Raw genomic sequence first — 72,089 nt, 5'->3', positions numbered from 1 at the left:
ACGCACGTTCTACTTGCATTGTTATGCACACTTTACTTGTGTTGTCACGCATGTTCTATTTTCATTGTTATGCACTCCGCTTGCGTTGTCACGCACGTCTTACTTGCGTTGTTACGCACGCTTTACTTGCATTGTCTTGCACCTCTCTATTTACATTGCCACACACATTCAGTTGCATTGTTATGCACTCTTCACATGCGTTGTCACGCACGTTCCGCTTGCATTGTTATGCACCTCTCCACCCACGTTGTCACGCACACTTAGGTTGCATTGTCATGCACCTCTCCACCCGCGTTGTCACACACCCTTAGGTTGCATTGTCATGCACCTCTCCACCTGCGTTGTCATGCATATCCTATTCGCATTGTTATGTGCACATTCAGTTGCATTGTTATGCATTTCATTACTTGCGTTGTCACGCACATTCTACTTGCATTGTTATGCACTTTTCACTTGTGTTGTTATGCACGTTCAACCTACATTGTTATGCGTCCCTTTCAGTTGCATTGTTATGCATCATTTCACCTTCATTGTTATGCACGTTTTACCTACATGTGTGTCTACTATATTGTATCTGTCAAAGTTTCTTTTTTGTGTAGGCACAATATTGTATATACGGTTCATTTGAAGCTAGCACAACCAGACAATGTTGTATGTGTTTCAGTTAGAGGAACTCCAGGTGAGATCATTCATATTCCCGCTTAAAGTGTTGTATTTATTTTGCATAAATGCTTCATCACAGCTTTCTTTGCATGATCATAAGTTATGTTCGGCTTTGTGCATGTCATTTGTATCTTGCCCCTGCCTGCGGGCGCATCTCTTTGTTATCTTGCCTATTTGTCTAAATCTTCAGCCTTGTCAAAAATGGGTCATCTCTAGGCTTTGACATTCACTGCCGTCACTTCTTGACTTCTGAGTTCTGTCAAAGAGGGGCAACTATAGACACCCCATTTTTGACTGACCTTAAGACTCAGACGTCATCGATTGAGCACTCGGTGATTGTGCATGTTTGTGCTCGTTTTGAGTTTCTAGAGTTTTCGACTGAGTGCCTTGCCTCCGGGCCTCTGAACCCTTCGTGTTTTGGCTTGGTTTGTGGACCAAGCCTTGTTGACTTTTCCTGGAGGGAGAGAGAGGTCCGGGAGACCACTTTTTGTGGTCGTACACCACTTTTCCTTCTTGGAGACTAGTTTCCAGCTTCCGGAGTCTTCGGCCGTGCGCCTTGTCTCAGGAGCGCTTAACGTTCTCCTCTTGGCTTGGTTTCCGAACCATACCTTGCTGCCTTTGCCTAGAGGGACACTGAGGTCTGGGAGACCACTTTTTGTGGTCGTAGACCACTTTTCCCTCGTAGACCGCTTTTGGTGCCCGTAGACTAGTTTTCAAGGCTTCCAGCTGCGCACCTTGCCCCGCGGACTTTCGTCTTTCATCCTTTTTGGTTGGTTTTTGGCACAAACCTTGTTTTCCTTGCTTGAAGGGTGGAATGAGGGTTGGAGACCAGTTTCTCTCCCTGAAAACCATTTTTCTCCCCCGCCAGCCAGTTTTCTGGTCGACCAACTGGCCTTGGTGGCCTTTGGACCACCAAAAGTGGTCGGCCACCTTGCCACCACCTTGCTTTTTGTGTGCAGACCGCTCCTCCCCTTGGCCGACCACTTTGTCTGTTGGGAGACCACTTTCACTGGTCGGCTGACCAGTGTAAGTAGCTGGCCGACCACTTCAAGTGGTCGGCAGCTTTTCTTCAGATTTTGCGGAGTTTGTGGATGCCAGTTGTGCCAGCTAGAGTGCACAGATTGTATCCTCCATAAACATGTGTGGAGGGATTTAACCAAGCTTCTAGCTTCTCCAAGAAGCTAAAAAGGTTGGAGTTCTATAAGAGAGAAGCCTCTCTCCCTTCTCCAGGTTCAAAAAAACTTGTGAGAGCCATACATATATCTCCCACTCTATATTCCTATATTGGGGCCTTAAAGTGTGTTGTTTCTTCACCCTTGCACTACAACTGTTAGCCACACACCACCATCTCTGAGCTGAGATTCATGGAGGTGGTATTTGGGTCACAAAAGCTGGTTTTGGGTTGAAGAAGTTGTTGTTGTTGCAGTGCTTCAAGTGTAATCCTTTTTTCCTTTTTTTAAGCTTTGTTTTGGTTACACTTTTAACCATCTTTGCATGCTAATTTTGGCTTGACTCTAAACTATAAAAAGCTGCATTTTCAAGTGTTTGTTATGATTGTTTAAGGCTTTGTTTGTGTTGGGGGTCGTCTACCCCCCTTGGTACCTTATTTTGCCTTGTTTTGAGCTATCGTTTAAAGCCATTGGGACCACCTCTTTTGGACCTTCTCACCACTAAAACTCAGAGGAATTTCAGTGGTGGAAAGGGTGTTTTGAGATCCCAAATAGGAGGGGGGTCATCCCCTCCTCTCCTTGTATCTTGGTTACCTACTTTGTTGGCCTCATGTTGGAGCATGTTTATCTAGCATATATTGGCCCCATCTCAGCATTTTTTTGGCCTTATTTCAGTATGGCATACCTCTATTTTGGCTTGGTTTGGTCACCCTTTGCATGCTCCTTGCACTTGTAGTGTATTTCCATTCACTAGCTTAACATGCATCTTGCTTTTGACCATCACTCTAGCATGTTTTGGGCTCAACTCTAGCAAGCTTTTGGCCATGTTTTAGCATGCTTAAGCTCTGATTTGTGTTGTTTTGGTCATACATGTATTGCTTTGTATAGCCATGGTTCAATCTTGCTCACTAGCTTTGTGTATTGAGTCACTAGCATGCATTGCTTGGGCTATTTACATGATTTGGTATCATTTGATATGTGATTTCAATGCATGTGGTATGGTCATACACTCACATGTATCACTCTTTCAATGCATTGGAGAGGTTGTGCTTTTGCCTTAAAAATGAGCCATTGTGAATGCCATCTTGCCTAAGCTTGTGAGCTATCATTTCAGTGTGTTTTTGGTGTTACTTTGCCATGATATAACTCTGATTTTTGTTGGTTAAGTCATCTCATGCTTGGCTTTGGTAGGTGTAGTGTAATCCTCCTTGTTGGCCTTGCATGCTTGTTATTTTGGTCCTTCATGCTAGCTTGTTTTGGCTTTGCTCCATGCATGTTTTAGCATCATTTTGACATGCTCTAGGAGTGTTTTGGGTTGCATTGGTCATATGCTTCATGTATTGCATAGCTATAGTGCAAGTGCCTGTGCTAGTTTCAAGCTTTGAGCCTCCTAGTATGCTTCATTTGTAACATGTGCATTATTTGGCATCATTTCACATGTTATTTCAGAGCATATAGCATTGCCATGTTCCCACTCTTTCACCCTTTAAGTGCCTCTAAGGGTCATGCCATTGTTGCCTTGTTTATGGCCTAGCTTGTGTGCATGAGTGCCTAGACCTTTGAGCTCCTCTCTTATGTTTTGGTCTTTGTTTTGACCTATTTGAGCTCTGTTTATGGCTGGTTCATCCATTTGTGCCATTCATTGCATGCCTTTTGTGTAGTCCCATTCACTAGCTTTCATGTTTAAGGGCTCTTGCATGCCATACTTGTGTTGTTTGAGTGGTTTGGCACCATTTCATACATGATTTCAGAGCTTATGGTGTTGTCACACTTCCATGTTTGCCACTCCTTGATCATGTTTGAAAGTTGTGTTGTTATGCTTAGTTGATGGGCCCTCACATGAGCATGTGTTCTTGGCCCTTTTGTGCCTTAGTTTTGATGCATTTTGGCCACTGTTTTGGGCATGATTGAGGTCTGTCCATATTCGGTTTAAGTCCATATAGCACGTTGTTTGCATGTTGTTGCATTACATAGCCCTTGCATTGCATGTTGCTTGTGTATTGTCACATTGCATAGTGTTTACTTGTTGTTGCATGTTCATGTTGCATTGTATTGAGTTTGGCATGCTTGAGCTGCATTGCATGTTTGGATTGGACGTTGATCCAAACACGAGAAACAAGGGACGTTTCATACTTGAAGTGATGAAACGTACCTCAATTCTCGGTCAACGACCCTCTTGATCATGCATGATAGAGGTTAAGGCTTTTATGTGTTATTTGTGCATTCATTCACATTGATTGTGCAATCTTGGCTTCTCGGACATCGTGCATTGCGATGCTCAGTTGGTGGCCCGAGAGTCGAGAACTACACTCCCTTGAGCTCATGAAATGATAGGGAGAGTGGTTGTGCACACATATCTTGCAAATACATTGCCATGCCCCTTCTTGTTCTCTGTTGCAGCAAACTGGAGTTGGGCAGCATTTTCTGGTCAACCAACCAGTAAAAGTGGCTGGCCAACCACTTTTTCGGGTCTCCAGCAGAGGAAAGTGGTCGGTAGGTGGTCTACACCACCATAAATTGGTCGGCCACCCTTCTGGGAGTCCCCAAGATGGAGTAGAAGCTATCTGGAGCTTTGTGCAAAGTTCTGGGAACAATTGCAAATAGGGGCATCGTGATGGATTTCCAAATGAGGCGACCGAGCATGCATGCGCTTCTCGCTCCGAGGCCCTTTCTATTTGCTTTACTTAGTTAATTTGTTAGTTAATTATCTTTGTTTTGTAATAATTAGTTTGATTAGCTTAGATTGGCTAGTTAGCTTATTGTTCGGACCCTCCGTCGAGAGGGCACAACTGTTGTAATAAGTGTGCGTGTGTGTGATGCATGTCTTCCAACCACCATTTCTTTCTCCCTTTTATTTACCGGCTTTCGATGGTTAGTTTAGGATCATTTTCAATTAGCATCCTTATGCTTGCATTTTGCATCATTCATCTATCTTGCATGCACCGGGCTCGACGCATCATACAAACTGCATTGTATTTCAATACCAATTTGAATACATGTTATCTAGTTGCATTCATATGACATCTTAGAATAGCCGAGCCTATCTTAGTTGCATTTTTGCATGTGTTGCATTAAGCATTCTTAACATAGCTAGGATCATACATTGATTACTGACTAGCTTCTTTTTTGGTTCGGAGTACACTGTAAGTGTTTATGCTTTAGCATCTTTGCATGTGTGTAAGTGACTGCCATGATAGCGTGCTTTCCATGAGGCTAACTGCTTAAGTGATTAACTGTTTGAATGCCTGTGGGTGGAGGTTTGATTGCCTGAATTGAAACAACTCGATGATTGTGAGTTTTAAGCCCACTTGAAGTGGCAAAATCATGTTTTTCTAAGCCCACTTGAGGGTGGCAAATCCACGTCTTAGCCTACTTGCAAGTAGCACCTTCAAACCATTTTCGAAAAACAAACATGAGTTGTTATGTTCCAATGCGCGTGATTGAGTCTATACTTGTATGTCGTGCGCATCACATAGTAAGCTAGCTAATAAGCCAGAATAAGAACGCATGTGTTTTCAAAACCAACATATCATGTTGGTAGAGGCCAATCATTGATCGGGCGAGCGGGGGTGCTTATTGCATGACCTTCCCCTCTCGTACCCAAGTTCCCGAGCCGAGGCAACTTTGGTGATGACGGACATGTGGCCTTCGGCACAAGTCAAGGTTTCCTAAATTTCCCAAAAACAAAATATTTAGGTGGCGACTCTGAAATCTGGCAAAGCATTCTATGTTTGGCACTTCTTAATTAAAATCAGTTTTCCAAAATGATTTACCGAATTTGGACTCTTTGGTGATTTATCAGTCTTACATTGCACTTTGTGAGATTAAATTCAGAACCGTGACAGGAGTCCAAACTGTAGTAACTAAGAACAACGATTCGCGCCCTCGGGCGTGGAGCGGAGTCCGAGCGGTCTACACATTGGTACATGAAACACGTTATGTATTTGTTCCATACTTGGTGGTAGAGCAATACGATATGCAACTGGACCCACTCTTTCCAAAATTTAAAACAGACCTACATATCAAGGTGCTAATTTCCTTTTCTTGCCAAATCTTTTTTGCCCTTTCATCGGGGTGACTTTAACACCAACCTCAATTTCTAAATTCCTTATTCTGTGATCCGCATAACTCTTTTGCCAGCTTTGGACAGTTTTCAATCTTTGTTGAATGATCTTAATTTTCTAAGTTGTCAATTGTACAATTTCAAGCCCAAACAATGATCTATCGTCAACCTTGAACCAACACACTGGGGAGCGACATCTCCTTCCGTATAAATCTTTATATGGTGCCATTCCTATGCTTGAGTGGAAACTATTGTTGTATGCAAACTCTACAAATGGTAGATAGCACCCCTGAAAGTCCAAGACACACATCCGAAGCATATCCTCCACTGTTTGTATTGTTCTCTCTTATTGGCCATCAGTTTGTGGGTGGAATGCCGTACTAAACCTCAACTCTGTTCCCATTGCATCTTTTAAGCTTTGCCAAAATCTTGACACAAATTTTGGATCTTTATCGGATACAATTGAAACTAGAACACCATGTAATCGAACAATTTCATTTATATACACAGTAGCAAGTTTATCAGCATTATATTGAGTTTTCACGGATAGGAAGTGAGCAGATTTAGTTAGTCTATCAATAATAACCCATATGGAGTTCATACCTCGGGGTGTTTGGGGTAAGACAACAATAAAATCCATAGTTATGTGTTCCCACTTCCACTCTAGGATTGGGAGATGTTGAAGTAAACCCGCTGGTCTTTGGTGTTCCGCTTTTACTTGTTGACATTGTAAACATTTTGAAACAAACTCTGCAATTTCTTTCTTCATATTTGGCCACCAAAAAGTTTGCTTGAGATCTTGGTACATTTTAGTGTTACCGGGATACAGTGAAAATTTAGATTTATGCGCTTCCTCCACAATTCTTCTTTTAACTTCTGGAACATTTGGGACACACAACCTGTGTTTAAATTTCAACACTGAATTTTCAAGGGTTCACCCAGGCCTTGGCTTTGTTTCTATGTTATAACAAATTTTCTTAAGAAACTTATCTTTCATTTGCCTTTACTTGATTTCTTCAATAATTGTTGGTTGAGCTAACATTGCCTCTAACACTCCGCCTTGTTCACGTAGCACAATTTCCATTTCCATTCTTTCCAACTCAAGTAACAACTCTTTTCGCCCTGTGAGCAAACATTTTCAAATTCCCCATAACCTTTCTGCTAAGAGCATCTGCAACTGTATTACCTTTGCTAGGGTGGTAGTGGATTTGCAGGTCATAATCCTTAATGAGTTCTAACCACTGCCTTTGTCACATATTTAACTCCTTTTGAGTGAAGAAATACTTTAGACTTTTATGGTCGGTGTAGACCTCACATGCTGCACCATAAAAATAATGTCACCATAAAGCAAATACCACTGCAGGTGGCTCCAAGTCATGTGTGGGATAATTCTTTTCATGGGGCTTCAGTTAACGAGACGCATATGCAATGACCCTTCCATTTTGCATAAGTACACATCATAATCCTTTATAAGAGGCATCATTGTAAATAGCAAACCCCTACGTACCAGACGGTAGAGCAAAAACTGGTGCTATGGTTAACCTAGTTTTCAACTCCTGGAAGGCAGATTTCCTTTGTTTTGTCCACTCAAATAGAACACCCTTTTGGGTCAATTGGGTAAGTGGCACTGCAATCTTGGAAAAGTCTTTACCAAATCTCCAGTAGTATCTTACTAAACCAAAGAAGCTACGCACCTCTGTCACATTCATAGGGGTTGGCCAATTCACAATGGCTTCTATCTTGTGTGGGTCAACAGAAACACCCTCCTTATTAATTACATGCCCCAAGAACACCACTTCATGCAACCAAAATTCACATTGCTTCAATTTTGCATATAATTTCTTATATCTAAGTGTTTGAAGAATTAATCACAAATGGTTCTCATGAGCTTCAGTGTTTCTCGAATAAATGAGTGTATCATCAATAAATACAACTACAAATTCATCAAAGTACGGTGGAAAAACACGGTTCATTAAATCCATGAAGGCTACCAATGCATTAGTAACCCCGAATGGCATAACCAAAAATTCATAATGCCCGTACCTGGTCTGAAAAGCAGTCTTCTCAATGTCTTCGACTCTTACCATTAATTGATGATATCTAGATCTCAAATCTATCTTTCAAAAGACTTGCGCACCTTGCAGTTGATCAAATAAATCGTCAATCCTAGGCAAGGGATACTTCTTCTTTACAGGTCCTTTATTGAGCTCACGATAGTCATTACATAATCATAGTGTCCCATTATTTCTTTTTACAAAAAGAACTGGTTCACTCCAAGGCGAGGTACTCGGTCGAACGAACCCTTTATCAAGTAATTCTTGCAACGGTACCTTTAATTCTTTCATTTCAACCGGTGACATTCTATAAGGAGTTTTTGAAATTGGTTGAGTTCCCGGCACTATATCAATTACAAATTCAATTTCACGGTCCACCAACTCTCCTGGCAACTCCTCTGGGAAAACATCCGAAAATTCACGGACAATTGGAATATTATCAACACAGACATCTGTTGGTTGTCCATTCAGAATGCTACACAAATACCCGTGACAACCCTTTTGTAATAAGTTACACGCTTTCATGGCTGAGATCAAGTAAGGTGGAGGAATTACCTCCTGTCCTGTCAAAATAAATTCAGATTGTTTCAGAGGTCAAAAAACAACTTACTTAGACATACAATCAATAGTCACATGGTATTTACTTAGCCAATCCATTCCCAAAATTATATCAAAATAATCCATATCAAGAGCCATCAAATTAGCATAATTGAATATCCCCAATCAAGATCTCACATGTAGGATAAATAGAAGCACCTAACTTGGAGCCCCCAAATGGTGAAGACACACAACACATAATGCAATGATTCCATAGGTCTATTCAAATTACTAGCAAATGTTTTTGAAACAAATGATTGGGTGACGAATCAAATAACACACGAGCAGGGTGACTATTGATAAAGAATGTACTTGATACCACAGCCACCGTATTCTACACATCACCAGGAATCAGGGCAAAAACTCTTCCATGTCTAACATTCTTTCTAGTACTGGTAGGTTTTGTAGCAATCTTTGTTGTTGGTGCTGGAGTTGAGCTGGCTGAACTTGTAATGGTTCTATTCACATTTTGTCGTTCTCTCTGAGGACAATCCCTCACTAAGTGGCCCATTTTTCCACACTTAAAGCAAGCCCCAGTTACCTGATAACAAATCTTGCGGTGTCTTTTCCCACATTCTGGACAAATTGGCGCCGAGTCACGAGTAGAGGTGGAAATACTAGAGGTCCCCAAATTTGGTTTCTTATTCTGTGATGACACCATTCCCCTTTGTACTTGTGTACTTTGCCTCTTCCCTTTCCACTCAGAAATTTGTGTTTGAGCAGCTATATTACCTTCAACCATTTTCGCCTTTTTCCAGCACATCGACATATTTAGGCAATTTTAATACAGTGATCCGATAGAGAATGGTGTTTCTGAGTCCCCCTCAAATTTTCTTGCTTTCTTGTAGTTCGTATCCACCATGTATGGTGTGAAACGGGCAAGTTCTGCAAATTGTGCTTCATACTCTGCTACAGTTTTGTTTCCTTGCTTCAAATTCTTAGACTCTGTCACTTTTATGTCTCGTATACACTGTGGGAAATAGTTTTCATAGAAAAACTCCAAAAATCGAGCCCAATTCAATTCTTGTTGTTCATTTCTAGTGAGCATCCACCATCTCTGTGCTTCATGCCTAAGTACAAGGAAAGACCTCAAACAATTTCTCTATACACAACACTCATGCCTCTATTTTCATTGGGTCAATTCTTCCTTTGAACAATGGCGGTTCCATCTTCTTAAACTCTTTCGTGAGTGCAGTTGTTCGGTCTTCGACTTGGTGGTCTTGCACCACTGGTGGTGGTATAGGCATTGGTGGCGGTGGTGGTTGCTGTTGTTGTTGCTGTTGATGTCTCATAGCTTCTACCATGTCCATTATCATTCTTTCCAACCTACCAAGCCGTGTGGAGGTAGACTTCTCCACTTCATTTGCCCTTGTCCTCACCATGATCTATATAACAGAAAATTATAACACACACAAGGAAAATATTCACAAGTACAAATATTGGCAACGTGCCTCATATCATTTTCCATGTCACTTCCATATCATATGCAGGCATCATGAATTACGATTGCAACTTAAAACTTTTCTAGACTCCTTATTGCTCAATGGGACCAGTGTGTGAGGTATTAACTCATGCACTGATACCAAACTATCACGACCCAAATCCACCCCTAAAAATTTAGATCATGACTGGCCAGTAACCTCTTGATTACCTACGACCTCAGACAGATTACCGAGAATTCATAACAATGGGGCCTATCACGCCCCAAAAATATAACCATAAAATCAACCAAAATAAATATAATTAACTGCATGAGTCAGGATGTAATGTCCTTTCATCTCATAGGATTAATAGTACAAAAGAGTTCAACACAAAATAAATGCCCTATGGGCTTACACCTTCCGAAGTCTTGGCTTGGTGACAACAAAAGTGAGACAAGCTCATACAATTAAAGCCATAGGCAATACAAAAATGAAACAAAACAGAGAAGCTCTTACTTCCTGAAAGCCCCTCCAATGCTATTGTCTTGGTGGAGGCATGCCATCAATACCTGAAAATGTTTTTCCCCCAATAGGGTGAGCCACAGCCCAGCAGGAATAATCTAACACAATATATGAGGTTTAACAAAGATTTAAGTACAATGTGCATATACAATGCCAGGGATAAAACATTCTCATTTTTATATAGTTATAGAATACCAAGTCCATATTTCATTTCATTTTCCTTCAATTCATTTCAATACATGAGACAATTTCATTATTTTTCAATAACCCAAATGAGACTACAACTCAATGGTTCTACAATCACACCATTAACACACAAACACTTCAATCTGCCATTTTACGAAAATTTCATCCGCGGGATCGGCACCCATGTATAAGTTTCGGGACTTTCACCTAGGACACTCCGGCCAACTTAATTATAATGGAGTCCATCCCTTTTCTCCTCCCAAACAATCATACATATACAATGTATTTACAAGTGGAGTACATCACATTTCTCCTTCCAAACAATCATACATATACAATGTATTTAAAACATGATCATATTCAATGATAATCAACCATGATTAATTTTAATTCACCTAATCCTCATGCAATTTCTACAACAGTCATAGCTATCCTCCACCGATAGCCTAATACAATTATTTCTAAACAGATATTCAATCTCAAGACAGATAATTTATTCAAAATTTCTAAAGATGAGACGTATCATCTACTCAATTCAATCATGTATTTCAACACTCGTCCAATTTCATATTTTCAACACCAATTTCATTTATTTGTACAAAGTAAATACCACAATCATTTTAGGGAAAACCCCCTCTCTTCCCAACTCTCAACCAAGTCCCAAAATCAAGAGTTTTTGTCACCGTACAACATCATTTTCAAACCCCACAATCATTTTTTCTCTCACTCACCGAAACCCCTCTTTCCATTTTACACCCAAACCCTAGGTTTGTTCACATTACCCTCAAATCCCACCATTGTTACACAAAAACAAATAACCAAATTAAAAACCATATCAAAGTGTAGAAAATCCCTAGCTCAAGAAGAAAAGACCAAGCAAAGCAAAGTAGAACCCTCAACAATGCCGAGACCAAGTTCCAATCGGATCAAAATGAAGCTCTTGGAATGCTCTAACTTTTCTTCAAAGACACTAGGGTAGAGAACCCAAAAGATCTAGATGAAAATGTAGAAAGAGAGAGTATTTTAGAGCAAGAGAGAGAGTCAAGATCTAGGTTTTTGAAAAGTTTTAGAGACAGAAAGGAATGAAAAAGTGATATAAAATGTCACTTTCGCGATCTGATATGCACACGATCCGCTCGAGCGGAAGAGTTGACGCTTGAGTGTCAGACACAATAAGTGGTTCCGCTCGAGCGCAATAAAGGCCGCTCAAGCGCCAAGACACAACGAACGCTCACCGCTCGAGCGTAAGAATTCGCTACTCAGGCATAGAAAACACACATCCAGAAGTTTTGCAAACAACAAACCAACGCTCGAGTGTAGGAAAGGCCGTTCAAGCGCCCACCCGCTCGAGCGTAAGAAACGCCGCTCGAGTGTAAAAAACATTCTCCCAGTAGTTTTGTAGACCTACAAAGCACTGAGAGTTCGCAAAGCCCACTCAAGCATGAAAAGTGCCGCTCGAGCGAAGGACCAAAGATTGCAAAGCCTGCTCGAGCAACCAGGCTGCTCGAGTGGAGGAGCAAAAATCTGGGCAAAAAAGGTTTGGAAAAACAATCAACCAACCTGTTCCAAATGTACAACTACAATCCAATAACCAAAATAGAGGGGAGACAAGGGAAACAAGATATGACTCACCATTCAAAACCATACAAACTTGAGTCCGGAATACAATACGTAACAGGTCAAAACCGGAATCGCTATAACCTCCACCCCTTAAAGAATTTCGTCCCCGAAATTACAAATCAAGCTCAACATCACATTGGATCATTCATAACAATGTTATTCTCACAAATCCAAAACCATGACCCATTCTCTGGTCATCCATTCTCATCGACTCGCTACACAAGTCCCATATTAAAATAAAGTTTACAATTTCCCAAAACATTTACAATGTTTAATCAGAATTCGCGTTTTCAAAATTTTCACAATATATATAATATTTCCAAAAGTGATACAACACCCACAATATTCCACATTCTCAAGGCATATACATTACTTATATTGAATCCATATTTCTGAAATGCCCATAAAATATACAATGTTTTTACATTTCATTAGCATAATCAAAATCTTAATACACATTCAAGCATCAACAAATAAGTCTGGATATTTCTCTCGAACTTCCAATTCATGTTCCCAAGTCACTTCCTCGATCCCGTGATGTTTCCACAATACTTTTACCAAGGGAACTGTCTTGCCTCGCAAGACTTGGTCCCGTCTATCCAAGACCCTCACTGGTCTCTCCTCATACGAGGCATCCTTATCTACCTCCAAGTCGGTCCAATCCAACACGTGTGATGGATCGGGCTCATACTTCCAAAGCATACTAACATGAAACACTTCATGAACCCCGAAAAGTTGTGGCGGTAACACCAAAGATAAGCAACCTCTCCAATCCACTCAAGGATCTCAAAAGGCCCAACAAATCGAGGGGACAACATCCCACTCCTCCCAAATCTCAGCAAACCCTGTCTAGGTGATATTTTCAAAAAGACATGATCTCCCATCTCAAAAGACAAGGGTCTCCTCCTACGGTCGGCATAACTTTTCTAACGACTCTGAGCCATAACCAATATCTTACGATTAAGTTCTAGCTTCTCCATTGTTTCCCGAACTAACTATGGGCCCAGTAAAGGTGCATCACCCACGTAGGCCCAACACACCGGAGATCTACACGGTCGACCATACAAGGCCTCAAATTGTGCCATGCCAATACTCGATTAGAAGTTGTTATTATAGGCAAACTCCACTAAGGGCAAGTGTCTCTCCCACGACCCTTTAAAATCAAGGACATAACCTCAAAGCATATCCTCAAGGATCTGAATGGTACGCTCAGACTGCCCGTCAGTCTGAAGGTTATATGCTGTACTAAAAGTCAGTCTAGTGCCCAAGGCACTCTGCAAACTCTGCCACAATCGATCTATAAAATGTGGGTCTCTATCCGAAACAATTGTTAAAGGGATCCCGTGCAACCTTACTATGTCCCTAATGTAAAGGTTGGCAAGACAGTCTATCAAATCACTCACTCGTATAGCTATAAAGTGCACCGACTTGGTCAGCCGATCAACTACCACCCAAATGGCATCACTACCCCATTGAGTCCTTGGAAGGCCCACAACAAAATCCATTATGACATGCTCCCACTTCCATTCGGCTATAGGCAAGGGTTGCAACAAACCCACTGGCCTTTGATGCTTGGCCTTCACTTGCTGACAAGTAAGGCATTTCAATACAAACACAGCTACATCTTTCTTCATACCTCTTTACCAAAACTGACGACTAAGGTCGTTATACATCTTTGTGCCTTCCGGATGCAGCATAAGGCGTGAATGGTGAAACTCTCAGAGTACCTCCTCTCGACAAGACTCTGGCACAAACAAACGGTCACGGTATCTCACACTCTGATCGGGATATACGGTCAAGCCTCTTTTTACCGTTCCATTGAAAATGTTCTCTCGGAAGGATTCCACCTCCAAGTCACCCTTCTGTGTTTCTAACACTCAGCTCACAAGTGTAGGTTGTGCAACCACTGAAAATAAGGCTGCCGACTCGACAGACTCGCCCAAACGCAAGTCAAAATCACCAAGAGTACCCAACATTTCCTATTCTCGAATGGCGACACAAGCCACACTGCTAATAGACTTCCTACTCAAGGCATCGGCCACTACATTGGCCTTTCCAAGATGATATTGCAACTCAAAGTCATAGTCTTCTATGAACTCCATCCACCTCCTCTGCCTCAAATTCAAGTCCTTCTGAGTAAACAGATACTTCAGACTCTTATGATCAGAAAATACCTCGAATTTCTCACCATATAGATAGTGCCTCCAAATCTTCAAGGCAAATATCACCGCTACTAACTATAGATCATGGGTAGGGTAATTCCTCTAATGTGTTTTCAACTACCGTTAGCCATATGCTACCACTTTCCCCTCTTGCATCAATACACAGCCCAAACCTTCTCGTGAGGCATCACAATATACTGAATAGCCCAAACCCCTCTTCGGAATAATCAAGAATGGAGAAGTGGTAAGTCTAACCTTGAGCTCTTGAAATGGCTTCTCATAGGTCTCATTCCACACAAACTTAACTCCTTTCCTCGTTAGTCTAGTTAACAGCGCTAATCTAGAGAAATCCTTCACAAATCTCTGATAATACCCGGCCAACCCCAGGAAACTACGGATCTCAAAAGCATTCTTAGGTTGTGCCCACTCCTGCATTGCCTCTATCTTGGATGAATCTATAGTCACCCCTTCACCAGATACCACATGGCATAAGAACTTAACTTCCCACAGCCAGAATTCACATTTCCCAAACTTAGCATACATCTTATAGATTCTAGGCAACTCAAGCACTACTCGTAAGTGTTTCTCGTGTTCTTCCTCAGAGGGTGAATAAATTAAGATGTCATCCACAAAGACGACCACAAAACAGTTTAGGAACTCACGGAATATCTGATTCATAAAATCCATAAACAAAGCCGGTGCATTAGTTAGCCCAAAAGGCATCACTAGAAACTCATAATGGCCATATCGTGTACGGAATGCCATCTTCGAGATATCCTTCTCTCTTACCATCAACTAATGATAACCCGATCTCAGGTCTATCTTATAGAAACAACAAGATCCCTTCAACTGATCAAACAGATCATCTATACGAGGCATTGGATACTTGTTCTTAACAGTTACTCGGTTCAACTTCCGGTAATCTATACAAAGTCGCAACGCTCCATCTTTCTTTTTAGCAAAGAGAGCTGGTGCACCCCAAAGTGAAGTACTAGGGCGGATAAAACCCTTATCTAACAATTCCTGGAGTTGAATCTTCAACTCACTCAATTCAGCAGGTGCAAATCTATATGGAGTCATAGAAATCGGTGTCGTGCCAGGCACTAAATCAATAGAGAACTCGATCTCTCGGTGAGGTGGCAGACTAGTAAGGTCCTCGGGAAAGACATCGGGGTATTCACAAACCACCCTTGGCAACTCAACCAGAACTTCGTCACACTCACTATTCAAGAAACTAGCAAGGAGACAACTAAGTTCACTCCGCCCACGGGAATCATACACCAGTGATAAGACTCTAACCATCCGGTCCCCCAAGAAATAAAAGCAATCACCACTCAAGGTACATACAGTAACCCTCTGACGGCAACAATCTATAACAGCCCGGTATGACGATAACCAATCCATATCCAAAATAACAAAACTAGTCATATCAAGCAAAACGAATGCAAATGGGAGTCGACGACCGGTAACCTCTATGTCACAGCCCCAAGACCCCTGTTTCAAGATAACCTCACCACCAATAGGTGACTCTACACAAATAGGAGATGCTAACTGTGCCAACTCCAACGCCAAAACCGATGCAAATGCAAACGAGATAAAAGAATGGGATGCACCCGTATCAATCAACAAATTAGCAATTGAATTGGAAAACACGAAGGTACCTCTCACTACCAAAGGTGCTGGTATAAGATCTGGCTCGGTAACAGCGTACACACGCCCTGTAGGTCTCTGCTCAACCTGCTCACCCCTTGAAGCATATGCCTGGTGCACTGACTGAGCCGAAGAGCCTCCATGATTGGCCCTTGAGGCCTGTGCTGACTGTGTAGGCTGGTGACTCTGCGTCTATCTTGAACCAGACGCACCAAATGTGCCACCTAACTCTGGGCAAAATCTCTTTAGATGCCCGCTTACCTACACTGATAACAAGTGGGAAGCTGCCCTCTCCCTTGATTCTGGCCTTGAGAATGAACCAAAGATGACACAAACCGTTGCCTTCCTTCCCTCTACGGGAAAGCTGGAGACTTGTGGCCCAACTGACCACATTTGTAACAAGTAAAATCTCCCTGACCACCCCTCCCAGAACCTGAACCCGATACCGGAAAGGTGGACCTCGACTGAGCTCTCTAAGACGACTGAGGGTTAGAACCCCTCTGCCTCTTGTCGTCCCCCTGACTGTCCTGACTCCTCTTCTGCCTGCATGACAGTCTGAAGATGGGCCGTCTCCTCCACAAGGCACCCATAATCTCTAATCATGGATCCGGCCACTCTAAACATAAGTCCGATCCTCAGCCTCTTCTCAAACTCCAAACAGCGACGCTCATCAGTCGCCGCCAACTCAGGTGCAAACCTAGAGAGGCTAGTGAATGTGGCTTCAAACTCAGCCACTGGTGTATTCAACTGCACCAGCTTGGAAAACTGGTCCCTCAACTTCTCCCTAACAGTGGGAGGCAAAAATTTATCCTGGAAGGCGTCGACAAATGCCTCCCAAGTCCCTCCAATGCGTCCCCGCACATACTTCCACCATTGACCCACATCTCCCTTCAACTGAAAGGACGCCAAGGTCACTTTCAAACCCTGCCTTCGATACGGAGCATCTCAAAAGTCTTCACCATTTTCTCTAACCACTCATCCGCTTTCAGTGGTTACTTAGGATCGCCCAAAAACTCATCTAGATTCGACCGGAAAAACTCTCTCTTCAGAAAAGATGGCCCTGCCTTAGCAACCTAGGCCTGGACTTGATTCTCAGCTCTGAGAATGTACATAGATTCCCACAAAGCTCCAGCCATTTCACGGGCCAAAGCGCCTATGGTCTGTTGACCTACTGGCTCGGCCACGTTGGCCTGACCAACCCTTTCTTCCTATGTTGAAATTTCATCTAGTATTGGCATCTCGTGCCTCCTAGGCCTGCCATGCCTACTACCACGACCACGCCCTGACATCCTAATAAAGGTAACAAAAGATTAGAACATTCACAAATGTGCCGAAGCTAACTCACTCGCGTCCTAGTGCGATGGACAACAGTAAAGCACTCCACATAAGCATGTAATCACATAAACATATACGAATGTCCTTCCGAGTTAATGACCGTCCTACGACATTGCTAGAGTTCCAATTAAAAACAGCAGTGATCAATTGCTCTTCTAATAGGACTTCCAGAAACCCGTAGACCCAGTCAACATCTTAGGAACTAAATCTCATACGCATATAGTCATATAAACATGTTATCACATAACATTACTAGCATACAAACATCTCTATAAAGTGAGAAAAACCCATTGTGGTACTAAACACTTCCCACATACCCAAAGTATTCAAACTCCGTACACTCTGATACCAAGTTGTCAGGTCCCCAAAATATAACCATAAATTCAACCAAAATAAATATAATTAACTGCGTGAGTCAGGATATAATGTCCTTTCATTTCATAGGATTAATAGTACAAACGAGTTCAACATAAAATAAATGCCCTATGGGCTTACACCTTTCGAAGTCTTGGCTTGGTGACAACAAAAGTGAGACAAGCTCATACAATTAAAGCCATAGGTAATACAAAAATGAAACAAAACAAAGAAGCTCTTGCTTCCTGAAAGCCCCTCCAATGCTATTGTCTTGGTGGAGGCATGCCATCAATACCTGAAAATGTTTTTCCCCCAATAGGGTGAGCCATAGCCCAGCAGGAATAATCTAACACAATATATGAGGTTTAACAAAGATTTAAGTACAATGTGCATATACAATGCCAGGGATAAAACATTTTCATTTTTATATAGTTATAGAATACCAAGTCCATATTTCATTTCATTTCCATCAATTCATTTCAATACATGAGCCAATTTCATTATTTTTCAATAACCCAAATGAGACTACAACTCAATGGTTCTACAATCACACCATTAACACACAAACACTTCAATCTGCCATTTTACAGAAATTTCTTTTGCGGGATCGGCACCCATGTATAAGTTTCAAGACTTTCACTCAGGACACTCCGGCCAACTTAATCATAATGGAGTCCATCCCCTTTCTCCTACCAAACAATCATACATATACAATGTATTTAAAAACATAATCACACATGGAGTACATCCCCTTTCTCCTCCCAAACAATCATACATATACAATGTATTTAAAACATGGTCATATTCAATGATAATCAACCATGATTAGTTTTAATTCACCTAATCCTCATGCAATTTCTACAACAATCATAGTTATCCTCCACCGATAACCCAATACAGTTATTTCTAAATAGATATTCAATCTCAAGACATAATTTATTCAAAATTTCTAAAGATGAGACATATCATCTACTCAATTCCATCATATATTTCCGCACTCATCAAATTTCATGTTTACAATACCAATTTCATTTATTTGTACAAAATAAATACCACAATCATTTTAGGGCAAACCCCCTATCTTCTCAACTCTCAACCAAGTCTGAAAATCAAGAGTTTTGTCACCGTACAACATCATTTTCAAACCCCACAATCATTTATCTCTCACTCACCAAAATCCCTCTTTCCATTTTACACCCATACCCTAGGTTTGTTCACATTACCCCCAAATCCCACCATTGTTACAGAAAGGCAAATGACCAAGTTAAAAACCATATTAAAGTGTTGAAAATCCCTACCTTAAGAAGAGAAGACCAAGCTAAGCAAAGTAGAACCCTCAACAACGCCGAGACCAAGTTCCAATCAGATCAAAATGAAGCTCTTGGAATGCTCTAACTTTTCTTCAAAGACACTAGGGTAGAGAACCCAAAGGATCTAGGTCAAAATATATATATATAGAGAGAGAGTATTTCAGAGAGAGAGAGTCAAGATCAAGATTTTTGGAAAGTTTTAGACAGAGAGAGGAATGAAAAAGTGATATGAAATGTCACTTTCACGATCTAATATACGCACAGTCTGCTTAAGCGGAAAAGTTAACGCTCGAGCATCAAACACAATAAGTGGTTCTGCTTGAGCGCAACAAAAGGCCGCTCGAGCGCCAAGACACAATGAACGCTCACCGCTCAAGCGCAAGAATTCGCCGCTCGAGCGTAGAAAACACACATTCAGAAGTTTTACAGACAACAAACCAACGCTCGAGCGCAGGAAATGTCGCTCAAGCGCCCACCTGCTTGAGCGTAGAAAACATTCTGCCAGTAGTTTTGGAGACCAGGAAAGTACTGAGAGTTCGCAAAGTCCACTCGAGCACAAAAAGTGCTGCTCGAGCGGAGGAGCAAAGATTGCAAAGCCCGCTCGAGTGCAAGAATGGCCGCTCGGGCGAAGGAGCAAATATATAGGGAGCAAAGGTTTGGAAAAACAAGCAACCAACCTGTTCCAAATGTACAACTACAATACAATAACCAAAATAGACAGGGGACAAGGAAAACAAGATATGAATCACCATTCAAAACCATACAAACCCGAGTCCGGAATACAACAAGTAACGGGTCAAAACCGAAATCGCTATAGGGCCTAAGCAGAAGCAAATAAATTAACAGAACATCCATTAAGCAAAGCTTATATGCCTGAATTTAGACATCATGCCATATACTGAAAGTTTGCATACGCAGTTCATATATACAAGGACGATTCATGTAGATATATACAAGGAGTCAACAACTAAAAGTTATATGCTCACGAAGTGTCCAAACAAAAGTCACCAAAGGACTTAACAAAATTTGTCATCATAGAAAATCCCCAAAAAGACAAACGGCTCTATTTTGGAGGCTTATCAAAGCAGGTCCACTAAAAATGACTCCTGAAGCTGACCTAAGGCTGGCCTCTTGGTTGATCACCTACATATATATATATATATATATAAATACGGAGTAAGCGAGGCTCAGTGAGTAATAATAATGTAAGGTGGTTAAAATGAATGAGCATATGTCTTGAGAAATATAGATATATAACTTGTACATTTGTTATTCATGATCACATTCCTGAACGGCCTCGGGCCCACATAAGACAGAACAACCTTGGGCCCAGCATAATACGGAACAACCTTAGGCCCAATGTAGTAAAAACTATTTTGAACGACCTTAGGTCCAAACATTTCTTATCATAGAGTAGATGGAACATCAATGTGTCTCCATCTCCAATATAGAGCGGAACGACCTTGGGCCCACAATTCACAAGCGATCCATATCAAACATAACGGCCTCAAGCCCATCATATATAACAGAAACAGAATGACCTCGAGTCCATTTCATATGCCATTGTGGTCAAATGCTCAATCACCTCAAACAAAACCCAACTTGTATAAAGCATGTCATTCAAGATAAAAAATACATAAGTCATAACATATCGTTACACTACTATTACTCAAAGTGACTTTGGTTATGCAGTGGTCCCTTCTAGCGATTGACCTACACATTACACACATACAAACTTGATAAGCAATTCATTCTTTTCTTAGCCTATTTTCTTAACCTTTCCTTTATTTATTCAATTTTCCGTTTCGTTCAATTTCTATTTCTCTTTAAGCAGTTCAAAGGGTTTAAATACGCTCCTTAACAGATTCAGAGGGTCGAAAAGGTGAATGAAGGTTAATAGTTTTTCGCCATGTTTTCCGCATGTGCGGCCCACACGTGCCTTTTTTTCAGAATTGATGCTTTGAATTGCCCTGTTTTCCGCACATGCGGCTGTGAGCCCCGCACGTGCGGTTCTTGCCCTGTTTCTGCAGTCTAAAGATTATTCAATATTCAAGTTCCCAAACTCATTTCTAAGGTTCAATTCAAGCAAATTCACTTCAAAAAATATGATATATGAACATACTAAGAATGACATTCAAGCTCAATTAGATCATAACTTACTTTAATCCCAAATGGAAAGCCCTAACTTCCATAGTTCCTTCATTTTCTTTATCTTTTCATATTGTAAATGCTTGCATATGCTTTCAAGAGTTCAAATCATGCAAAGACTCAAGATTAGAAAGTAATTTCTCACAATCTAACTCAAGACAAACCCAAAATAAAATAATCAACCCTTTAATTAGACAAACCCAAGGATTCCATGTTCATTTTCATGAGATTTGTTTAGTTAAGATCATAATCCAAAAACCCTAACTTTTATGACTGTCAAAGCTTCATCTTAAGTCTTGATTTTAACCAATTAAAGAAATATTTAAAGTATTTTAGTTGATTTACACTTACCTTGAGCTAATTCTTTGAATTCCCCTTTTCAATTTCTTCAATCTCCAAGCTTTAGGTTGAAATTCCTCTTTTCTCTCTCTTTTCTTCCTCTAGCTCTCCTCCAGGAGATATTTTTGTGTTAGATTCTAAGTTTTAACACTAAGGTTCATGTATATATATCCCTTGTCTAACTAAGGATTAGTTTATTTGAGCCTAACTTAAGCTTAACTAAGGGTTTAGCCTAATTAAATCCAATTAATTCGTTATAATCAAATTTTTACAACACTTCATATTATGTTCTAAAAATAATACTAATCATAACTATGTGGTCGGTTTTGGTTTCTGAAGTCTCTAAGGTCTTCAATTTTCAAATTAAAGGTTATAATTACAACAGATTTTTCTATAGTCGACAAATATAGTTCCATAATCATGTAATTCACACAATTAAACATATAATTTCACATCAAGCATATAATCACACATATAGTTAAAAACTTAAAGCATATGAGAGGGTCGGGTTGTCACACTAATCGTCGCAAAAGATTTAAAAATCTATTGCCAGAAAATAGCGACGCTTTTGTCATGCCTCATCCATCGCTCATCCATTGCTAATACTTTTTACAAAGATATTTTATTTTATTTACATTTAACGATGGTTTTTATCCGTCGTTAAAAGTCCCATTTTTTGTAGTGAACTGAGCTATGGCTGATCTGTATGAATCTCTAAACAAAAATGGTCATTCAAAAATACTGAAAAGAATCCTTATGGCTAACAAATGTTAAAATTTGATACACAATCAAGTCTAGGGAAATTACCTCATTATCTAGTAACATTGTTAGTACTTGAGAGATGAATCAACTAATATCTATTCTTGTAAAATCGAGGTTAGTATTACTTAACTTGATTGTATCGTCGACTGATAGGACACTTGATGCTAAAATCAATGATTTTTTCTCGGCAGAACATTAGAAAATACTCAATGCTACAAATATTGAAAGTTATATAATAAATTATTACAACATGCGCATCTCAATTCATGGGGTGTACTCTATTTAAAAGTGTGTTGCCGCCTCCTTTATTTTTCCATCTAGTAGAGGAGAGAGAGAGTGAATGAGATAAGAAAAAAAAGAGGGAAAGAAAACATGAAAATTGAGGGATAGTTAGAGTAGGAACGTGAGAGGAAAGACAGATTCCTTCATTTTGTAGTTTTCCATCTCTACTGAAATTCAAAAGCATTTCTCACTGACCCGTAAATAAAAGCCCCAAAACACTAGTGGGATGTAATTTTCTAAGGTGAACTTGAGTGGGTTGAAAAGTTTTTAATTTGAGTTGTGCTGAGAGTTGCTCATACCCATCTAAACATTGTAACTGAGATTATTTGTCCAAACTAGACCTGAGTTAGGCCTGAATTGTCTAAATTACATATAAATTTAATTTTTATTTTTGTGCAACTAATTTTTTTTTTTAATTTTTTTTATTTTGTTTTCAATTAGACTCTACTAACATTTTTTTCTTTTTCATAAAATTATTAATAATATCAAACTAAATAATTTATATAATGTGAGAGAGATAAGAATTGAAGAATGATGTGTCACTACAGCGGTTTTTATAATTTCCAGGTGAGCAAAAAAATGTAAAGTTTTGTGTTGTGTTACTTGTGTATGTAATTATATTCAATATGATCTAACAATCTAAATTACTTTAACATTATCCAATAACTAATGATTCATATATATCTATTTAATAATTTTGTAATTCGGATTTCAAGTTGCTCTTGCTGTTTGGCATTTTTGCCCAAACTTGCAGAAATTTAATTGAAATTTTTATTCAAACCAGCACCGAATTCAAAAATATTTTGCCTAAGCCTTAAAAAAATTCGACTTGAGCTTAGGTTGCTCAGGTTCAAACCCCACAAGTTGAGCTTCTATAATTTTTCCATCATTTTATATTCTAGATGAAACTCCCGAAAATAGAGTCTGTTTTTTAGTGTGTAAATAATACATGCATTTTGATTGGTGTAGAATAGTATATGGGCCACATTATACTTCTTAGATATAGGATTCACATAAATTAATTATATTTTGTATATTATTCACACACTAAAAAGGTGTCACTATAACATTTTTTTAGTTTAGTGACATTTGAAAGTGTCACAAAACTATTCTTCTAATGACATTTTTTAGTCTTGTGACATTTTAAACAAGTGTCATTTATACCCGTGCCACGGTAGATACTAGTGGCACCTCAATGACACTTGCAAGTGCCACTACGCCATTACGGCTAAAAGTTTTCAATGACATTTTGATGTCATGATAGATACTATTTGTGACACTATCAAGTGTCATTAAAAAAAGACTGAGTGGCACTTTAGTGACACTTGTAAGTGCCATTACACCATCAGGGCTAAAAACTTCCAGTGACACTTTAATGTCATGGTAGACACTATTCGTAACGCTATCAAGTGCCATTAAAAAAGACTTATAATCTTAAAAATGCCACTATATGAATTTTTAATGGCGCTTGTTATGCCACAATTGATATTTTTAACAACTTCATAAATGTCGCTAAATCCAATTCATTTGTGCCATTAAATGGATGAGTGCCGCTGGAACTTATTCTAGTGACACTTTACAAAGCTATATTACTACTACTACAAAATGCCACTTATATGTTCATTTCATTGGCACTTTTAAAAGCCACAACTAAGCATGCGTAAATGTCTGTAAAAATTGAATCGACTTTATAAACAATTGAATATTAATTGCCACATCCTATATTAATTTGACATCCATTCATCCTGTAATATTTTCATAATAATAAACAAATATTACTACCATAGGATCATCATATCAAAAACAGAAAAAAAATATAGATTCATTTATATTGCAATACAATCAGAATCAAAATTATAAAATATTCTACCATACTAACAAAGTTACTACAAAAAAAAAAATTAAAAGAAAATTATTCCAACCATAAGGTCTGAAAAGCCATAGTGATATCCATCTTTCGGAGAGACAAATTATCAAAACAAATTCACTTCTCAAATTCTCAACCTCACTTGTATAAATATTCTCGGCTAACACCCATAACTTGCAAAATCTACATCAAAAAGATAAACATATAAAAGTAATTGAAACTATATTGAGTTAATATAAATTTGTTAATGAAATTAATATTTACGAAAGAAATATACCACAAATAAATCAGGCCAAGCAACATGAGCTCCAATAGCTTGTCCAATTGATTTGATAAGTCCATATGATCGGATCAAGCTCTCATTAGGTTTGACTGGCACTTGAACATGTACCTCCCAATAGTCAAGTCCTAGTTCTTCCCCTTCTACTTCTTTAGACGGGTCTGTGCTTTTAAGTACTCCGATTGCAATTGTTTCTGTTGGCCTAATGATACTTTTTAGAACAACTATATCTTCCACATGTAAATCAAGATTTAACTACTTAAGTAAATATACATTTACAATTAATAAATAATATTTAAAAAATAAATTAGTATAAAATGCCGTAGTGAAAATGATCACAACTGAAAGTGATATGCATTTCTCTCGTAGATAAGCAAGCCACATGATTTAATGCATCCAAACAACAGCCACAACAGCCACAACATACCATATAATTGTACACCAACTCAGTTTTTTCCCCTTTTTGTTCTCTTTTGGAGTGGTTATTAAATTATCATCACTGCCATAAAAAAATTTCCACCACAGATGGAAACTAAAGCAGAAGGAAAATCACCAATTGTGAATGAGATAATGAGAAGACATATAAACACGTCATTTAGTCTTTCAGTCAACATAGTGTTAATAGGACTGAATGGTACTTTAGTGGGAAATTGTTCCCTATTATCAATCCTGCAACATGTAAAAACACTCCCTAATCCTACAAACATTTCTCTCAACCAACTTAACCCAAAAACCAATGATAGAAACCAAAGACAAAATACATTAATGCAACTTCTCAGAATCATCTAAGATCACTGAATTTCAGAATTCCATTACATGAAATCGTACTTGCTTCCTCAAATACCTGTTGGGATATGTAGCAAATTATCCCAAACCAACTCCGATACTAAACAAGATGGAGTTATTGACCAATTTGATCTTCATGGGATAAATTTTCAAGAAGACAAAGCAAATGTGCTGAACCTCATATGTTTAATCAATGATTGAATAAAAACAGCAAATTGATTTCAACATAAATGGAGGGGGGAAGAAAAAAAAAAACGAATAAAAAAGGCAACATATTTTTAGAGAAAAACAAATGCTTCTATGAATGACCCAATCATATTCCATCAAACTAATAATACAAATATGTATATATATTGTGTTCATGAAACAACTAATAAAGCAACTGAGATAAGCAAGTGCTCATGCCTGAAGAAAATGGTAAAAGAGCTGATACAGTTCTCAGTCCAAGAAATAAGAATGTAACCAAAAAAAAAAAAAAATCCCACTAAAAAGCCCATAAAATTAAAGGAAACAAAAAGAACCAAAATTTTAATAACTTAACCAAAATTTTTCACACACCTTTTCTGAAAAGAACCTTTTTACTTTTCTTCCTTGAAACTTGGGAAGAGGACCATGCAACTTTTCCATCTGTAACCTCAAATTCAAGCTTTTCTCTAACAGAACTAATATTTTGTCCTTCTGTCCCTCAACAGGCTTCCTTAGTGTCATCTAAATTATGGTTACCACTATTATCAACTTCTAACTTCTTCCATGAAGCTTTCTTCCCTTTCTAGCTTCTGCAGTACCAACAACTTCAGTTTTCATCAAAAAATTTCTCTCCCTAGCAAAATCTCTATTGTCAGCTTCCATGCTTCCTAAGTTCATAAGTATGAATGGGAAGCAAGAAAACAGGAAGAAGAGTGAGCTTTAGACCTGGTAACCATAGGATGATTCTACCACTGCCACTGTTAGTTACTCTGTTTCACCAAACTAAACCAGTGGTACTAGAATTCAAACTGCTGCAACATCCTAGTGAACAAAGGCTACTGTGACATGTATGCTCTGGTTTGCATAATCAGTGTGGCAACTATTTGTGGGAGCTATTTCTGGACAAATTTGATTTTGTCCTATCATAAGAAAAAGAAAAATACTAATTTAGCTCTGCTTTGATGACTGGTCTATCAACCTTCTCAGGACTGAATGCTTCATTTTCTCTTCTATTTTTTCTGGTTTTGGAGAGAGTATAAATATGTAATTAGATAAGCTGGATTCAAAACCTATCAAAGGTATCCTGTATATTCCTAATTTTCATAGCCACCATGGTGATTATTTTAAGGAGGACAAATCTCTTGGGACAACTGTTTTGGCATTTTTGGAACAAATGGGAAATAAACAAATTTTGTTATGCTTTGAATGCTTTTTCTTTCAATTGAACTTAATATAGTTTGCTTTCTCAGATCTTCTCTTTATTACCCCTTCCCATTTTACAGTTTTGTTGGAGGTGTCATTGAGTACCTATACATCTTTTCATATGTTGGAAATAAGTTTAACTCAGATTACTTTGGTGTCTCAAAAGGTAGTACAAATATGTTAGAACTTTTCATATTTTCATGGTTCTCTCCGGAAAGAAATTACATCATTGATCAAGATAATTTTATAATGTCGACACCAAATATGAATACCATGGATAAAGCATGGATGTATTTGCCAGGGGAAAAATCTTTAGGAGGTGATAGATTTAGACATTGATTGTGTAAACTCACATTTAGGATTCATATAATCTAGTTCTTACACAATGAAATAAATAAATCTAATCTATATTTCATCTAGATTGATTATAGTCATGGGTGGAGCTATTTATCAAAAAAATAAAATAATCATGGGTGGAGCTACAGTATCAATAGTGGTGTCAAGGGACACCACTCTCTTGAATTTCCTTTTAAGTAAATGTAAAACTTTACCCAGAAGGACTAGTCTTACAGTGAAGAATAGATGTAATAATCAAAATTTACAATATATATATATAGATATATAGATATTATGTACCACATTAGTCAAGACTTGGGAATTAAATTCAATAAAATATTTCAATCACAAAAATTAACAAACAAACAAGAATATCATCAAATTAGGATTACAATTGGATTTAGGAAGACCAGAGAGGTACATGACTACGACGGTGACTCTGATTTTTTTTTTTTTTTTAAATTTTATTTGATTTTTTAAGTGAGCTGTCTAGAAGAGGGAAAGTTCTTGCCTCTTCTTACAAATGTGTGTGGATCAAAGAGAGAGAGAGAGAGACATGTTTGAAAGCATGTGTCAACAATTGCCATTACAAATTTATACCCGTGACATTTTAAACAAGTGCCATTTATACCATGTGTCAACAATTCATTTTTCCTAAATTTGTAATTACAATTTATATTAACCACACAATAAAAAGGTGTGAACAATTTTATTTTTTTCCAAAACATGATTACAAGTCCGATTGCATTTACTAATATAAAGCTAGTAGCCTAGTGCTATGGTGTATCATTGACATAAAAGAATTACAGACAATGTATTTATGATATTTATCACATTAATTATGTCTGCAGATTTGATCATCAGAGAACACATGACTCTGTACAAATGTTGATTGATACATCATTATATGTGTGTGTATATATATATTGATGAAAAAACACGAAACTTTGCATTGCACATTCGATAATAAGTTATACTCGATAATAAGTTATGCAGTAAAATATATAGAAATAAAAATAGAACTCTTTTAAAAAGAGCCTACATATAAAGAAAAATCAATCTCCATGAAAGAAGGAAATCTCTCTACAAAGAGACATGATTGCAACACAAAAAGATAAAGTAAAAATAAAATAAATAAAATATCAACACAACAATTACCTCTAAACAAATACTACTAATCACCCTCACGATCCGTTCATTATTGCAACGGTAGCTATGGGACCTTCATTACCGCTTTGACGTAATAAAATAAAATATTATGGATCTAAGGCGGTCGCTTGCTTATAAAAACTTGTTTATCATCGTCAAATCTTAGTCATGAATCTAATTGAGATTATACTGAATGTAATGTTGTAATAATTATTTATTTTTATCATCTTATTTTATTATCTAATATGTTAGTTTAGTTGTCAATCATATATTAGAGTTATATTTGAGTAGTGAGATTACATTAATGTTGTGTTGATAAGGATAATATCATACAAAAATATGATAAATATAACTAGTATTATTATTTAATTTAGCATTTAAATTATCATTACTACATTAATTTAAGGAAAAATTGGTGAAAAGCCCATCCCAAAGGGGTATAAGACAAATTGTGTCCTTTTAACCTCAACAGATTAGCGTTTGAGCCTAATGATCCAAAAGATTCATAAATAGATTTATGACCCCAGTGACCTTAATTTAATAGATTTCATAATTTATATATATTTTTAATATAATAATGACTACTCATATAACAAATTAAATTTGATATAAAAATATAGGAAAAGATTATGGTACACGCCCTCTCAAATGGTGTGTACCATATGCACCTTATAACTAAAAAAAAATTGACATAATTTCATACTTTTTGAGTAAAAAAAAAAAGGAAAAAAAAAGTCATAACCAAACACTACATGAGGCATAACCAAAAATCTCATGAGTCATAACTAAAATGTTGTCTTAATTAAAAAAGAAAATTGGTAATAACTAAAAATAAAAATGATATAACTAGGAATGCATATGATATATCCCTTTCAAGGAGGTGTATAGTAGAATTTCCCAAAAAGTAATTATTCTAAAATTTATTGATTCATAGAATAACTACAAAAAGACAAATAGAATAAAGAAAAAATTACCTATCAGTGGTACTATTAGAAAATTATTACATATTCTTGAAAAAGTTTATAATTTTAATCATTAATATGCATAACATTTATCATTTATTTATAATCTTTTTAAAAAAATCTACACATAATTAAAATTTCTCCTAAAATAAAAGTAAATGATAGAACCTATAGAGGGACAAAGTGGAGTTAGACTATTGTTAGGTCCCATTTGATTTCAAAGATATATTGGAGGGAATTAATAGTGAGAGAATTAATAGTGAGGGGATTAAGTAAAATTCTGTTTGTTTTGATGATAGTTATTAGTGTGGGGATTGTTAAATTATTTTTATATAAAATAAATGTAAAATAATAAAATAAATAAAACCATAGTTTTTACTCAACAAAAAATACAAAAACATTAAACATTAATGTTCAAAATGTGCTGCCCAACAAGTAAAAATAATAATAAAAAAAAAATTGCACTTGGCCGGTTCAGTGGCCAAACATTCGACTGGATGATCGGTAACACTCTAAGCCAAATGGACTATTTTCTATTGCCATCTCCCAGCTCAGACTCCTAATCCGTTCACCCAAGGCCTTTCGTAGTCCGAAGGGGACTATGAATCCAGAGCTCACTTTGCAAAATAAACATGATATTATTTTATTGTAATCCTCACTAACAATTCACCACGAGCTGCTATAACCGGAAACAAATGGGCCCAAGTGATAATATGGATGTATGTGATGGTTGCATTAACAAGTGAGGAGAGAAAAAGTGAAAAGTAAGAGATTAGAAAAGAAATGGATAGGGAGACTGATGCGTAGTGCCTGCACATGTATTTATTTATTTAGATAAATTGCATTTACACTCTTGAGGTTTGCTTTTAATATAAATCCCTCCCTCACATTTCAGAAATCACACTAAACCACCTGTCAATTTTTTTCACTTAACAGAAGTTACAAAAAAAAAAAAGTGTAAGAACTATAATACCCTCAATTGAAGATAGCAGGTAAAGATATTACTTCACATAGGACATAGCAGGTAAAGATATCAAAAAGCACAACTACTTGCACATAAGGTGCAGAATTCACAATAGGGTTCACCTTCAGAATAATCATGTATCCTTGTTTGTGTGTTGGTTCAAAGGTGTAGGAGAGGGTTCAAGAAAAGAGTTAGAAAATTCGAAGATCTTCGAAGATCCTTGAAGAACAACTTCGAATTCTCTAGAATATGATGAGAGGCTTAGATTCTTCAATAATCTCAACTTAGGAACACGACAACAAAGGAGATGATGGAGATAAGAGATTGGGTGAAGAAGAAGGCAAAATGGCTAGAGAATAGAATAATGGCAAGGCTCTCCCAAGGATCTCCCACTTTCGCTCTCAAGGTTGATAATGAAGAAGGGAAATTAGTTCTTTCCCAAGAGTTAAAAATCTCCAAAATTCATCCCTTGTAAAGCTATGGGTGGGTGCTATTTATAGGCACCTCATGATGTAGGATGGAGCCCATGTGCAAGGCACATGGGGGATATTCTCTCTAACCACCTTGTCCGAGGGGGTGACCTCTCCGAGGAGGTGACTTCTCCGAGGAGGTGACCTCTCCGAGGAGGTGACTTCTCCGAGGATGAGAAAACCCCGAAGAGGAGATCACTCCCTCGGCGAACCCTTCTTCTTAGCCACACCTAACCAATGATCCCCAATCATCCCAAAGGGTCAGGGGTAGTCCCAGAGGACGTCCTGCCGCAAAATATTGCCGAGTCTCATGGACCCCCCGGGGTCGTGCCACCTCGACCCGGGTATAGGCTAGTTTAACCGAAGAGTGAATTTGTCTCCACTCACTGTCCTCGGGATCGGGTCCTTTGTTCGAACTCCATTACGCCCATGGTTCTGGTGCGTAGATCCCGGAAAGCTCCGAGCCCGCAAGTGTTCTGGGACTCATTAACGGAGCGACTTCTAGATTGCGTCTGGATCCGTTCGAAGCCAAGTATTTCGGACCTCTAGGTTCGTGGATTCGAACCCTTTCGAGTCCGAGTGCCTCGGATCTCTAGGCTTGCTTAATACCCTTTCGAGTCCGGGCCCGAGTAAGTCTCTAGGTTCGTGGATCCGAACCCTTTCGAGGCTTAGAGCGATTTAGTCCGTTTGATGGCGATAAATCCGAGCCCACCAATCTTGGACTTGCGATAAATTCGGGCCCACTAATCTTGGGCTATTGGGCCTAAATAATTTAGTGGGCTCAAATTAGCCCCTCTTACATTTGCCCCTTGCATGTATGGGAAATTGTAATTTTCTCGGACATGCATAGTTTCACCTTATCAGCCATGCTCTGCATTATGTCTTCGGGAATATTTGGTTTTGATAGTCTAAAGATAAAGCTGAGGACTCACCGTAAATTACGGATAAAATCGCCAAGTAATATTAAAAATTAATAAATAAATAAATATATATATATATATATATTTTTTGAAACATTAGAGAATATTCCGTTACTCTTGAGAATACTCCACTTGCTGACATCACTGCTACATCATCTTCCACCCAAAATTGTAAAATTTAAATGCGGAGAGTTTTGAACCTTCACCAAACATTCATCACGCAGCACCTTACCCACTCCACCGAAGTCAAAAGTGTGGTAAATTTTCTCCAAATAAATATCTAAACAATCTGGGTTTGGTGATTGTGCAGGTGTTAAGCCCTAGATGCACTGAATAATTGCTTATGCATTCTTGGGCCACGTTATTTTCATTCCAGATTTTTCCAAAACTTTCTTATTTAATTCCTCAATAACGTGGATAAAGCCCAATCATTTCATTCTTCTAAAAAAAAAATTCTTTTCTTTTTTGTCAAAAACAAAAGAAACCAACAAGTTCAAGCCCCATATTTTCTCTCTCTAACATACTGAAAAGAAAACCCAACGCCTTCAACAAATGGCTGGTTTGTTTATTATAAATAATATACCAGTGCTCTGCTTTGTTTTCGGAGACCACCGCCGCCTCTTCTGTAAATCGAGAAAATTGAGACCACGACGAAACACTTTTTTTTTTTTTTTACAGTAGATCAAAATCCAAGGACCCATTTCGGCACACGCTCTCTCTAAACTAAGATCACCCAGCTTTCTTCTTCTTCAAGCAGCTCTGCTTCTACAATACCGGAGGACTATCGCCATCTGCATACCGCCTGTTGTTGCAACTCTGGGTGCCGCCGCTATCGGTATTTTACTTTGGTTTAACGACACAACATCTCAGAGATTCAGGCACACCCACTGAAGTCTACCGTCGCTTGCACACCGTATGCTGTCGTAGCTCCGTCGGAACACCAATCTTTCTAGTGTTTTCCAATACACCGTCGCCCAAAACATTTTCTGCAGATCTACCCATTCCATGCGAGAACCAGATGTGGATCTGTCTTGTGCGCGCGACCAGTCAACTCGTACGGCCTGTGTGCTTTTCATCCGTCACTTGCAGCCTCGCTACCGCTTCCAGTCGCTCCTGGCCAACGCCGACCACGCCGCCCACTCAACGCGACGTTGGTTTGCCCAGCTGCTTCGCCAATTTGGAACCGCCGACTTCGACGTTTGCTCACTCCGGCGGCGCTTGTGTCGTTCTGCTCTTCCTCGGCTTGTCTTCATTCGATTGGCTTCATCTTCTTGATTGTCCAGATCTGTGAGCTCTTTATATATATATATATATATATATGGGTTTTGATTTTCACTCAACTAATTCCATTCCCTTCACTGTTTCAGATTTATTGATCTTTGGACTTCAAGATCTAGTTGAATCTTTGCTCAAAACCTTCTTCCTTTTTCTTCTTGCATTTTTGGATCTGCGGGTATTCCTTCTTATTGTTTTGATGGACTTTTGTGCTCAAAATAAATATGCACTGATACATTTTCTAATTTGGGAATTCTGGTGATAATTTATTTCAGTCTTGAGGCTTGCAAACAATCTTGAACTAGTGAAGACAATACCTACGGCTGGCCTCTCTCTGCTGAAACTCTTCCTCCGGCTTCGACGGTCCAATGCAAACCACACACGTTCGCCCTCTCAACGCAACGTGTGTGGTTGCTGACTCTTCTGTGGTACCAGCGTTGCTTCCGGCTTCAACTTATCTGACGCCGACCACGCACGTTCGCCCACTCAACGCAACGTGTGTGGTCTTGCCAAGCCTAGCCCGGTCTTGTTGATCTTGATCGACGCCGACTCCGCTACGTCTTCAACACTGCCTTCGTCCTCAACTGTCCAACACCGACCACGCACGTTCGCCCACTCAACGCAACGTGCGTGGTCTTGCCCAGCCTAGCTCAGTCCCGTTGATTACAATCTATAAAACCTTTCTGATTTCAACTTGTATTTCCAACATCGGCTTCGGACTTCACCCCTCTAACAGTCCCAAATTTGTGAGTATGAAATTCGGCTCCCTCTACCTCTTGTTGAATATATAAATATATTTATCACTCCATGTTTGATAGTATTGAAAGGAGTAGAACAAACAAAAATTTGTTGTTGTTGTTGTTGTTGTTGTTGATGATACTCGATGGAATGATTTCAGTAATGAAACTCGTAATGTTGAATATGAATTTTGTTATCGAATGATTGATTGTTGCAACCCCGAGAATATTATATATCATGCTCGAACTCCTGATGTAGAATTCATCGTAGGACTTGTTGATATGATGAAATACCTAGTTGAATAATAAAGATGATATATTGTTGTTTGTTTAACTTGTGGATGCTTGAGAAATACATAGCTGATGCCAAAATTTTGTGTGACCGTTGTAGTTTTACGTCGGCTTGAGATGAACCAGCCCGGAGAGACAAAAACTTGATTGTTGCATTTTCATGAACTCGCTCAGAGTAATAAAATTGTTGTAGCTTAAATAGATAATTATTATTTGTTGATGTTGCCCCATTCTGATAATGCCTGAATCATGATCTGAAATTAATATTGTTTGTCTCAGTTGTCGGCTTTGCTATTTCAGGCAAATGAATTCTTGATTGAAATCCACGACCTCGGGGCCCTTGGAACCCGAACTAATGAGAGCAAGGGCTGTTCCTCGGAAGTCTGAACAGAAGCAAGACTGTCCCTCGGGAGTCCGAAGGTAGCACACACCCTACTTTGGCAAGAAAGATTCCTCTGGAAGATAACCGAGTCTACGAAGCTTGCACCAACAGAAATAAAGATTGTCTCCCAGAAGTCCGAGCAGAAGCAAGGCTGTCCCTCTGAAGTTCGAGCAGAAACAAGACTCTCCCTCAGAAGTCCGAGCAGAAACAAGGCTGTCCCTCGGAAGTCTGAGTGGATGTGCACTTCTACTTTGGCAGCTAATGGAAGCAAAGGCTATCTCTCGGGAGTTCGAGTAAGAGTCCACTCTACTTTGAAAAGAAAGATCCTCGGAGCTCGTATTGATGAAATCAAGGGCTGTTCTTCAGACCCGCACTAATGAGAGCAAGAGTTGTCCCTCGGAAGGCTCTCCCTTAGAAGTCTGAGGAGGAACAAGGCTGTCTCTCGGAGGTCCGAGTGGATGCGCACTTCTACTTCGGCAGCTAATAGAAGCGAAGGTTATCCCTCGAAGCTCGCACTGATGGAAGCAAGATCTGTTCCTCGAAAGTCCGAGGCGGAGAACACACTCTACTTCAACAAGAAAGATCTTTAAAGCTTGAACTGACAGAAGTAAGGGCTATTCTTCGGAGGTCGAAATGGGAACACACACTCTACTTCAATAAGAAAGACCCTCGAAGCTTGCATTGATGGAAGTAAGGGCTATTCTTCGGAAGTCCGAGTGGGAGCACACACTCTACTTCAGCAAGAAAGACCCTCAAAGCTTGTATTGATGGAAGCCATGGCTGCTCTTCGGAGGTCCGAGTGGAAGTATACTTCTACTGTGTCAAGAAAACTCCCTTCAGGTTGGTAACTGAGTCTACCATTCCTTTTTCTTCTTTGAGGGGCAACAAAAATTGAAAACTGTTTCAAGCAACATAACACAATGAAAATATACAATGTAGAGAAAATAACTTTTAATGGAGATACATAATATAGAGGAAATAAATTTCTTCATAACATAAGAAAGATAGAACTTCATGCACAATGCAGTAAATGCAAACTATAAATGTCATAGGTAGACTTCTTTCACGGAATGTTGAAATTTGCCCCTAGAGTTGCAAGATCATTTGGAAAGCTTTCACCAGCTGCTCGGGTTGTGGCCATCATGCACCATCATAGCTATGTCTTTGGATCTTTCTGTACAGACTGATATCCACATCCCCGCAAGACTTTTCATGGATCTGTTGTAGTCGGAAACTTGCTTGTTGTTGGCCAACACACCAGGCTAGGAATCCGGTACCTCCTCGGAAATAAAGTTCACCTTGAATAATTATGAATTGGGCAAGCTTGGCCATAGTCAATTTTCCAACTTTGCTTCTGAGTTGTTCGAGGACTTCTCCTCTCCAGTCCTTCGGAAGGCCTTTGTCTTCAGGTATTATCGAAGGCTCTATTCTCTTCTTGATAATAATTGTCGCCTCCTCCTCTGGGATATCAACTCCTGCCCTTAATGTAGCGAGGGCGTCTGAAAACTTGTTGTCGGAACAAGGCATATGCTCTATTTCGACCTTCTGAAATTTGTCAAGAAGCCTTCGGACTGTTGTTCAATATGTGGCCAAGGCAGGCTCCTTTAAGACGAACTGTCCTGAAATTTGCTTCACTATCAACTTTGAGTCCCCCCGAATCCGAATCTTCTTGATACTGTGCTTCTCAGCTGCTATCAAGCCTAACATAAGAGCCTCATACTCGGCTTCATTATTCGAACAATGGAAATCCAGTTTATAAGACAAATATAACTTTTCCCCATTTTTGCTTGTAAGGACTATCCCGGTTCCTCCTTTACCTCCGGCTGCTGCTCCGTCAAAGCTCAATGTCTAAAAGCTTTCCTCGAAAGCCATAGCTGCATGTACCTCTCCTCTTACTTCTTCATTCACTGGTTCAAAGTCACCACTAGGAATTTGAGCAAGGAGGTCAGCTAAGGCTTGGCTTTTAATCGCCTTGGGGGCTACACATGTGATCTCGAATTCACCCAGTGCTAACAACCATCTTGCCACCTTCCCGGTTATAGCAGGCCTGCTGATGAGGTATCGGATTGGATCACTCCTAGTAACAATCTGAATCTGATGTGCTAAGAAGGAATGTCTGAGCTTTTGGGTGGTGAATACCAAAGCTAAACAGTGTCTCTCTATTGGAGTATATCGGACTTCTGCTCCTCGAATCTTCTGGTTGATGTAATACATCGGGCGTTCTGCTCCATCTACATCTTGGACCAATAATGCCCCTATGGACTTGGGGGTTGAAGTTAAGTACAACATTAAAGGCACCCCGGGCTGCGGGGCTATCATGGTCTGAGGCGAGGTCAAGGCCGCCTTGATTCTCTCAAAGGCCTTTTGGTGCTCCTGGTTCCACTCGAACTTGGCATCTCCTTTTAACAATGAGCCGAAAGGGGCAGAGATCTCTGCAAGTGATGGGATAAACCTCCGAATATAAGACATCTTCCTGAGGAACTTCTTTAACTCCTTCTGAGAATGCGAGAGAGGCATTGCTCTGATAGATTTGACCGTGTCTTCATCTGCCTCGATACCATGCCTATATACAAGAAACCCGAGGAACTTCCCGGCCGTCACCCCGAAAGCACATTTGAGAGGATTCATCCTCATTTTGAACTTCTGGCACCTCTTGAATACCTTCTCAAGGTCTCGGAGATGGTCTTCTTCTTTCTTGGATTTCACCACTAGATCATCAACATAATCTTCCACCTCATGATGGATCATGTCATGAAAGATTGCAGTCATAGCCCTTTGGTAAGTTGCACCGGCATTCTTGAGTCCGAAAGGTATGACTGTATAGAAGAAGTTTCCGAGAGGTGTTCTAAAAGCGGTCTTTTCTGCGTCCTCTTCAGCCATCTTAATCTGATTGTATCCACTGAATCCATCCATGAATGAGAACATCTGGTGTCCCAAGGTAGTATCCACGAGGGTGTCGATGTGAGGAAGAGGGAATTCACCCTTCAGGCAAGATTTGTTCAAATCTCGAAAGTCTGCACATACTCTGATTTGGCCATTCTTCTTCTTTATTGGCACGATGTTTGCTAACCACGTGGGGTACTGTATTGGCCAGATGAAACCAGCCTGTTGAAGTTTTTCAATCTCCTCCTTAATCTTCTCTTCGAGATCTGGATGATATTTTCGAGCAGCTTGCTTAATTGGCTTGGTGTTTGGGAACACATCAAGATAGTGGGAGACTAGGTCAGGATCTAGTCCGGGCATTTCTTTATATGACCAAGCAGACACATCTGAGTATCGGCTTATCAACTTTAACAACTGTTCCCGCTTCTCTGGGCTAAGGCTCGAACTTACGAATACCGGTTTCGGTGCGTCTTGTCCATCACTCAAATCTATTTCAATAAGTTGTTCAGGCTGAGGCTTCGGCCCATCTTGCATGCATTCTGGAGCCACTTCAGGCTTTATTACTATATCATTGTCAGGAGGCACTTCTTTTGACTCGGAGTCGGTGACTGAAGAAACCGACTCCCCGCACCTTCATAAATAGTACACCATCTTGCCTCCTTCTCGGACTTTCATCACCTTCCGAGGAATAGGTGGACTTTCTAGTCTAGACATCGCCCGCTTACTTGATTCTGCCATCGACTCCTTGTCATCTTTGATATCCTCCCAACGAGGAATTTTGACCCTTCGAGGCTTAGAGGTGGTGGGAACTTCTTCGACAGCCAGTTCGGTGAAGTAGATGGCATCAGAATAATGAGCTTCATGGATCTCGAAAGGCCTTTCTGTAGCCTGAATTGTCACCGTCTTCTTTCCCCATTTAGCCTTAACACACTGATGATAACTTGATGGTACAGCCCCATATCTATGCATCCAGGTCCTCCCTAGAATGATGTGATAATTTGCCTCAGAATCGATAATATGGAACTTGGTGGCCGAGCGAATCTCTCCGACGGCTAAATCAACTGTTACACATCCGATAGTAACTCTCCTTTCTCCACCGAAGCCAGTGATGACTATCGGCTGTTTCACAATGCGTTCTTCAGAGATTCCGGCTTTTTCTAGAGTAGCGCGAGTCATAATGTTGATAGAGGCTCCACTATCTAGAAAGGCCCTTTTGAACTCAACCCCGTTAATAAAAACAGTCACATAAAGCGGGCGGTTGTGAGAAAAAGGATACTTCCGATCAGTCTCGAAGAAAGTAATGGCACTAGATTGCTCTTTTGCCTTCCTCGGGATAGATCCCTCAGTCGACATGCATTCCTCATGGTGTGCCTCGGCTATATTAATGATGGACTTGGTGATTTCTGTTCTTGCCTCCCTGGAAAGTCCAAGCTGGTCAAAGAACTGCTCGAACTTTACACAGTCTTGCAGGGTTTTGGCATAGTGATCCGGATCTTTTTCCACTCTTGGAGGCTCGTAGTTAACCATCTCCTCGGTCTCCTCAAAATAAGATGCCACATAAACATGGTGTCCTCCTCTTCCGTAGTACTCTTCTCCTCCTTCTGGATCGAAGGGATCCTCGCCATGAGTCATAAATGTTCTGCCCTCTAGATCGAAAGCACTTCTATAGTAAACTTGCTCACCCTCTGGCTCGAGGATGTCGTCCAGATAACAATCATCGTCATCAAGATTGGCGATAGCCTCGATCATCGGGCCTTCATAAGCTATCATAGCAACATTCTTGCCCTTGTCTCGGTGTTGAGGATATGGTTGTTCTCGGATGTCTTGAGTCCCTTGCTTTTTGAACCTCAATTCGTCTGCCTCGACTTTATCTCTGAAGATTTTCCTGAGAGTCCAACACTTCTCTGTCGGATGTTTCAATGTACGATGGTAGACACAGAATTCAGGGCTCTCACGGTCCTTTTTTGATGGCATTTCTTCAACATAAGGCAATTTTAGCTCTCCGTCGGCCACCCATTCCTTAACTAGAGCTTTCACTTCCTCGATTCCACATGGATAAGAAACATTCCCCTTTTCACCATTATATTGCTTTCTCTTCTGGCCTCTATGACCTCCTCCTTGAGAATTTCGAGTATCTGGGGCAGAGGCAGCAGCAACGATAGGTCCACGAGACGACTTGAAACTAGTCTTGTAACTGGCCTTAAATCCGGACTCCTGAGCCTGAGGAATGCTAATGTTCCGAGCTGCTTCTATTAATGCCGAGAAGGTGGGTAGCTTGTGATTAACTAGAAACATTTTGTACCTGCTCAATGCCCCTTCTAGACAAATTTGAACCAGATAACTCTCCTCAACTGCTTCATGACAATCTACGGCCTTGTCCTGAAACCTTTTGACGTAGCCAATGATGTCTTCACTTTCTTGTTGCTTCTCTTTACACAATGTAAGTGTGGTCACCTTCTCCGCCACTTGAAAGAACTTGGAGTGGAATTTGTTAACCATTTCCTCCCAACTTCGGACAGAGTTTGGGGCCAAATTAACATACCAACTATATGCTCGGTCGGTGAGGGACTTAGAGAATTCTCTCAGTCGGAGGACGTGGTTTGAACCATGAATACCTAGAGTCTCGATGAATCGCACAACATGTTCTCGGGCATTTCCTTGTTTGCCATCGAACTTGATGAACTTCGGTACTGTATACCCCTCAGGGTATGGATAGCTCAGCATCTCAATGGGGTAAGGTGGCTTGACGTCTGGATTAGGCAAAGAGGGTAAGGTCCTCTTGCCCCGTTCGAGATCGAACATGGCCTGCACATCGGCGAGAGTGAGAAACTGTTGAGGGAGAGAGTTTGATGGTGGTATTCCCGGAACTTGGCTTATGTACCCGAAGACTGAGCTAGGGGCGTCTTGGCCATTCTGGTGCTGCGAATTCATCATTGGTGAGGACATTTGACGATACTGGCCATCAGCGCCTATAGACAAGCCAGTTGGTGATGGGATATTGAATTGAGGCCCATAGAGTCCACCGCACGGCGCCGCTATACCGGGTTGTGCTTGCAGATTTGTTGTTGGCACCAAAGGAGGCCCGCTTGGTGCTTGGGTAACATTCACTGGTGGCGTAACAAGATTAGGTACGGGCATAGCTCCCTTTTGCGCCATCATGCTCCTTATGTTTTCCTGGACACCAGCAGTCGTTGGAGTGCCGTTCATTACACCAGAAACTCCCCTAGTCACCATTGGATCTTGGCTCGAAACGCCATGGAGCCCGGGCATGGGCAAACTGCTGCCGCCTACTATGGTTTGAGCATGTGTTACTGTGGCTGTGTTGCCATGAGCCACAGGCTGATTGGGGCCTACTTCTCCTTGGATTTGATTTTGCGTTCCGGCGGGAATAACTCCACCAACAGTTTGATTTCCGTTTGGCGCCGGTGCAAAGTTAGAACTCATCACCATCATGGTGTGAGTGAGATTCTGAAGAGTGGTAAGAATCTCTTGTTGAGTATTTCGAAGTCCTTGAATGGCTTCAAGCAAAAGTGGTTGATCTGGAGCCGTGGTCCTGTCATCACCACCATTAGAGGATCCTTGTTGGTGAACTTCATCTTCTCCCGCCATCCTTGTTGGAGTTGTGTGGATTCCAGATCTCGTTGAGACCATTAACCAATCCGCCTCCCCAGCAGAGTCGCCAAAATGTAGGAGAGGGTTCAAGAAAAGAGTTAGAAAATTCGAAGATCTTCGAAGATCCTTGAAGAACAACTTCGAATTCTCTAGAATATGATGAGAGGCTTAGATTCTTCAATAATCTCAACTTAGGAACACGACAACAAAGGAGATGATGGAGATAAGAGATTGGGTGAAGAAGAAGGCAAAATGGCTAGAGAATAGAATAATGGCAAGGCTCTCCCAAGGATCTCCCACTTTCGCTCTCAAGGTTGATAATGAAGAAGGGAAATTAGTTCTTTCCCAAGAGTTAAAAATCTCCAAAATTCATCCCTTGTAAAGCTATGGGTGGGTGCTATTTATAGGCACCTCATGATGTAGGATGGAGCCCATGTGCAAGGCACATGGGGGATATTCTCTCTAACCACCTTGTCCGAGGGGGTGACCTCTCCGAGGAGGTGACTTCTCCGAGGAGGTGACCTCTCCGAGGAGGTGACTTCTCCGAGGATGAGAAAACCCCGAAGAGGAGATCACTCCCTCGGCGAACCCTTCTTCTTAGCCACACCTAACCAATGATCCCCAATCATCCCAAAGGGTCAGGGGTAGTCCCAGAGGACGTCCTGCCGCAAAATATTGCCGAGTCTCATGGACCCCCCGGGGTCGTGCCACCTCGACCCGGGTATAGGCTAGTTTAACCGAAGAGTGAATTTGTCTCCACTCACCGTCCTCGGGATCGGGTCCTTTGTTCGAACTCCATTACGCCCATGGTTCTAGTGCGTAGATCCCGGAAAGCTCCGAGCCCGCAAGTGTTCTGGGACTCATTAACGGAGCGACTTCTAGATTGCGTCTGGATCCGTTCGAAGCCAAGTATTTCGGACCTCTAGGTTCGTGGATCCGAACCCTTTCGAGTCCGAGTGCCTCGGATCTCTAGGCTTGCTTAATACCCTTTCGAGTCCGGGCCCGAGTAAGTCTCTAGGTTCGTGGATCCGAACCCTTTCGAGGCTTAGAGCGATTTAGTCCGTTTGATGGCGATAAATCCGAGCCCACCAATCTTGGACTTGCGATAAATTCGGGCCCACTAATCTTGGGCTATTGGGCCTAAATAATTTAGTGGGCTCAAATTAGCCCCTCTTACAAAAGGTAACTCAGGTATCTCACATGAGTCTGATTTAGGCACATAAAGAAATAAGGTGCTATTATTTCATGAGTGCATATAAATCAATTCCCATTGGTACTATTAAGATTCTCATTGAGCAGGCTTCACAAAACTAGATTGATGACCATATAATATTTACCAACTTTTATGTTTAGAAACTTCTCTCAATAATTTGACCACTACTGTTATATGATCCCAATAATATAAAACAAGATATAGAAAGAAAAAGTGATGTACAATGTAATGGTAAGCAAACCATCATAAAGAGGTAACAATCAACAATGACTAATTTGTTAAATTGAAAAGTATTCTCAATATAGCATGTAGAAGTGCCATGATTGAAATGGAATATGTGACGTCTACCAAATGCAATTAACACCATCACCAAAAAGTCCTAGTCCACAACACTTCTCCATAAAAGATGTTGCAAAATAAAAAGTTGAGTTTAATGTCAAAAAGGGAGTCTATATGTAAAATTAATTTTACAAAGCACAGCCTCCCTAAACGATTTGTTGGCTCAACTATTTTGGTATTTTTCTGCAATTTTTTAAATGGTTCTACAAAGTTGGTGGCACAACATTCCCAATCCAATTATATGAATAAATAAAAAACCAAATAATTGAAAAAATGTACCTATAGCAGTTCATTCTCTCAAGAGGCTTTCCAATGTCGAAGTTGTTCTGCTTTTTGTTTTATCTTTTGTTGTAGTTGAACCTATAACCTCAGAAAAAATTAGCAACATGCACTAAAACTAAGATAAAGAATATAAAGGTGATCAAACAAAACATAATCCAACCTTTTGGGCCCTGATGAATTGAATTTCTTCTTGCAACAGTTTTGCTGCTTCATCACTCTTCTGCTTTAGCTGTAAAAGCTGAACGTGGTTCTCTTGTTTCTTTTTAAGATCCTGAATCTGATGTGTATAAATGTGGATAAATTTTTATTAGAATAAATTATCATAAGGAAGATGCTTCTAATCTAAAACTAATAGCATCTTAGCTAAAATTATCACCTGTGCCTCAGGTGCTTTTAATTTCTGTGCATGAATAACTACTTGAAATTTTTGTGTTTGTTGATCATTATTACACTACAAGAAATTGCACTTTTGGCGATTAAAATTTTAATCACCAAAAGCCTATTTTTTAGTCGCCAATCACTTTTGCCGACTAATATATTTGGTCGCCCATTTGATCACCAATAGCATTGGGGAAACAATCAGCGACTAAAATTTTTTTAGTAGCCAAAAATGACCTATTGGCGACTAAAACTTTAGTCGCCACATATTTTTTAAAAATAATTAAATATATATATATTTACTTTTAACGACTAAATTATTTAATAGCCAATTGAGCATGTATGTTTGGCGACCAAATGTTCGGTAGCCAAAAGTTTTCTTTTTACAATTGTGGCCAAAAAGTTTAGTAGCCAAAAAGTTTCACTTTTTCACAACTAACGACTAAAATTTAGTAGCCAAAAGCCAACATATGATATTTGTTTAGTCGCCAAAAGGTCTCATTTCGTTTTTATAATTTGTTCTGTAATATTTTTTGCGCCACCTGAAACCTATGCATATACAAAATTATTCATCCATTCATTCATTCATTCATTCAATTATCAACCATTTAATAAAAATATTTCTCCACAACCTGTAACATTCAATTTCCAACCATATACAAAATTTAACTATTAAAAGACATTCAAATGCCTTATTTCAACAAAATGTAATGAGCAGTGAAGAATAGAGACATAGACAATGTAATAACCCTCAATCATCCTTAGCCCTTTGATCTCTTAGTTGCTCAAGCTCTTCAATCAACACCGTCAAATTTCTATGAGATGATCCACCTTCTTTAACAGCTTTCAATGCCATCTCTCCCAGCACTTTAGCCTTCTCTGTCATCATCACCGCCGTCCATCACCCTCTTCACAGCAGCCTCTATATTTTCTCTCCTCACCACATTCTTTCCAGCATCAATCCACAAGTTCCAATCCTTCTTAATTATTGAATTGAAACTGTCAAAAGAAACATTACAAACATTGCGGAATGAATTTGACTGATTCATAAAAAAATTTATGAGAGGCCAACAATTTCAAAAAACATTCATAAAAATTCATAAAAATTTCAAACAAGTGAAAAACATTCATAAAAATTTCAAACAAGCCCAACAATTTCTAACCAGTGAAAAATAATTTGTTAAACACATAAGCTGCAAACAAATATAACAAAATAAAAGAGAGAACATTTTCTTTTTTTTTGATCTGCAAATGAATAAAACAAAATAAAACAGGATAAGTGCTCTAAGCATCATAGTAGGAGCTTAGATCCTCACTAGAGTGGCACCAAAAGCCACTACCCAATCATCGGCAGGAAAATCCCATTAAACCAGCAAACTAGTGGATGAGAATTCAACCAAAACATACCAGCCACAATACAAAACACTAACAACAGCCACAAAACAAAGCCCTAACAGCAGCAACAGAGCCCAGAAACAATCAACGACTCCCAATGCAATCCAACATGAAGCCTAAGTCATTGACTGAATAAGACAAGCTTTTCTTGTTATATTTTACGCAAAGGTCATGTTTGATTCCATAAGACTAATAGTGAGGTATTAATAATCCTATCAAATTAGTGTGGTATTCACAATCCCACCCCTACCCCATTACTAATAATCCTACAAATTTGTTAGATTAATTATCCATTGGATTAATAATCCTAAAACAAAATGTCAAAACAAACATGGGATAATTGGGCCCACGGATTAATAATCCCAATCCCATGCTCTAATCCTTCCAATCAAACATGCCGAAAGAGTAATATTCACTTTGATGGATGCAATATTAGCTAACATAGCTTCAACTTCTATGCCATCAAAGGCCCCATTCTATAGGTGTTGGCATGTCATGCATATGTTCATCAATAAAGCTATATCAACCAGTACCTAGGTAACCAGAGCACTCTCTGATATGCTTCAAATTAAATAAAAAGTCATCAATTGAATACACTAGACCCCTAGGAAGCACGGATTCAGATACGGGATACGGATACGATACGATACGGATACGGTGATATGGCAAATTTGGAAAAACTAGGATACGGATACGGCGCAAATACGTTCGTAAAAAATATTATTTTTACAAATTTTAGTAATGCAGTATGCATAAAAATAAAACCTAAAGCAAAAGACAACTTGATAAAGAAGAAAGATTCCTATAAAACTATAAGTCTTCAAGGTCAATAGCTTCAACTTGTTCCCCCTCATCAGTGAATATAACAGGACTTTAGCTAAAGCCAAAAAACCATTCTTAAGTAAAAATTTCAGCAAATATACTTTTTTAAGTCATCAATGATAACCTAGGAAGCACGGGTACAGATATGGCGATATGGGGATATGGATATGGCGATACGTCAAAATTTAGAAAAGTATGATACAGATACGGCGGGGATACGTTCGTAAAAAAAAATATTTTTATAATTTTAATAATGTAATATGTATAAAAATAAAACTTAAAGTAAATTAATAAATAAAGAGCGCGGGATTCCTATTAACCTCGAAGTCTTTTTTGGGTGAGTTAACCTCAACGTCTTCAAACATTCATAAAACATCCAAAACTAAAAGTAAAAGCAAATGCAAATGCAAATGCAAATGTAAATTAAATATCATCCTTACATGCCACAACACCAAAGAAAGAATGAGCAGAGAGAAAAAACGTGAGAGAGTGAGAAAGCAAGAAAGAAGTGAGGGAGACAATAAGGATACATCAATTTGACAAATTCTATTACTTTAACTCTCACTATATTCCTCTTATTAAATAACTAAACAAAATATTATAAGTAATATGTAACTTCGAGTATCCGATACTTCAAAATTAATAAAAAATTAATTAAGAAGTATCCAAAACTTTTAAGAAATATCCGATACGTATCCGCGAGTATCCAAGGAGTATCGGTATCCGATAAGTATCCGATACGGATACGTCTCCCCTTTTTGAAGTATCCGTGCTTCATAACTAGACCCTTATTTATGAGTTTAATCCCTTTAGCAATTTGGTTGAAAGCTAACCTTATAAAGATTTCTTTGTCAATGTATCTCAATAGTGAATGCTGAAAAAATGTTACATAATAAATGGGATTGTTGGCATGACAATGGGACAAACAATGGCCCACAACCCCTCCCCTTCCCTAAAAAATAAAAATAAAAAATGACAAAAAGAGAAGGCATCATTCTCATATGACCATTTTCAAACTGTTTACCAATTCCTACCCTTTTTCCAAACAAGTAATTAAAAATGAGTAATGGTCCATCTACTTAACATCTTACTAACAATCCTACTAAAAACATTCTCGTCCAAATATTATTGGTGGTTTAAATATTATTACTTTTTTGACAACCAATCACATTTGAGCATTTATAATTTTAGTAAGATTGTTAGTATGCATAGAATTATCCATTAGAAACCAAGAAGCCAAATTAGAAATCAAAATCAATTAAAACCCATAAAGTAAGTTCCTAAATACATAAAACAAGCTATGAAATTTATATTAACAATTCCACCTTCAAATGGACAAAACCCCAACCTATACCTAAATCTAACCCATCTTCCCATATCATGAACTTATCTATACAAAACATGAAATCAGTTTTTCTTCATTAAATTAGGCCATCAATTTTCCTTCGAAAATGATATATATATACACGTATATATGGGACCTAATTAAAAAGAAAACCATAACCTAAAAAAATTATTGATTCTGTTACTTTAATTTGTCCAAAATCTATACACAATCATAGTTCTGCGATGACCAGACTATATGAAGCAACTTTAACTTTTGAAAGAAAAATAAATAAATTCAACTTTACCTTTTATTTGTTTATTTATTATATATATATTGACTATTAAGCCTCCTTCTCATGTAACTAAATGACAAACAAATTAACCAAAACTGGTAGAGTTTTCTCTGCATTTCTTGGAGTGAATTTCCTATGCTTTGAAAACCAAAACCCACAAAACAGAAAATAAAATTAAAAATTTGCTAAAACATTTCAGTTCAGTTAACAAAAGTGCAATAAACAAATTCAAATTGACAACTAGCTTGTAGCCTAAAAAACAAGCTAGCTAAGATAATGAAACGATAAACATAACAATGACAGATTGCCTAGCTATCAACCAATTTTCCCCACCTCATGGGATCTAAATATAGCGATATACCATCATAGCTATTATGGGGATAAATTTGAAGGAAGCTAGGCCAAAAGAGAAGGTTAACTATAAAGAGAAAACATAGTGTGATAGGTGTTAAAAGAGTAACAGAACTTGAAAGTAAAGAGTTGAACATGTAAAAAAGTAAAATTCAATACCTTTCCAAATAGTCTTGGCTGAAAATGAAACTTTTTTCCACCAGGGACATCAATAGTAACACTTCGCTGCACGAAAAAGTTAAATAGAATTGATTAGTCCATCATTAGAAGATAATGAAGCCTTGGAGAGGCAGCTGAAAATTCAAGAATAATGATTGAAAATAGTATTTAACAAGACATAAGAAAAGAAATTGTCTAGTAGATTTGACATACTATCTGTTCTCCGAAGTTGATAGAAACATTTTTTTCTGGTACACCCTTTGCAAATATTGTCACTACCACTTCTTTTGGCTTCTGATAGTATGAATGCTTGTTTAAGTAATCATTGTCAAAAAACTGTATAGAGCTGGGACAGTATCTCCAGAAGCAGAATACTCCATCCAGCATAAAAAAACAATCTAACAGACTAATATTGGTTACAACAAATTAACAGCAATCGAGGAAAATAAATGACGGCATTGGTGCCGACAACAATAGAAGCAAAGATAGTACTGCCATCACAATGGCAGCAGCTGCTAGCATTAACAGCAGTCTAATGATAAAGGCAGCAATTGAAACAACAGATGAAAAAAAAAAAACACTACACTTCTAATGCATATCAGAAAAATAATTCAGTAAAAAAATAAAACTGACCTATAAAAACCGTTAAAGGCTTGTTCTGTTATTCAACATAGAAGTAACACGACATATAGGTATAGGCATGTACATACCTGCAATACTTTCATCACACTCTGTAATCAGTTTGGTGAATCATGAATCATTTTGTGCTAAATAAGTACCCTTTTCTAGTGCTGCCCTGGCAGTATGATATTCTTCAAGCTTAAAGCATGTAGTGCTGAAGAAAAGGGAAAGTTAAAAAATTAATTATTGAAAGGATTGTTTTGAAGAGGGATGTTTGATATCATGCAGTTGCGTGATAGTTAGAATAATATTAATCCACTTCAAGAAAAATCTGAGGGGTATATAATATGCAACTACTTAAATGGAATCAGTTCATATGACAACATAAATGGTCTAGATAAAGTAAACTAAAAAATGCAGTGGGAGAAAAAAAAAAAAAAGAAGCTTCACAATGGGTATAAAAAGTGAGTTAGATGTGTACACAACAAAGACAAGGATAAGTAGACAACTACACCAGTTTGCGAAGAATCTTAGCCATTTTGCACAGGAAGCAAAACCAAGGATAGGTAGACAACTAAGACAAGAACTAATTCTGATGGAAGTGATGAGTTATAACTGTGTCTACATGAGTGGGTGAATTTTTCATTTAGGCATTGCATCAAACAGTTGGTGAGCAGAAGGCGCAACAGGCAGCAGAAATTCATGGCAAACCACACATGTATCAGCACAAACCAAACTCAAAACCAGAGAAGCAAAGACAATTTCCCATCAAGTAAACACAATGGAACAAAAAACAAACCACTCCCTTTGCTTTTTATTTTCTTCTTCTATTTTTTCTTTTCTTATTTGAACTCCATCGAATGGGAGTCATAACCCAGTTAATGAAACCACTTCAAACAAACCCATTTTAGAAATGAAGAAAAAATTAAACTGAATGGGTAGAATAAACAACCCTAGAGCAAGAGTTCACAGTTGGGGAAATAGAAGAAGGGGTAGAGAGAGAGAGCGAGAGAGCCACAGAGCGAAAGGGAGTGAGAGAGCGAACCTGTTAGCGGCGGTGGCGGTGCTAATTTGCGGCGTACGGGGACCAATGGTGCTGAGGATGCATGGTTGTGAGGTTTGATCGCCGTGAGGTTTGTTGATTTGCGGTGGTGAGGTTTGCTGAGAGAGAGTTCTGTGGTTGTGGTGTATACACAGAGAGGGTAAAAGTGTGAGACAGAAGCGCGAATCTGAAATTATTCCCTCTATAAAATTTTGAGCTTCCACGGCGAAATGATTTACTTGTCGGGAAATGTATATAAGTAGTAAATAATTTCATGCCATTTGGCGACTAAATATTATTTTGGTCGCTAAAAAGGGTGCGAAAAATCTGACTAAATATTATTTTAGCAAATATTATATACTATTGCCGACTAAAATTGTTTTAGTTGCTACAAGTAGTAATTTGGCGACTAAATATTTTGGTCACCAATTAATTTTATAAATCCCTCCAAAATTTGAAATTTTCCCTCCAAATATTTTAATTATTTTAGTCGCTAAAAATAAATTTTTGGCGACCAAAAGTCTGAAAGTAAATTTTTGTTTTTTATTCGGCGACTAAAAAATTTTACCAACCAAAACTATTTATACAGTGACAAACATTTTTTAGTCGCCAATTGTGGCATTTTTAGCGACTAAAATTTTTTTTTAGTCGCCAATAATCAATATTTCCTGACTAAAAAAAATTAGTAGCTAAATATTGTACTTTTGCTGACTAAAAAAATTTTTGGTCGTCAATTCCACAAGTTTTGGTATCAAAATTTTTTTTAGGCGCCAAATTTGGTCCCAGTGCAGTGAGATTTTCAACTTTAGCCACCAAACAATCCCATTATTGATGCATAGATAAAGCAAATGAAAAAGTGAACATCAACTTTCAAGGTCATGAAGACTAAGGGATATATACAAGAAGCTTATATTAACCTGAACAATTCTTTTCTCATCCTCAAGTTCCACGATTTTCTTTCCAAAGCGTAGTTTAAGGGCTACTCTGTCAGATCCTCCAAAAAGTTTCATCTCCGACTGTGATGCCCCAAAAATCGGAAACATCAGAGAATATATTAGCAAATAAATACAGAGTTTATCTAAAGTTACAAGAGTAGAAAACGTCACTAATGAGTCATTTGGTTAATAACCAAGTAAGATTTCAGGAAGACTGGAGGAATCAATATAGCCTCCCTTCAAAGTCCAACCACCTTAGATAGCAAAGCTACCCTTTTGACAGATCATAATAAGGTATTAACACAAGATCTACATGAGTCGACAAGAAAATAAAAAAATAAGTACTCCCTCCGTCCCAAAATATTAGTCCCTTATTCCATTTTTCATTGTCCCAAAATATTAGTCCCTCTTCAAAAATCAAGTACAAAAATAATATAAATTTCCTATTTTACCCTTCTTTTAAATTAATAAACAACATAAAAAGTACAATTATGCATTGATATTCCCAAAAAATGTACTATCAAAAGGATAATTTTGAAAAATCAACTTTTTTCAAATGCAATAATTGTACTACCAAAAAAAGTTGGATTCCCTAAAAGGGACCATTATTTTGGGACGGAGGGAGTAATACAAAAGATATGTATAGATATATAATAATTACAAAATCATGTCTTAAATACAACAAGTGATTTGTCACTTACAATCTCAAAACGTGTTTACAAAACTAGTTTCTAATTCTCCTAGGGTAGTTGTACATCCTCAAATGCTTTAGCCTTACCTTTAACCGGTTTAATAGTCTTTGATACTTGGCATGAAACGCCATGAGTTTTGAATGTCTAGTAAACGCTCACATACCCTGTCCATTTTTTACCAACCTAATACACCATCATAATTATAACAAGTAATGAAACATGATATTCATATCAATAACAAAGGATTACAAGGTTAGATGTTAGTAATTTAGAAATCTCCCAAACAGATTTCATCCTCCCAACTATAAGGATTGGACACCGGACTATTCGAAACGCCCCATTTTGCTGCTTTGCAGAACTTACCATGGATGCTTACAACGTTTATATTCCGCGCAACACCATTGATGGACCTCACAAAGGACGGCGAAAAGAAAAAGGTTTTATCATCCTGAATCCAACCTTATCCTTCCGAAAAAAGTTCTATCTTCCTGAATGTCCTATCTAGACCCAACCTTATCTCACCAAATCAAACCATCGCAAAAAGTCTGAATACGTCCGTTCCATACTATGGTTCACGCGATAACCGCTTGTGCAAGACTTAACCTTTAGTTAGGGAACACCTATGAAGCACGGACACAGACATGGATACGGACACGACAATTTTCAAAAAAATGGGGACACAGACACAACGGGGGACACGACGAATTTTATTTTATTTATTTTATATATTTTTGTGTTATGTAGATTCATATTACATTCATACCAGTCAGGGTATTCATACCAGTCAGTGTACATTCATATTAGATTCATATTACATTCATACCAGTTAGGGTATTCTTTCGTTAACTTATTTTTGAATTAGGTCAGTATGGAATCAATGTCCAATTCACGATTCAAAATTCAATCATTCTCAAATTCAATCAAACAAAATTGTTTTCAAACTCAAAGTGATATGCCAGTCACGCCAATGATGAGCAAAAAAGAAACTGATTTTATTAAAGTCAGGGAAGGACATCCCCGATTACCGAGACGACAAAAAAAACAAAAAAAAAGAAAACAACAAAAAAAAACCCAGAAATACAAAAAAAAAAAAAGAAAAAAAGAAAAACAAGCAGCCCAGAAAAATAAAAGAAAAAAAGAGAGATCTCTTGTTTTGTTTCCAGTGACGGCCACACGCCGACTTCACTTACTCGGCTCTTCCGCCAAACTCTTCTTTTTTTGTCGTCGACCCTTGAAGGCCCTGCCTCAGTGCTTACAGGACCACCGAGAGGGTTGACTCCCTGTTGGTCGTCAAAAGCAAAGTACGAAGGTGCTCCAAATCGGGCCATGATGGTGGCTTTCCATTTCAACTCTTTGTTCTCCACCTTTAGCACGCAAATCTCCGCTCGCGCATCTTTGTACATGCATTGGAGTAGAGCGAGTTGGGAGTTCAACTATTGTACCTCACCTGTCCTATTTTGTAGCCAGTGAGACAACTTGGAGACCGTAGTCATTGTCTCCATGCAGGACTTCAACGTATAATGGTTGGCCTCAATGTCAGATTGAGCTGCCATTATTTGCTCGATTGATAGCATAGGAAAGTTAAGAGGAGCAAAAGTAGGAGCAGGAGTACTCGGTCCAGCAGAACTTATGGGATCATTCAGGTCCGGAAACAGAGTAAGGGGACAAGATGAGGAGGCCATATGTTAGAGGTTAGAGGTGAGAGATGTAAAAGAAAGAAAAAGAGTCACAGAGAAATACCAGAGAACGGACTAGTTTTGGCAACCTTTCTACTTCACTCTGTCTGTCTATTCTGTCTCTCGATGAGGAAGGAGAAGAGAGCGATGAAGAAAAAGGAGACAAGAGAGTGATGAAGAAGAAGGAGATGGAAGAGAATGAGGAAGAAGGAGTGAGTGATTAAGTAGAAGACGGAAGATAATGATTCAGAAGAAGGCAGAAGAGAAGAAGACAAAGGAGAGAGAGCCGAGGCAATTGGTAATCGAGGAGGTCTGCTTTTGTCGGCCAGCCGATGCAAAAGCAAGGCCGCGTGTCAAACGCGGTTTTCGAAGGAAGAGAAAGACGCGAGAGTTGTATGTGTATGTAGATTCATATTACATTCATCCTAAATTAAAATTAACAAACACTAACATAGTAACATTAATTGAATAAACATAACCATTACATTAAACAAATTAATAGATCATCCATTCACAAAAAATTCACAAAAAAGTCATAACAAACGATAACAAAAACTAAGACGAGAAGGGAAAAACATTCAACATCCAATAATATTTTTCACAAAAGGACTAAATAAGAGAGGCAAAAGATAAAAAAAATAATAATAATCCTGCCGTGTCCCACGCCGTGTCCCCGCCGTGTCCCGCGTCGTGTCTCCATATGGACACGCGTGTCCCCACCGTGTCCCTGCCGTGTCCCATACAAAAAAATCATTAAATTAAAGGGACACGCCATCTGGCGTGTCCCATACGTGTCCCCGTGTCGAATACCGCCACGGCACCAATTTTGGAGCGTCCATGCTTCATAGGGAAACACATCCTATCAATCCATACTTAACACGTTATCATCTCTTCATTATTCAAGTGATTGAAAACCCAATACCACCCCAATTAAGTTTTCCGTCAAATTAGATGTCTTAAATTAAAGTTAGATTAACTTAACAAGATAGTAATATCCACATAAGCATGAGCATTATCAATTGAATAAGATAAGGAACATAACCATAACACATGCAAATCTTACCAAGATATGAACAAGTGATAATAAACACACCATGTAGTCAAGAACAAAAATTTACCAAAAAAAGTAAATTTCTAAATTTGGTGCACTTTAAAGATTGCAATTGAAGAGGCATTTCTAGATTTTTCCTATACTTGGCCTTCCTATGGTTTGCAGAATTTTATCTAATTTTAAAAACATGTTTCAAAGTGGCATAGCTATCCTAGATTTTTAATTATTCAAAAAATACTCCAGTGCTACCCAGATTCATCGACTGTTACGAAAACAGGGTTTTCTCTCAAACCGCTCACTCTTTTTCCATGAAAGCTAACACTTAAAGGAAGCTTTTGACATAAAAATGAAGTTAAGGAGATTTTTCTAAATTTTTTTTGGAATTTTCGCAACAGGGCAGAAAAACTGGTTCTTTGAGCACAAAGCTTGAAATAACAAAGAAAGTAAGAAAAGAGGGTAACCATGGATAATTTTTCACTTCTATTGTAATGAAAATATGATAAATAATATTTATTAAACTCAGAAATTTGAATTAAAGGTGTGCCTTTGGAAATTATGAAAGAGAGGTATAGAAAAAAATAGTTTTGCACCGATTAAGAAAAAAACATAAGTGTGGAACAAGGCTCAACTCTTTTAATTTTTAACACAAAAACACCATTAAAACACATCAAAAATTAATGTTTAGAACCTCTAAGAACATGTATTTGAAAAAGAAAAATAAAAGAAAGGGTTGTGTTGCGGCTTACTTGTTGCCTAGCTAGGATATTTGTGTAGATTTAGAGAAGAGAAAGAGTTAAAGAATGAGTTAGACCGCATCCCTTTTTATATAGATAATAATGAGTAATTACAGGAGTGCCACAAGGCACAAATTATGGGCTAGCCCATTACACAAATTAAGGGAAAATAAAATCAAACAATATTATGTCCTATTCTAACACTCTCCCTCAAGTTGGTGTAAAGATATCTCTCATGCCCAGCTTCTTGAGAATGCCATTAAATGGTTTGCTCTCTAGTCCTTTGGTGAGAACATCTACTAGTTGGTCCCCAGTCTTCACAAATAGAATACATATGGTGCCACTAGTGAGCTTTTCCTGATGAAGTGCTTATCAATCTCCACATGCTTAGTTATGTCATGTTGCACTATATTATGAAATGATTGCGGCCTTGTTGTCACAGTATAATCTCATGGAATCGGTCTGCTGGATCCCCAAGTCTCCCAACAATAGTCTAATCCATAGTAACTCATATACACCCTGAGCCATAATCCTGAATTCTGCCTCAACATTAGATCTAGCAACCACATTTTGTTTCTTACTGCGCCACGTGACTAGGTTACTTCCAACAAATGTGCAATATCCTAAAGTTGATCGTCTATCAGTGACTAATCCAACCCAATCCACATTAGTGAATGCTTCCATGCTGAGATGTCCATGTTTTGAGAAATAAAGACCCTTTCCAAGAGAGGCCTTTAGGTATTCCTTCAAACGAGGAATCTCCTCAACATCATCTCCTGTTAGAACAATATCATCAACGTAAACAATAGAGCTGTGGTCTTATCATGTGAGAAGTGTTTCACAAACAAGATATGGTCAGCTTGACTTTACTTGAACCTATATTTCAACATAGCTTGAGCAAACATTTCAAACCAAGCCCTAGAAGACCGCTTTAGCCCATAAATCGACTTTTGGAGCCCGCATACTTTACCTTTAGACTTAGCATCTGCAAAACTAAGAGGAATATACATATAGACCTCCTCTGCTAGGTCTTCATAAAGGAAGGCATTTTTCACATCAAACTGATGAAGTGGCCAATCCAAATTTGCAGCAAGAGAAAGTAAGATTTTCACAGAGTTCATCTTAGCAACCAATGCAAATGTCTCCTGATAATCTACCCCATAAGTCTGAACAAAGCCCTTAGCAACCAGTCTTGCTTTGTACCGCTCTATGGAACGATTTGCTTTGTGTTTTATCGCATACACCCACTTACACCCAACTAGATTTTTGCTTCCAGGTAACTCCACTAACTTTCAAGTGCCACTCTTGCTGAGAGCTTTCATCTCTTCCATCATGGCATGTTTTCATTCAAGAATAGAGAAAGCATCCTGAAAATTGGTAGGTAGACTCACAAAAGACACTTTAGACAGAAAGGTTTTATATAAGGAAGACAAATTAGAATAAGGGGCATGATTAATAATAGGATGCTGAGTACATGCCCTAACCCCTTTCTTATTAGCAATGGGAACATCAAGATCTAAAAACTCAGGAATAGAAGCACTAGAATCAAAATTACTTGGACTCTCAGGAGAGGGGGGTGACTCTGGACACCCATCCGGAGAAGAAGTTGGCAGTAGAGAAAGAAAGTAGTCTCTTGTATCCGGGTGACTTGCTGTTTGTCCTTGTCCCTAATATAAACTTTGCTTGCTTCCTTTCCTCAACAATTGCTAGCTCATCATCCTTTATCGGTGCAACCACTAGCGGAAGTGGAACAGGAATCTCTTCACACCAAGGCTCCCCTGAAGAGATGACTGTGATGCTAAGAAAGTCGAAAAGTAAGGCTGAGACTCAAAGAAAGTGACATCCATAAAGACAAACCAATTGCGAGTGGGAGAATGATAACACTCATAACCCTTTTGGGTGGCAGAATAACCCAGAAAAACACACTTAAGAGACCTAGGATCGAATTTACCACAAGTGGGTGAATGATTATGGACAAAGCAAACATAGCCAAAGGTCTTAGGAGAAATGAAGAACCCGGAAGAAGTAGACCCAAACAAAACTTGAAGAGGTGTTTGTTTTTGAAGGACTTGGGTAGGAAGGCGATTAATCAAATAAGCAGCAGTGAGAACCACTTCCCCCCAATAGGCTGAAGGAACCTGCATCTCAAAGGATAGACAACGGGCGACATCAAGAAGATGGCGATTTTTGCGTTCGGCAATACTATTTTGTTGAGGGATATTAGTGCATAAAGTCTGGTGAATAATGCCATGAGTGGCGAAGTAAGTTACAAGACCAGAGTCAATATATTCCCCCCCTCCCCCCCCCCCCCCCCACATTATCAGAACGTAGAAGTTGGACAATCGCCCCAAACTGAGTATAAACCATTTTATGAAAGTTTTGAAACACAGAAAACACTTCACTTTTATCTTTCATCAAATACCCAAGTGGCCCTAGAACAATCATCGATGAAGATAACAAACCATTTTTTATGGTTAAAGACATAAAACGGGATGAATCCCATACATCAAAATGAATAAAAAAAAATGGAACTAAACTTTTATTAATAGAAAGAATAAAAGAGGCTCTGTTTTGTTTTCCAAGTCAACAAGACTCACATTGAAAATCTGACACATTATTTTTCTCAAAAACAAAAGGAAATAAATGCTTAAGTAATAAAAATGAGGGATGTCCTAAGCGACGGTGCCACAGCTAAACGTCGTCTTTGGTGGATAGTAACTGAATAGATGAATGAGCCAGTTTGTTTGTCTGATTCAGAATGTAGAGACCATGTTCCTCTCTACCACTGTCAATCCTCTTCCTCGTGATAAGATCCTGAAAAAGACAATGATCAAGAAAAACACTTCACGATACAATTTAAGTTACAGGTAATACAACTCAAAAATAAAAGATTAACACTATAATTTGGAACATGGAAGACAGAGGACAAAAGAAGAGAAGATGTGACTTGAATTAAACATTTCCCTAACATAGACGAAATAGTACCATCAGCAATGCGCACTTTTTCCTGACCTGAGGAGGGATTATACTCTGAAAATAAATTATAGGAGCCAGACATATGGTCGGAAGCACCAGAATAAAAAATCCATGGTACAGTCGTATGAGATAGCAATGCACATGGGGAAGAAACCAAGTTATCTGAATTGGCAACGGAAGAAGAGGGTGCACCTGGAACAGAAGTGGAGGCTCGATAATCTAGCAAGTGGCGAAGAGCAATCTCAAAATCCGAGGCAGATAACCCCGAAACATCAGCAGTAGAAGAGACAACTGGGGAAGAAGATGGTGGCTCAACCGTGTCCGAAAGATTGTCCGAGCATTGGCCCCTCAGCCTTTAGACTGACCAGACGTATCCCCTCGAGTACCAGGCTGGTCTCCTCGGCCACCAGAAGGAGGCCCATGCAGCTTCCAACAAGTCTCTCGTGTGTGGCGAGGTCTACGGCAGTAGTCACAGAAAAAATTATCCTTTTCAGATGAAGGACAAGAACCACGAGTCACACGGTCTCCATTGCGAAGAGGTGTAGAAACCAAGGCCGAGTGATCAGTAGTGGCAAAAAGAAGCATCGCAGAGCGGCGACTCTCTTCATTCTGCACAAAAGCAAAGGCTTCCTGGAGACAAGGAAGCACATCCATGCCAAGTACTCTGCTCTGAACCAGATCATACTCCACATTTAAGCCTCCAAGAACTTGAAAACCCGCTCTTGCGCCACAAGCTTCCGGTAATCAACAGAATCAGTGAGACAGACTGGTTTGTAATCCTGAAGGTGATCAAATCGCTTTCACCCATTGCTAAGGAAGGTAAAATACTAAAGGATAGTCATCTTACCTTGTAATGACCTTTCAATGGAGTGACGTAACTCAAAAGCCTAGGAGAAGTTCCCCTTCCCGGAGTAAGTGTTAGTCACGGCTCCCAAATATCTTGTGTAGTGTCTATAGAGTACTTCAATCTCTGAGACCATAGAATGTATCAACCAACCCATAATAAGGGAGTTAATGATCTCCCACTAATCATAACTCGAGTCTATGGTGATGGGTGCCTATATTCTGCCATCAACATACCCAATCTTCCCTCTGCTCTTCAAGAAAATAGTCAGACTCTGCGACCATGCTAGATAGTTCTGACCATTGAATAGAGAAGTGATTTTAAGGCCAGGGTTGAGATTATCAGTCATAGTAGAAGGTATAAGGGAACTCTCACTCTTAGGCGGCTGAGAAGTTGTGGACTCACTAGTGAAATCTGCTATGAATATTCTACTAAGTAACCCTCAAACCTAGTGCCAATCACAAACTCGGAAGATGGTGGAGGAATAGCAAACACTATGACCATAAAGAGATCATCAAAAGAATTAATTTTTTTTTTTTAATGTATCATTTTTTTTTTTCAAGGTATCATTTTTTTAAATTTTTTTTTTTTTTTTAATGTAACCAGGTCAAAACCATTACAAGAAGAGAGAGAGAGAGAGAGAGAAGAACAAACTGACTACAGCGAGAGAGAAGAACGACACTGTGTGTCACGCCCCAAACCCGCCCCTAAAAGTTTAGGCATGACCCGTTTGAAAACGAACACTTAACCTGTAGTAAATAACATATGGGGCCTCATCGGAAGCATAAGTAGGAAAATAACTATACATATAAATTCCATTGAGCTACATCTACATGCCAGGACCTCTTATACATCACATTCATCATGGAAAATAGATAAAGCTCCAAACCATATGTTGTAGCATCGGTGATAAACAACCATATGTACAGACCCAGCCCCATCATTGGGCTTATATAAAAATCATTGAAGTTCTACCTCTTTAACTTTAAATGGGTAATCAAAATTAAGCCAACATTTCAATAGACTTTACAAAAATAAATGGCTTCGTGCAGTGCCTGAACCCATGAAGGTTGACAAAAGAAAACAGGTGTCATGACTAGGACTGACCACTTGGTTGGTTACCTACAGAAACAGACATTAGACAGAGTGAGCCAAGCTCAGTGAATAGTAATACATAAACTAAATGATGCTTAAAATGAAACATAACACATAGCAATGCATATAAAGATGTAGAGTTCACATAGTTAGTCTGATTCTGTGCTACGTACATAACGGCCTTGAGTTCAAACCGAATAAATATTTCCTCTTTCCTAATCATTTATTTATGTTGTTTCTTAGCTTACTAATCCATAATAAGTCATAATTCATGACTAAGAATGCCCAGAAAGAGATGAAAATAAAGATAAGAACTCAAAACGTCTTTTGAAAACATGCTGAAAATAAGCTGATGGCCAGAGCCATCTTTTAGGCCAAGTTTGGCTAAACAAAATAAGTGTACTTATTTCATCTTTTTATCTTTTTTGGGTCACATCAATCAACATCTCCTCTCTACTTTTTTTACACATAATACAATAAAAGTTAAAAAGTACACTTATTTAGTCTTCCCAAACTTGGCCTAAGAGCCATAGTTCGCTCGAGCCACAATTTGGTCGCTCGAGCCAACTGTGCAGACTGTAAAAGTACTGGGAGCTCGCAATGTTGGCTTGAGCCACCATTTGGTCACTCGAGCCATCTATGAAATTTCTGGGTTTCAAAATAGAAAGTTTGGCTTCCAAACACAAATTCAAAGCCTTGGGTCATGCATGGCTCATTTAAAAACAGAAAATTGCTTTAGAAAATATATATACTTGACCCCTTAAAAATCATTTGCTCAAAATCTCTTTGTTTCAACCAAAAGTGAACTTAAACCTCCATGCATGCAAGATTTTCTAAACTCTTTTCTCAAAACTCAACTCCAAAGTGTATAAGCTTGCATGTTTGAACCATACTCTTGAAAATATATGGAAATACATATGTATGAGCTCAACTTGAAACCATGAGCTCAAAAGTGTTATGAATTGCCAAAATTGAGATCAAAACTTCTATACATGCATCAATCCAACTTCAATTCCCTTCCAAGACTTTCAAAACATGGAATTAATCTTCAAAACTTCATAATTCATGAATGCATATAAGGTATGATCCTTGATTTAAACATGGATGACAAAAATCATACTCAAAATGATGGAATACAACAAAATTATGCATGCATGCAAGAATTGAATTTACATTCTTCTTCTTAAGCTCATTTCTTTCATTTAATCATGTAATCTTAAATCTCAACACATTGAAGACTCCAATTCACAAATTAAGGTTCAATTACATGCCTAGAGTCCTCAATTGCACCAATTCTAGCAAAAACTTGAGTTGTTCTTCATAATCCTTCAATCTTGCAAGCAATTCCAGGCTTCCAAGCCTTTTCTCTCCCTAAAATCAAGTTTTCTCTCTCTAAAGCTCTCTTTCCCAGCAGATTTTTTAGTCCAAAATGAGTTTAATCACATCTCAACACATATATATACTTGTAATTAACTTAGGCTAATTAAGTAAGCTTAAGGTTAACTAATCCCACTTAATTCTAATTGATTTAAATATAATTAATTTAATCTGAATCAAATTTTAATTAAACTTCTCAGTAAACTCTAAAAATTATGCCAGTCACAATAAACTAACCAATTTTGATTTCTGATGCCTTTAAGGCCTTCAATTTTGGGATTATAACGGAAATGGCAACAGATATTCCTACAATCAATAGATATGAATCAAAAAATCATATTAATCACATATTTAGCACTCAAACTCACATCAAGCACTAAGCACATACATACTTAAAGAATTATAAGTACAATACGTGACAGGGTCGTCACAGTATCCTAGGGGAAAAAAGTGGCCGGCTATGTGCTCAAGATTTGCAGAATTATGTGTACAATTTGATGTAATATTTGTGGACAAAGATTGAATTAAGGTACAAACATATATATATGATTTGATTCTCATGATTTTAGAGAATATTTGATTTGATTCTTATTATAACCTAGGGAATGTTATGATGGTTGGCCATGATGAAGATTTGGAAGGATCCTATTGATTTATTTTGTGTACAATTGCATATTTTATACAGATCTTCATGTACAAACTTATTTATTTAGAAAAATTGGTACAAGTATGTGTATATATATATGTGTGTGTGTGTGTGTGTGTGTAAATGCAGACAATCTTTCTATATATCCCCATAGCTTTCAATATCTCCCATATCTTTCTATATCTTTCTATATCTTAGATTTGATCACAAAAGTACACTTATATATACAAAGATGAGGTGGCTAGCCATAGTACTTGGATTTGGGGATATTTTTCCATTATTTTTGTATACAAATTGTATCTAATTAGAAGATATTTGTGTACAAAATAAATCTAAGTACAAATGTGTATATATATGTATGTAAAAGTACTAATTTGGTTTCAATTTGTAATTCAAGAAAAATGTGAGGGTCAAGGCCTTAATTGTAGTATTTAATTTAATTAGGATTTGAAAATTCAATTCGGTTAAAGTCTCTTTATTTCGAATTAAACGGCGAATCGTAATGGGAATCGGAAATCTAGGGTTTTTGAGTGAAAAATATAATTATAGAATTAATTTAATTATTATTAGGGTTTTGAAAACGATCCCTGAGTTCCCGGGTTAGGGTTTACGAGTTTCTGGTTGGTGTACGTTTTCAACTCTATAACTAAAATTGAAAATAAATAAGGAATCGAGAAAGAGTTCAAAAGTGAGGGCCTAGAATAAAATTATCAAGGTCAAAGGCCTTGAAGTTAATATTAGGGTGTCAGAATCAGTTACTAAGCTATCGGGGTTTATTAGGGTTTGTACAGGTTCATTTACGATGCGTTTTCGGTTCTAGGGTTAATTTTGCACGGAACTAAGGGCTTTATTATAAAATCTCAAAAGTCAAGGACTTAATAGGATTTTCAAAAGTTAAGGGTCTCACACCGACTGCACAGACATTAAATGCAAAAATGAATCTAAGAAGAAAGAAGACCAATGTGCAGAAGTCACAATTAAGAATGCACAAGATAACTCCACACTATTATGGAATCACGGGGACTGTCAATGGCATACATTATAATATTATGTAAGACAAACAAATTATCCCAAGTTGACATACATTCAAAAAATAAATAAATAAATAACCAGATGATAATTTCCATTTTCTAGGCCACATCTAGTGGATGTTATGTTCAAAACTCCCATTTGAATGGTCACCTTGGACGATCTCTGGGATAAGTATTGGCAGATTACACCTCAAAACTTCAACCAGTGGTGTAGGTTGGTCTATGAAGGTATCAAAAAGAGCTGGAGGTAAGTGGCATATCAAACACTATACAACAATTTTCCTCCCAAATTGACAGCATGACACTCATAGGACTAGGGTCAGATCAATTACACTCTCATCGAACTACAACTTTTCAGTAATTGATCAATCAAGAGCTATACAAACCAGTAATACTATTAATCAAAAAAAATCTTAGATTCAAAATATAAGAAGAAACACCACAGTAACAACTTTTGGCGTATCAAACACTATACAACCATTTTCCCCCCAAATTGACAACACGACACTCATAGGACTAGGGTCAGATCAATTACACTCTCATTGAACTACAACTTTTCAGTAATTAATCAATCAAGAGCTGTACACACCAGTAATACTATTAATCAAAAAAAATCTTAGATTGAAAATATCAGAAGAAACACCACAGGAACAACTTTTCAATATAGCTTTAAAAAAAAAAAAAAAAAAAAAAAAAAGATTTTCAATGGGCAACCAGATTGCTAAACTCCAAAACCCTTAAAATTGAACAAAATAAGGTTGTGTTTGCATTTATTGATTTAAAGTGAGAGAATTTGAACTTGATTATTATAAAATAAGCCAACATTTTATATAGGATAGGTTGCTCTTTGGATTTATGAGTTAATTTGAAACGATTAGGTCAAAATAGTTATTCCAAATTCTTAAAAACAAGAATTCTGGTAAAATATCTCAACTTGAAGTCATTGCCTAATGTTTTTAATCCAACCCTAATAACTAACAGTTCTGCAAATTAAATCCCTAAATCCATTGATTTCAAAGCCATTTACCCAATTTACGTAACAGATTGGAATCGAGTAATCAAATATTGACTTAGATCAATTCGCACTAAAACAAACAATCACAATACCTAGAGGTACCATTATCACGGTTATGACTGATAACAATGGTGTAATCGCCAGAAGCTCTAGCCACAACACCACGATCACCGACACGGCGCTCAACGTTACAGACAACAGCACCTTCGGGGATGGATCTGAGGAGGAGGACATTCCCGACCATGAGATTGGCTTCTTCTCGCAAAATACGAACTGGCCAGTGTACTTGCCCTCAGGGGCGATGAATAGCTCCTCCTGGTGCTTCAACCGGAATGGCCAGTGTACTTTTTTTTAGATTCATTTGTAAAAAAAATATTTAAAAAAATTAATAACTATAGAAAAATATAAAAAAATATGTTAAATTTTTATATTTTTGATATTTAGTAAACTTTTTAAAATTTTTGATATTTAGTAAACTTTTTAAATATTATATTGTTTAAATGTATTTATGTTAGATATATTTAAAAATTAAAAAAATCAATAAAAATAAAAAAAATATGAAAAATAAAAAATTTCAATTCTTTAAAAAATAAATCATGAAAATCCAAACAAGCTAAATTGTGTTGTGTTGTGTGTATGCGGGCTGCTCAGCTGCGCACGAATCATAAAATTGGAAATTATTTTATATAAAATTAAAATTAAAAAAATATATTCAATCACATTTATTTGGAAAGTGTGATTAAAAGGAAAAACGTATAAACACACTTGTTTGAAAAAATGAGATTTGATACTAATGGGCACCTAAGATTGGCACAACTAGCACCCAAGAGAGCCCAACCCATGGATCAGGGCCCAGTTCATATTCCAATGATCAAAGCCTAATAACTCCGAGAAATCAACACTAGGCCCGAACTAGAAATCAACACTAGGCCCGGACCAACAACATTCAAACACTGACCAAACAAAAGCCTAGTTACGTAGGCAAACAAAGATCGTGTAAAGTTATTGCATCCACACATTAGCCATTAATGAAGCTCTCACAGCATTAAATACGACAACCCTCTAACATTAGAGGATACAAACACACCATGAACGATGCGAGCTAGAATATAGACTTTCGGCCAACGCGACAAGATGGAATGGACAAGGAAATGATAAGCAAAGGATATAAGGAAGCTTTCGAGATGCGTAAAAGGTTAAGTTTTCCATTCCCTTCTTCTCTCTGGACTCAGTCAATCTATTATATTCTAACTCGATCGTCGGAGGGTCCTCCGGGGGATTACCACCCCTTTTGGACCTTTTTGCAGCCACATCCTATGGGCTTCAAGTCCAGCAAACTCATTAGAAGTGTGGATCAGTCCGACTCACCCTCTATTGGAATTATCGCATCATCAATTGGCACCATCTGTGGAAAGTCCATTTCAGAAAGACAAATGTTCATTGTTGCTGGAAGGAACCCCATGATCACCTACCCCGTACATCGAGGTGAATGGTCATGACTAGATCCATGGCTTCCCAACACAACGCTGGTAACCCCGAAGCTGAGCCCTCCAACCCCAATACTCCACCTTCGTATTTTGCAAAACTCACCAATAGCATCAACCGCCTAGCCGAACAAAACCAGGCCTTGGTCAATGCCTTACTTCAGCGAGATCTCCCTATTCTTTCTCCACCACCACATAACATCTCTCCAAACCGAGAACAAACCCCAAGCCACCCACTCCAACCACATGCTCCCCAGGGCCCCCTTCCCCCGCCTCTGGACCTACATCCCACCTTAGGGGTTGCATCCGTCACGCCACACTCTCGTCCCCGAAGGCGAGGCCAGCAGGATTCAACCCTCATTTCCTTCCGATGGCGACAACGTTCCTATTTGGGACGCCGAACTGCAAGCCATAAAGCTCCAACTTCAGGGACTCATGCAGAACATGCAAAACAAACCTTCCATAACAACCAACTCCTCATTTGCTGCATTTATCAGGGACAAACCCTTACCCTCTAAGTTCAAGATGCCTTCGATTGACACCTTCGACGGCACAACCGATCCAGTTGACCATTTGGAAGCCTATAGGACCCTCATGATGATCTTTTTCCGATGAAATCATGTGTCGTGCTTTCCTGGTAACACTCAAGGGGTTAGCGCGGCTATGGTTCGGTCAATTGCCACCGGACTCTGTCATCACTTTCCAATAGTTGAGTGACTCTTTTCTCAGCCATTTCATTGGCGCTCAGCGTCAGCGTCGACCGGTGACCCAACTGTTGAATATTCGACAAACTAAAGGGGAATCGCTGTGTAGTTTTGTCACTCGCTTCAATGAAGAAGCTCTCCAGGTTGAGGAGAATGATGACGAGGTCATCTTAATAGCCTTCATGGCCGGTCTATGCCCGTCAGACTTCTCTCTTTTCTCTCTAAAAAAACCCTCCAACGACCATGGCCACCCTCCAAAGTTCATAAATACATGAATGCCGAAGAGTCCTTGGTAGCCCGCCAAGACTCTGTACTTAAACTCCCACAACCCAAAGAAAAGAGAAAAGAGTCAGAGCAAAGACATCCCCAATATACTCATCCAGACTGATCGTCCTGCTCTGATTGAGCGGCTCCTCCTCGACTGCTCGGCTGTTTTGAGCGGTATATCTCTTTCAACACGTCCATAGAGCACGTCCTGAACCAAATTCAGCAAGATTATGACCTGAAATACCCCAACCTTCCAAGTTTCCTTCCAATCGACGGGATCAGTCAAAATACTACCGCTTCCACTGCAACCATGGCCATAACACGGACGAATGTGTCAATCTTAAGAATCAGGTCGAGGACCTGGTCTGTCAAGGACGCTTAACTCGATTCACCGCGCCCCGACCACACCAAAGGGCCAGGACCGATCCTTCGAAGCGAAACGACAGACGTACCCCACCAAGACCGACTAACCAACCCCGATCGAATGGTGATAGAGCCCAACACTAACCTCGAGCTCTAGGGGCCCCCTCTCCCCCAACTGGAGAAATCAAGGTCATTACAAGTGGCTCGCATGTGGAGGACTGTCCCGATCAGCACAGTGGGCCGAGCTCTAACGAATCAGATAGGGGTTAGACAAGGAGGTAGTGACGGTCGATCGATCTCCCAAGCAACCCAAGCGGTGGTTGGAACCAATTACCTTCACAGATGTAGATTGTGAAGGCGTCCGATACCCCCATGATGACCCACTGGTCATTTCCTCTCTCCTCTCCAACTACAAAATTCAACGTGTGCTCGTCGACAATGGCAATTCCTCAAACATTATTTTCCTCAATGCTTTCAAGTAGCTCCAGATTGGTGAAGAAAGGTTATCACCACTACAAACACCCTTAGTCGGTTTGACCGGGGACAGTGTAATCTCTATAGGGTCCATCGACCTACCAATCACCATCGGGGAATACCCAAGGCAAACGATGAAAATCCTCACCTTTCTCGTTGTCAATTGCCCCTCCGCCTACAACGTCATACTTGGACACACAACTCTCAACACCTTTCATGCTGTGACATCCACTTATTACTTCGTAATAAAATTTCCAATCGATCATGGCGTTAGCACCGTAAGGGGTGAGCAAACCGTGGCCAGAGAAAGTTACGCTGCTTCCTTAAAGGAAGTAAAAATGAAAGAGATTATGATCATAGAAGGCCTGGACGTCAAGGATAAGGAGGAATTAATCAGGGGTGAACCAGTGGAAAAGTTAATAGAAGTACCAATCGACTCTAGCGACCCGACGAAAATGCCAAGATTGGTAGTTAGTTGTCTCCCCAAGCCAAGACTGACCTTACTGCTCTTCTAACTGAGCATAGGGATGTCTTTTCTTGGACTCATGCGAACATGCCAGGCATTGACCCCGCTTTTATCACTCATCGCCTCAGCATCGAACCCCAGTTCCGACCGTTCCACCAAAAGCAACGCATTTTTATCCAGAATGCAACAACCTCATCGCCACTGAGGTGGACAAGCTGTTAAAAGCACAGTTCATCAGGAACGTGGACTATCCCAGATGGTTGTCTAATATGGTCTTGGTCTACAAAAATAACAGCAAATGGCGACTATGTGTTGACTACTCCGGCCTCAACCGAGCCTATCCCAAAGATAGCTATCCACTTTCTAGAATAAATCTATTGGTCGATGCGACTACGGGCCATCAGATGCTTAGCTTCATGGATGCTTTCTCCAGCAATAATTAGATCTTAATGCAAGTAGCTGACTAGGAGCACACCTCTTTCATTACTGACAGAGGGACTTACAACTACCGTGTGATACCGTTTGGTCTGAAGAATGCGGGGGCCACTTACCAACATTTGGTCAATGCCATTTTCAAAAACCAAATAGGTTGGAACATGGAAGTATATATCGATGACATGCTCGTCAAAAGTAAACTCTCTTCTGATCACTTAGCGGATCTCTGAGAGACTTTCCAGAACTTAGCATGGTTCAGATCAGCAGTCACGGCCACCAACGCTGCGACCACCTCCATTTGCCCTGCTACAGCTCTCTCTACCATGAAACGCTGCACCACGACTAATACTTCCATATTTTTCGCCTACTTCACTCATATCAGGCCTCTGGCACACGCACTTTGTGCTATCTTTCGCCACCACCCTACTTCTACCTTTGCCACGTTCAACTGTGCTCTGAGGGGCTCCAGGTCAAGCCTTGCATTCACTCCTTTGCCCAGCAAATCCGCCACCAATGTCAAAAACTCCATTTGTGATGAGCAGAAGGCCCTCATCAGCTCAGCTTTTGCAATCCTGGACACACCCCTTACGGACACATCTTTTGTGGCTCCCAACAAACGCTTAGCGTAGCTCGTGCTGTCAGTGACACCTCGACGGCTCCCATCCTTTAACCGACGGCCAACCGACTATTGCACTCAAGTGGCAAAAGCGGTACCCTTGCCCCTCACGCTTGAGCCTGCCTCCACCCTACCCCCTTGCGCAACAGCAAGGGGTCTTTCTTCCACCCCTTACTTTTCCAGCACCTCCCATTCGGCTAAAGGGAAGCCCACTGTTGGCTCAGTACCATCTATTTTCTGCTCCGAGGGGCGATACTCCTTCTCTAAGTCCACCATCTCCGCCAATGGGAAATCACTCTCTTCTCACTTAGTCGCCATTCCTAGCCTTGGTCTTACAACCCCCTTCACCGATTGTTCTGCCTCCCCTTTCCCCTTCTTTGCCTTCCTCATCTCCCTCCTCTCCTTCAGTGCCCTCCTCTCCTTCAACATTCGATCCACTTCCGCCTTGCTCTTTGCCTTGATCGGATCTATAGACACCATCAGTGGCACAAATGTTTCCCAATCCTGCTCTTCCACCCCCTTGGGACACAGTAGGATAAACCTCCTTGCGATCGGCTTTGGGACGGGCCCTAACTCCTTCTCCTTATACCTTTCTGCCGCCACCAACACCCGCCGTTCCTTTCGCCTCTTGGGATTTTCTCCTAGCCTCGACCTCCTTAGGCACGGGATCTCCGTTGATGGGTTCTAGCCCTAACTCCGCTGCAAACAGTGATGATGGCTTCGCCAGATCATCCCACTTCACACCTTCTTTCTCTCTCTACACTCGTACCTACTTCATCTTACTCTCCGCTCATGCATCCAGCTTTGGCTCCAGTGACTTTATGGGAACTTTCCACATCGTCCACACCCTTCTCCCGCCACTTTCCGACACAAAGAACCACTTCGTTTGCCAGCCCTTCACAGATGAGGGCAATACGGCGATCAACCCAATACCTACCACCGCCTGCAAGGTCACCTAGGTCTCCTGCTGACCTGAGGCTTTATAACACGAAAAGAATTCCTCCACCGTCATTGCATTCCCATCGGTTGCCCGCGGCCAAGAGACTGCGCACGCCAGCAAGATCTTCCATGCATTCGACATTAACTGCCAAGGCGCCACCTCTAGCCAATTTAGAACCTCCACCACGATCTGAGGCATGGGCAATCTCAATCCCCTTTGGAGCGTTTCTTCATAAAGCGTAAACTCCGAAGGGCTTACATCTGATGCCCTCTATTTCCCTAACGGTAGCCTCAACTCCACCTCTGCTGGAATCTGGTATTTCACCCGCAACTCTTTCAAGTCCTCCAGCGTCAATGTCAATTTATCTACCTTCGTGTGCCAGTGGCCGGAGGCCACTTGACTCACCGGTTGCACAGCCGATATCATTGTCCTAGACGACGATGGCGGTCGTCTCTCCCCTCCTATCTCCTCTCTTATATTCCTCCACTAGGGTAATCCCATCATCCTCTCCCAATGCATCAGGCGTCAATGCCGATGCCCTCTTTTGTACCATTTTATTCACGTTGTAGTAAATCGATTTAGCCGTGGGGGCAAGAAACCTCGCAATGTACAATAATGGTGAATTAGACGACATGAACGAAGTCAGTTCTGGATCTCTCGGTTTCTTGTGATTAGAGCCGAAAATCGCACAAGCCCAAATGCCCAAGGTTTGCTTGTGTTCCACGGATCGTGATTGAACTTTGCCAGTTTAAACCTCACCGCCCAAATAAATTCCCACATTTTTAAAATCCCCCGCTATAAATCACCCTTTCACTTTCTTTCCATCATTTCATATTTTGATCCAACGGTGCTGATAACCCCACACACTCCCACATGCTGTGTCGCCACTATTAACTATCCTTTCCTTTTTTTCTTTTCCACTTCACATCGTCACGTGCTGTCCTGCCCCTCGAGCCCCACGTCCCTCATTGTTCTCTTATTGGTTTGCGCACCACGTGGTTGACCAGTGCGACAGTCTTTCCTCCCAATCGGCTCACCTTACGGTCAGCTAGCCCGACGGTCTTCCCTCCCAATCGGCCCACCTCGCGGTTAGCTAGCTCGATGGTTTTCCCTCCCAATCAGCCCACCTCGTAGTCGACCAGCCCGAAAGTCTTCTCTCCTGATCGGCCCACCTCACGGTCGCCCAACCTGATGGTCTTCCCTCACGCTTGGCCTACCTCCTAGTTAGCTAGCCTAACGGCCTTCCCTCACACTCAGCCCACCTCTCCGTCGACCAACCTGACGGTCTTCCCTCATTCTCAGCCAACTTGACGGTCCTTCTTTCCAGTAGGCCATTCTAACCTTTGCACCCCCACTGGGCTTTGGGGGACTCCCTCCCGCACTATTATTCCCTTCGTTGGACTAAAGCTACACTCGGGAATGGGGGACTACTGATACCAATGGGCACCCAAGATTGGCACAACTAGCATCCAAGAGGGCCCAACCCATGGATCAGGGCCCAGTTTTATACCCCAGTGATCAAAGCCCAATAACTCCAATAAATCAACACTAGGCCCAGACCAACAACATTCAAACACTTGCCAAACAGAAGCGTAGCCATATAGGCAGACAAAGATCCTGCAAAGTTATTGCACCCACACATCAACCATTAATGAGGCTCTCACAGCATTAAATACGACAACCCTCTCACGTCGGAGAATACAGGCACACCATGAATGATGCGAGCTAGAATATAGACTTTCGGCCAACGCGACAGGATGTAATGGATAAGGAAATGATGAGCAAAGGATATAAGGAAGCTTCTGAGATGCGTAAAAGGGTAAGTTCTTCATTCCCTTCTTCTCTCTGGACTCAATCAATCTATTCTATTCTAACTCGATCGTCGGAGGGTCCGCTGGGGGATTACCACCCCCTTTGGATCGTTTTGCAAGCACATCCTGTGGGCTTCAAGACCAGCAATCCTGTTAGAAGGGTGGATCAGTCCGACCCACCCTCTGTTGGAATTATCGCATCATCAAGATTAAAAATAAATATTATTTAACTCAATTAAATTAAATGTGATCAAAAAATTATTCTAATTTTTTTAGTAACACTTTAAATAAAAATGAGATGTTTTTAATTCCTCATGCGATCTTTGAACATTATTATAGTAGTGTATATATAAAAGTACAATCTATTATTATAATTTTTTTTTCCAAAATATCTATAACATAAATATATGAATTTGTACACAAAAAGAAAATAAAAAATCTCTCAGAATCTATGCCCAGGGCCACCCACCCCTTGTACATATATATATATATATACAAGATGGTTTGGGATGTTCTAAGTAAGTGCATTTTTTGACTTTTTATAAATAAATAAAAAATGTGTAGAAGGTAGAGAAAGTGGGTAGAAAAGTAGAGAGGAAATGTTGATAGATGTTGATTGATGTGTCTCAAATAAGTATATGTATGTAAAAAAAGTGCACTTTTTTAGTTCATGCCAAACACCTATGTAGTGTACTATTGAAAACAAAGTTCATGAATTCATGGAAGAAATTTTGACCAATGACCATAAATCATGGAATTGTGTTTGTAGGTTATTTCAATCTAGTTCTATATTGACTAATCTATAACTAAACTATGTTTTAACACATAATTAGACCTCCTAATCAACCTCCATCCCATTACTTTGCAACTAAACCCAAAACTATTCCATTCCATTCCAACCAAGGATATTTTAGATTTTTCATCACAATTTTTCTATAAATAAGACCACTCTCCTAGCAATTTTGCACATCAAACACACGCGTATGCGAGCGCGCGCGCGCACACACGCACAAACACTTATATATTTCAGCAAGAAGGGAGAGAGATGAGAGAAAGTGTGAGCTTGGAGGAGGAAGGAAGAAAATTAGAGCAAACTTTATCCAAGTCTCAACAATCTAACAAATAAGTAGGGCACAACACAACCTATTCTTTTCTTTTCTCTTTCAAATACATGATATTAGATGCTTAGAATATTATTTTCAGATGTGCATGTATGGTTTTTCTTGTGTTTGAATAAAAAAAGTTGAGTCTTGATTGCTACCTTACCTGTATTTTCTCTTTGTTGAAGAAAAGTCA

The 72,089-nt window shown here is 39.3% G+C and overlaps 1 protein-coding gene and 1 long non-coding RNA gene across 19 annotated transcripts; both read right to left on the bottom strand.

Annotated features, from left to right (window-relative positions):
• Positions 1–42,126: 42,126 nt before the first annotated feature.
• On the bottom strand, positions 42,127–43,203 carry LOC114279309 (uncharacterized). The gene is made up of 3 exons (XR_003635209.2): positions 43,151–43,203; positions 42,935–43,051; positions 42,127–42,852 (listed from the first exon to the last, which is right to left on the bottom strand). It is a non-coding gene; the product is annotated as an uncharacterized LOC114279309 (long non-coding RNA).
• A 537-nt stretch (positions 43,204–43,740) lies between these two features.
• LOC114279329 (protein SGT1 homolog A) lies at positions 43,741–63,853 on the bottom strand. 18 transcript variants are annotated; one of them, XM_082894119.1, is made up of 7 exons: positions 63,326–63,853; positions 50,079–50,177; positions 49,165–49,293; positions 48,209–48,333; positions 47,712–47,792; positions 47,499–47,564; positions 43,741–44,151 (listed from the first exon to the last, which is right to left on the bottom strand). In XM_082894119.1, exons 5-7 carry the CDS (start codon positions 47,738–47,740, stop codon positions 44,022–44,024), a joined length of 225 nt encoding a protein of 74 aa, XP_082750245.1. In that variant the 5' UTR covers positions 47,741–47,792; positions 48,209–48,333; positions 49,165–49,293; positions 50,079–50,177; positions 63,326–63,853; the 3' UTR covers positions 43,741–44,021. The 18 variants fall into 18 exon arrangements, 11 of the variants coding, with proteins under 11 accessions (XP_082750245.1, XP_082750242.1, XP_082750240.1 ...); XM_082894116.1 differs by having other exon boundaries at positions 43,741–44,132; XR_014344086.1 differs by lacking the exon at positions 47,712–47,792.
• Positions 63,854–72,089: the final 8,236 nt, after the last annotated feature.

The sequence above is a fragment of the Camellia sinensis genome, chromosome 11 (genome assembly GCF_055761805.1).
Source record: "Camellia sinensis isolate YWXY chromosome 11, ASM5576180v1, whole genome shotgun sequence".
NCBI classification, from domain to species: domain Eukaryota; kingdom Viridiplantae; phylum Streptophyta; class Magnoliopsida; order Ericales; family Theaceae; genus Camellia; species Camellia sinensis.
This window is presented reverse-complemented; position numbering and strand designations above follow the sequence as displayed.

Bases quoted from the DNA above. Each gene is read 5' to 3' on its own strand.
- LOC114279329 (XM_082894112.1), bottom strand. From the start codon at position 47,885: ATGCTGGATGGAGTATTCTGCTTCTGGAGATACTGTCCCAGCTCTATA. The intron at 47,565-47,711 runs GTATGTCAAATC...TTTTTCGTGCAG, and splicing joins TCAACTTCGGAGAACAGATA to CGAAGTGTTACTATTGATGT. The intron at 44,133-47,498 runs GTATTGAATTTT...TCAATAATTAAG, and splicing joins AGCCAAGACTATTTGGAAAG to AAGGATTGGAACTTGTGGAT.